General features: G+C 43.1%; 1 protein-coding gene across 1 annotated transcript; it reads right to left on the bottom strand.

Moving 5' to 3' along the window:
• Window positions 1–23,669: 23,669 nt before the first annotated feature.
• LOC137631724 (gastrula zinc finger protein XlCGF57.1-like) lies at window positions 23,670–60,023 on the bottom strand. Its single transcript, XM_068363614.1, has 2 exons — window positions 59,888–60,023; window positions 23,670–26,484 (listed from the first exon to the last, which is right to left on the bottom strand). Exon 2 carries the CDS (start codon window positions 25,981–25,983, stop codon window positions 24,820–24,822), a length of 1,164 nt encoding a protein of 387 aa, XP_068219715.1. The 5' UTR covers window positions 25,984–26,484; window positions 59,888–60,023; the 3' UTR covers window positions 23,670–24,819.
• Window positions 60,024–63,998: the final 3,975 nt, after the last annotated feature.

Here is a 63,998-nt window from a genome sequence, read left to right on the forward strand (position 1 = left end):
TGTCCTCTTAAACCATATTATGTAAGAATTTTAGCATTGAATCCCTCCAATTAGTATTATATGTCTTCTGAATGTAAGAAAGAATACTGTATGGTTACAGAGATTTACTTTGGTTCAAAACCTCTACATAGTCTATATAGGCTAATTTTCCAAGTGTGAAAGTCTGAAGTGGTTTGTTCTGTTTGTGAGCAAAAATGTGAAGTTGATGAAATGTTACAACGATGTAACACCAATTCAATCTACAATGTACCATTTTTCTTATATCAAAATTTATATTATTTATCCTAGGGTCTGTTAAACAAAAATTTGATCAGGCAAATTCCAGATCCTCTTAAAGAAATCACTTATTGTAGCATCAAAATTCAGTGGAGTTACTTCTCTTCTTTTGGTGGATCAAAACAATGCAGCCAAATCATTGATATCATTTTTTTCAATATTGCTCACAATAATATTTGAGATTATGCATCATGAACTAGTGAACCATAATGCAGTATTGCATGTCTTGCAGGTCTGTTATAGGAACCATTTTTTTTCTAGATTTCTACACCACGTGCATTGAAGTATTTTCTGATATGCTAACATATTTTTGCCTCCAAACTATCTTGCCTTTTATTGCCTATTTCGGAATTCTAGATAAAATATTAAAATATGGTTTCAATATATTACTTTCTATGGCTATATCAACAAGTTTTTTTTATTGCATTTCCTACCATTAGGCAACCAGTAATCAAGTTTTAAAGTTTTATTTACGGCTTTTAATTTTCTTCCAATTACACGCTTTTCTTTTATCAGAGACACTGACTCAGTTTTGTCAGTGTCTCTGATCACCAATATAGTGTTTCATTGATCGGGCATTAGTTGTTAAGAGACATGGATCTATCAGCTGTAATGAAGTTTACACAAAAGTCATTTGTTTCTTTACAATCTTGGGAATAATTAAAGGGAGGCACTTGACCAGTATAAAACTTAAATTTATCCCACTCACCTGTATGTACTATACCACTAAATGGGAGGAGTTGGTACAAATCTTTACATGGTTATTAAAAAGCTTAAATAATCACTGCCATAGAGGTCGTCTAGATTCCATTCAAACCTATAGGAGTAATGAGTTAAATCTATTGAGGAATATGTTCCATGAGTTTTTGAATAGTAAATTCTATTGTCTTCTTCATTTAGTACACAGAGGTTATGATAATTCACCATTTGTTCAACCTTGAAACCATTTGTATCAACATTGTGTCCCTGAGGGGATTGTGGGCATTGAAATCTCCAAATGACAGGAACATTCCTTGCCTTACTTCGAAATTTTTTGAGTAAATTTGGCCAAATACAGTTTCAAGAGGGTTGACTGTACAGTACTGTATATATCATATTTATCAGAGTAGTAATTCAACTCCTGATAATTAAAATTCATTAGTGTTAATATATAAGTTACCTTGTTATGAATATGGATTGCAGTTCCTAAATGTATCAACAGATGGAACTGAGCCAGATGCTGGAGGGTTATTTTCTATTGAAGGAACAGTATTTTGCAGGCATATTGCAATGGTGTTATAATTTTTCAATAGTTTTTTCATTTCCACTGGATGCAAACCGGTTTTAAGACCATTAATACTTCATTGAATTATGTATGAATTGAACATTAAGGCAATGGAGATGGACATCCACTGGGCAGAACATTATTTATGCTCATTTTGCTAGAATTGGGTACCTGTTTAAATGTACAAGCTTTACTTATTCATTATATTCCATGTTGAAGCCAGGTAACCCTGTCAAGCCATTATCGTGTATAACAAAATAAAACATACATTAATCAAATAACACGAACCTTACACGAGAAACTAGATTTCAACTTAATACAAAATCATAATTATCTTACCCACCTTCTACCATAACAAAATCATTTATAGCATGATCAAGTAACTATCCAGAAAAAGTCCTACTTTCCAAGGCCTTTACAGGACCTTAAAAATGAGTAGTCTCATCAGAATATGTATGAGAATTATTCAATTAATTTGAGTTAGCTGATAAATATAAAATATACCTTCTTTCTAATTTTAATTAAAAATAGTACTGAACCCATTACTGCTTTCACATCAACTTTCTTCATGAAAGAGGTTTCAGGCAACTATGACTTAAGGGTCTTGTAATACCCTATCGGTGCCTGCATTCACATTAACATTAGATAAAACTCGCATATATTAAGGGGGAGGAATAAGTTTACAATTTGACAGATGAGGGTGGTACAGTATACAATATGCAACCTTATAAAATGACTGCATATTTTCTTCTATTAACGCGGTTTTTTCCCATTTTTGTATGGGGTAAGCATGGTTGCCTTCTTTTTGAAGGAGACTGCTTTTGCTTTGGGGTAGACCGCAGTCCTGATTGGCTGCCCTGCCTGACATTTCTTAGATCCCAGTGACTGCATATAAATTCTGATTTTCTATATAGAAGAATCTGGACCTTTATTTTAGTAAGGTATACATTGGATTCATAAAAACCTTGCCATACAATTAGGGAACTCTTCTTTAATCCATTATTCACTCGCCTAAATCCTAAGGTAGCTAAGCAGTCTGAGAAAGGCAAATGTGGAGGGCTTCCCTCTTTTACCACAAGGCACAACTACCTTATTAACAATTCAACTGTCATTCCTGTTCCTGTTTTGTTACCAATACTGTATCCACTTGGCTCCAACATTAACTCTTGTGGTATCAGCTCAAACTATTCTGCTATATGTTTTAGAACAATTTGGTACATAGTATCTGTAACTTAAAACCAGATAAAAGTTAAATTTTAATTCCTTCAAATTCTACTACCATATCACCCATACTTTCAAAATATGAAACTAAGGTGAAACTGAAGAGGTCAGTCACACAGTGTTAGTGAAGTAGATATAAAATTCTTGGAACTGAAAGGCCTGTGGTGATGTTCACCCAGGGGTTGACACCTACTGGGTCTACTTGGCATCACAGGGGAGGGGGAAAAGGGAGAGTTGAGTAAAATAGTTTTTTGTTAGTCAGGAAGCCGGTAGCTTTGATGGTCTTAGCATGACAACTACAAGGTAAAGATCATGATAACCAATTTTGTACAGTACTGTATTACAAATTACTCAAGAATACATTATATTAGTGAATGAATTATGTGAAAACAATGTACTTACTGTATTTAGGGTGTTAGTCGACCACACTAAACCAGCGGAACGTTGATGATGATAATGAGGAGTCCTCTTACCATAGGGAAAAAAATTTCCATGGATTTTTGAGTTTGTCTCTGTTACCTAAATCTGTAAATTTTCAATTATAACTGTATGCAAGAGAGATTATAACTTATTGACTTAACCACTTAAACACTCCCATAAAGATTTTTTTTTTTTTGAAGGGGAAGCCCTGTCACAAATTTTTAGCCTGGACCTTTCAAAAGATGGATATATGAGTATTGGACTATTTAGCCAAGTCCTGGAACCTGTGAGGATACTCGGTCCTAGAGTGAAATTGTGGGAAAACCCACCAGTTGTACTATGAAGCAAACGTTAAAGCAGGTTGAAGCAATAAGAATGGTAGTCAGTTGGAATAGGCAACTTCTCCCAAGTTCGATTCTTCAATTTGACTAGGGAATAGAGATTCTTGAGATTTTATCATACATTAACCCTGGCCTTCATATATAGCATACATAATCCACAAATAAATCCCCTTCAGATATTGCCAAAGCTCACAAGCATGTGAAACTGATTATGGTCATCATACTGTCCTTAAATATAACTATTGGAGGTGTCCTTACAAGTAAGCAAAATATGGAATATCTCTAGCAAAGATGACATAGCTGTTGAAATCATTACCAAACCACAGTAGTTAACGACAAGTGGAAAGTATGGGCGAGTCACTCCACTCATTCTGCCATCAAAGACTTTTTATTTTCGTCTTTGGCTGTAGCAAAACCAGACATACTGTACTGTACTGTTGTTTCCCATCCAAGACTGTTTAAATATTTTTCTCACATATTTCATACTAATGATGAAATGCAGTAATTCGAGTGCAGATGAAAGGCTAAACCAGCAATAGATCCACACTCACCAAGCTTTTATAACGCTATAATTGTTCTCAATAATTCCCATATGCAGTGTAAAGTAGATCGTTTCCATCAGTTACAGGACAGCCATATTCTTTGAAGAGGAAGAAAAGCTAAGTCTTCTCCAACATCATTCTTTGTAACAGCAAAGACAATGACGAAGAGCTACAGGATAGCAATTTGCTTTCATAATCAAGCTTCCCGATTGCTAAAGCTTGAGGGCATAATATGTCTACGCCTTGTTTATGGGGAGTATGCTTCGGAAGCTAGGAAAACTTTGATCTGTAGCTTGAGGAAAAGTGAAGAATTGCTTTGCCAAACTTCCTACTCCACCACACTGCCTCCTTTAAGGGCTCTGGCTCTTTGAGGGTGTCTGTGGAGAAACCTTCAGGGGTGGCCATGACTGCAGAGTTGGTGAAAAAGAATACCACAACCTACTCTAGACTTTAATCAGAACCATCTGCAACTTCTTCCACTTGTACGGACCTTGTGGATACACAGTCCTTTCGAGCCCCCCAGGCTGACCAATTTAGGAAGGGAGGCAGAGTAATGGTAGAGGGGGATGCTTATGTTGGAGTTTCACTCTTCTGCTACTGTAAGTAGAAGTACACCTGGCATGCCTTTGGGCAACATGCTAGACACACGGGGAAGGGCCTTAGGTATTGAGTGTCCTCTGGGTACTAACTACCATTCCTGAACTGCCAGCCTTTCCCTATCTTGCAGACTAATAGTGTGTAACTATCCTCCAACTTCACAGAAAACCATAGCCAGCATTATTGCAGAGGTGAGCGGGATGTTGGAGAATATTGCCCCCAAAGATGTTTTGGGTAGGATCTAAGAGTTTTTAAAGATGATTCTTCTTATTGGAAAGTCAAGTGGAGCCAGTTTGGTTATTCTCATAGCTCCCTGATCAAACTAAAGTTTGTGGAGCACTCAGGTTCAGGATGGAAATGGTACACACTGTATTGAATTCCATCACAAAAGGAGACCACATGCATTTAGTGGATCTGAAGGATGCATTGCCTACTTTTAAGTACCCATTCATCAATCACCTCCAAAGTACCTCTACTTCTTCCTCAATAGAGAGGTGTTACAGTAATAGTTAAAGATCCTACATTTTGAATTGTGAACCACTTCCCAGGTGTTCAAGGTAATGGCAGCTTGGGCTCCACTCGTAGGTGATATGCATTTTGATATATCTCGACACTTGGTTGATTCTGGCCTCCCCAGGGAGGCAGTTGCTATCCAGTAGGTTCAAAATCACCTTCTTGCCTTTTGTAGTGATCTGGAGATCATAGTAAATTGGGAAAAGTTGAATCTCACACCCAGGCAGAAGTTAAAGTATCTGGGCATGCTGTTAGACATGGCAGCAAGACAATTGCATCAGCAAACTAAAGCCAAGGATTGAGCAACTTGAGAAGTTTCATTTCCATTATGGATGAAGAAGTTCATTCTATTTAGCTATTCAAATATCTTTTACTTAATATTATGAATACTCCCTTTCCAGCTCTGACTAAGAATAATGATAACACTTTTGAGAAAGGCTTCATTTCTTTTTTATATCGTAAACCCAAGTTCGTGACTCAGATTTTGCTTTGTTCATCATATTTCCTCAACATTTACATTTGCATTTCTAAATCATTAAACACATATTTACATGCATATACTTGACAAAAAAAACTTCACCCATAAATGACATGAATAGAAGCAATAATGTTTTATGTATTACCTAAGCAAATTCTTACTGGAATATACTGGTATATACTTACCAGGAAGTTACTGAAAACAAAAGCTTATTTCATCCTGCTATTAATTCAGTTTTCATATATCATAAAAACAAATGGGTTACAATGGATCAAATAAAATGAGTATGTTGACCTTTGAACAGTCACATCTCGAGCTTAATTTAGCTGATGAATTTGAGATAAGATTCAACTCTCAATTATGATTATGCACCTACATTTCTCATATATTGTTACAATAAATTTATTGTACTTTTAAAGCAAATAATATAAAGACAAGTCTTTTTAAGTATAATAATTACCAACCAGTATTCAACAATTTATAAAAGTGAAATAAAGAAGAATAGACCCATTCTTCCCTAGACATTGATTCCTAACTACTCAATAAGAAAAGACCAATGCACTAGAAGTATTAATTCACTGGCAATACTGTACAGCAAACAGATACAAAAATGTCCTCACAATGAAATCTATTGCCCTTTTGCTGTATTCTTTTCCTTCAAAAAAGGATTTCTTTAAAACTGTTTATGCTCACATACTTTGAGCCTGTCTACCTATTCATAGGTTTCAAAAGGTTTAGAGATCGGTCATGAGAGACAGAGGCAAGAGATAGATCAATGTGTTTTGTACAGTGTCCTAGAGACCAGAAATATCCCAAGTTGAAGCTGCCAATGAGGAACTTCCATCAGGATGACATGGCTCAAGCCCAAAAATATGTAAACATGATCAGCACCCCAGCCTCTTCCTCCCAAGCTAGGATCTGGAAGGACCCAGCAATAACTACTGATCACTCAGTGGGGGTCCTCATATCCCATCCTTAGGTAATAATGGAAATAATGTTGTGGACATAAGAAAAAAATATAGCACAGTGAACATGGTATGACCTTGGTGGCCCACAGATAGTGTCTCCGAACTCTCTGTAGTTCACTTCAATAACATACTACAGTATTCTATCAACTCTACACAAAATACAGATAATCTGACACAATTAAGGTAGTACAAACATCTGGGTCAATTCGATTTTTCAATCATCAAATTAATTACTATTAAGACAAAATCATTTTCAGGACTTGTTTATTGGTGCTTCTAGCACATACAATAATCAACAGGCCACTCTTCCTGTATATTACGAATCAGTAAAATTACTGAATATGTATCACTGAGTAATACCAAAAATATAAATATATTCAACAGATATAGCTCTTTCGTGTACTATAAAGGTCAGGCTTGCATTAGAGATCTGCACCAATACTGTCTCTTTTGGTGTTACAACAGTTGACAATTAAAGTAATAGCACAAAATATTTATCATATAAAACAAATTCTCCTTCTATATTTACACAATGACAAGCAAGCTGCCAATTATAAGACAACTTTTATTATAACAGTTTTCTTTTGTATACATACACAGTGATGTCGAAATTCTCCCATACTATAAATAAACTATTTGTTGCCCCTTCGAAGTTACATTAATTACCTTTTGCAGTGTTTTTTTTTTCTTGCAGATTTGAATCATAAATACTACTGTACTTTAATTGTGCAATTGAATAAAGATAAATGTTATTGCATGCTCTTTACATTCATATATCAATCTGCAAATACTGTACCATACACAAAATCTATTCCTTAATTTATCTACAAATATATTTCTAATACTCTTTTACTGTATACAGTATTTAAAAAACATATATTAAAACATTCAAAAGAATTTTTCAAAAACAATATCAGTTTTACAATAAAAACCCACTACGTTTACATAGTCTATTTGTCATTTGAACATTTAACCAAATCCCACATTCCAATCTATATAATAATAAAAAAAAAAGTCTCACTCCATACGTAATAAATGAAATAGTTTGTTATTACATGTTTAAAACACATGATGTAATATGTCATTTTGGATGAAGATGCTAGCGTGAGATTTGCTGTAGTCAGGATGCACTATGCAGCCTCGGCAATGTAACATTTTTCTGAAACGTCAACACCAATGCATCAGTGTGTGAAAGATTGTGTCGTCAGCGGATGCAGGTGTCTTCCGAGAAAGAATGTAACAGTTTCCATATTGTGTTTAAATGCTACGACAACTAAGCATACGATATCTGTGATATCGATAATTTAAGCAGTTCATATCTATACTTCACCTGAATTGGTCATCAGACCAAACCAGCTCCACTCCTATGATGGAGATGTTTAACTCTGTTGTTTTTAGAGAATAAATACTTTTTAAAGCTAATAAGATGAACTTCGTTATCCAGACTTGACATCTTAAACAACACATACTCAATGTGTGCTTATAAAAGTAGCACACTAATACATATATTGGTGAACATAACAGTACGACTCACAAGATCCCTATGTAGCTAACTTGCTAACTTCCTTACTTCTTGCATAGTCTGAGAAAATGATTTACAAGACAGGCAAAGCTGTTGTAGGCAGAGGTGAATAGCACTGTAGCTAATCACTTGGAACAGGCAATGGGAATGTAAGTACAGGTTTACCAGGCCTGAGGCCTCATAAGCTCCCCCAGCTTCATCACTTCTCGTCTCATGGGAGGGGGGGGGAAGGAGGAAACCTTCTTAGCAGTTTCTTGGTGGCTTAGGGCATGCAGCAGAGATCACCCATGGGGTCACAGGTACTGGAGTCACTAACACTGCAGAACTTGAATCACCACTGGAACTAGGGCTAAGGCAACCAGTTCTCTCAAGGATACGACCATCTAATGGAAGGCCATGAGCTACACTTGGTATAAGAGGATAACTGCAAAATATCATGCCTCTAATCCCAAAGTGTGTGTACCTATCTCTGGTTTAGTCATAACTGACTCAGCTTCCACTTATACTCGTATTCCTGCTTTGTTCCATTATTAACAATAAGCCGATATTATCCCCTAAAAGTATGAGAAAGAGATTAAATAGCCTAGGATAGGATGCAATAGTAGTGAACGTCAGTGGTTGTTGCGGTCAAAGACATAAGTGAAAGTCTTTGACAGGCAGGTGGGCAAGGCTAATCGCTAGCAATCATCATCAGTCATTAACAACCTTGTTAATGATTTTAATGGCTATTCTGGTTCTGATGAAGACATTCTCTATTTCAAAGGATGAAAGGTTTGCATATGGATGGAAACAACAGAACTTTTTTATTTTCTTCTGAAAGTCATAACCAAGGTGCCTTAATAAAATATATCACAAAAACTAAGGAAATAATATATGCATAAATTAATCCAAATTAGACTTTTCAATAAGTTAGCATAAATATCATCCTCTATTCCTGTACACAAAAGCCTAACTGGAGAAGTTGAGAACACAAAGACTAGTACAGTACAACAAAATTGCACTGTTAATCCCACACAGAAATAGGGAAAGTTGGTTAGTAAATTTTAAACAGATTACCACAAGTACATTCAATTTCCATTCCTAACATTTTTAGGGAATCACGTTACTTACAATTTTCATAAATTTTGGACTAAAATGGGACTAATACAGCTTTCTGTCTTATTCTAAAGAAAGAAAGGGTATATCTAGAATTCCTTATGTCAAACACCACAGATTTCACAGCGTATCTCACAACAGAAGCCAGCATCAAGTCTTAAAATCTTTCAAGCAGTTATACAACTGTTCTACCATAAAGAGACAATTCCAAATAAAAGATTAATGAGCATGCTTAAATGTCACAATACAATTAAGCATATAGTTTAAGCTTGACCTGGAAGCTGGGAGATATCATCATTACAGCCACTATTCAGTAAAGGGGGTACGTGTGTACTGTATTTGGAAAGTAACTCTCTCTTTCTAGATGTAATCTGGTTTATTTTGGAGCTGTAGACTGGAGGTTCTGATATGCAATAACTGGAAATAATAACTTTAGTTTATCTCTACTCTAGGCTATAATTTTTTTCATATAGTGTGCTGGTGCATATCATCGTACTTTTTCCTTATATTTTTTCAATATTTTCATCCATCAGATTTCCACCACACAGTAACACTTTAGTCACATTAATAATGAAAATTTAGGTTATTATCATTAATTTTTCACTTGAATACCACTTATGAATTAATGTATAGCGATCAAACAACTTTCCCTTACTGAAAGATGAAAGCACAGGAAATTAAAAAGGGATAATTGTACTTGCGATACAAGAGCTACCACCTAGTAAAGGGTTAAAACTTCTGAACTGGGAGAAAACACCACCCTAAAAAAAAAAAATCTCTTTTACCAATCCACCTATGAAAACAAAAAATTCACCAAGAAATTAAAGTTATATAAAATTTGGAATGTAAAAATAAGGCAATCTTGGTTAAAAAGTCTAGAGAAGAAAGAACAACTAAATAGCCAATACAAAGACATGAAATGAGACAGCCACTGGAGGACCTAGGGAATAATCAAATCGTTACTGTATGTACATCGACCTACTAGGAGTGAGAATTCCCTTTATATACCCAGATTGGAGTGTCTCAAATACAGACAAATAAGCCATGTAAAAGCAATGGGTTGATGATGAAACCAATAAAATTTAGCATAAAATATTGCAAGTGTATCAGGAAAACCCACCATGTAGGGCATCCAATAATACTACATACAACAATATTTATCGAACACCCCTCTTTCAACTCTGACTACTGAAACTATTATACTACATAAATTTAATATTTCACCTACCATGAACAAATAATTATCAGATTACTACCAAGATCAATGTTCACTTGCCAAATACTCTTTATATAATTCCAAATTTGATATATAGCTTATTCAAATGCACCTCTAAGTGTAAACCTGTTCAAATAAAAGATGTAACACTAAAAATAAACTCAATTATAACAGCTTCATAATCCACCCGGCATGAAGTCTCCACTGATCAAACTTTACCTGAATCACAGCCATCCTAAGGTAAAAAAAATGATATTTTAATTATAAAATAAATTTTTGAATATACTTACCCGGTGAATATATAATAGCTGCAACTCTGTTGCTCGACAGACACATACATAAAAAACTCGCGAGCGATCGCTATGCAGGTTGCGGGTGTGCCCACCAGCGCCAACTGTCAGCCAGATACCACTCTCTGATGTAAACAAAACCTTCAATTTCTTCTCATCCCACTGCGTCTCTATTGGGGAGGAAGGGAGGGTCATTTAATTTATATATTCACCGGGTAAGTATATTCAAAAATTTATTTTATAATTAAAATATCATTTTTAAATATTTAACTTAGCCGGTGAATATATAATAGCTGATTCACACCCAAGGAGGTGGGTAGAGACCAGAGTTAATTATGTTTACATCGTATAAGCTAAGAGTTTTTTCATTTTGGCAGTTATCAATATAACAAAACCAAAATAAATAGGTACCTGGTGAGGAAGTTGACTTAGACGATTACTCTGTCTTGTAAGTCTGTCTTCCTCACGGAGCCCAGCGATCCTCTTAGGATGCTGACAGGCTCCCAGGAGCTGAAGTATCAAGGGCTGCAACCCATACAACAGGACCTCATCAAACCCCTAATCTGGGCGCTCTCAAGAAATGACTTTGACCACCCGCCAAATCAATCAGGATGCGAAAGGCTTCTTAGCCTTCCGAACAACCCATAAAACAATATTAAAAACATTTCAAGAGACAGATTAAAAGGATATTGGAATTAGGGAAGTGTAGTGGTAGAACCCTCACCCACTACTGCACTCGCTGCAACGAATGGACCCAGTGTGTAGCAGTCCTCGTAAAGAGTCTGGACATCTTTTAAGTAAAATGACGCGAACACTGACTTGTTTCTCCAAGAAGTCGCGTCCATAATACTTTGCAGAGATTTATTTTGCTTGAAGGCCACGGAGGTTGCTATATCTCTAACTTCGTGCGTCTTAACCTTAAGCAAACATCGGTCTTTCTCATTCAAGTGAGAATGAGCTTCTCGTATTAAAAAAATCTGATAAAATATGACAAAGAATTCTTTGACATAGGCAATAAAGGTTTCTTAACTGAGCACCATAATGCCTCAGATTTCCCTCGTAATGACTTAGTACGAGCTAAATCGAACTTAAGAGCTCTAACAGGACATAATACTCTTTCCAGTTCGTTGCCTACGATCTCTGATAAGCAAGGAATATCAAAAGATTTAGGCCAAGGACGAGAAGGCAGTTAATTTTTGGCCAGGAAACCAAGTTGAAGTGAACAAGTGGCTTTTTTCTGCAGAAAATCCGATGTTCTTACTGAAGGCATGAAGTTCACTGACCCTTTTAGCCGAAGCCAAGCACACTAGGAAAAGTGTCTTGAGGGTGAGATCCTTCAGGGAGGCTGAATGTAATGGCTCAAACCTGTCTGACATGAGGAACCTTAGGACCACGTCTAAGTTCCATCCAGGAGTTGCCAAACGACGTTCCTTAGAGGTCTCGAAAGACTTAAGGAGATCTTGGAGATCTTTATTGTTGGAAAGATCTAAGCCTTTATGTCGAAAGACCGAAGCCAACATGCTCCTGTAGCCCTTAATCGTGGGAGCTGAAAGGGAGCGAACCTTTCTCAGATGTAAAAGAAAATCTGCGATTTGGGCTACAGAGGTACTGGACGAGGACACAGATGCTGACTTGCACCAGTCTCGAAAGACTTCCCACTTCGACTGGTATACTCTAATGGTAGAAGCTCTCCTAGCTCTTGCAATCGCACTGACTGCCTCCTTTGAAAAACCTCTAGCTCTTGAGAGTCTTTCGATAGTGTGAAGGAAGTCAGACGAAGAGCGGGGAGGCTTTGATGGACATTCTTTACGTGGGGCTGACGTAACAGATCTACCCTTAGAGGAAGACTTCTTGGAAAGTCTACCAGCCATTGAAGTACCTCGGTGAACCACTCTCTCGCGGGCCAGAGGGTAGCAACCAACGTCAACCTTGTCCCTCCGTGAGAGGCGAACTTCTGCAGTACCTTGTTGACTATCTTGAATGGTGGGAATGCATATAAGTCCATAAAAGACCAATCCATTAGAAACGCGTCTATGTAGATTGCTTCTGTATCTAGGACTGGAGAGCAAAAGATTGGAAACCTTTTGGTCAACGAGGAGGCAAAGAGGTCTATGGTTGGTTGACCCCAAGAAGCCCAAAGACTCTTGCCCACGTCCTTGTGGAGGGTCCATTCCGTGGGTATCACCTGACCCCTCCGACTGAGACAGTCTGCCAAGACGTTCAAGTCCCCCTGGATGAATCCAGTGAGAGGCTAGATGGAACCGGAGAGGCAGAAGGGGTAGTCTCCCTAGTGAGACAAACTGCTCCAGGGATGAGAGAGTCCCTACGAGACTGTTCCAACTCCTGACTGAATAAACGTTTTCTTTTCAGCATTAGTTGGACTTCGAGCAGGGCTTGACTGCGAATCTCCATCCCCAAAAATAAAATAATCTGGGATGGGATCAGTTGGGACTTTTAGGTTGACCACTAGTCCCAACTCCCTGGCCAGACTCAACGTCCAATGTAGATCCTGCAGACAGTGAAGGCTGGACGATGCTCTGAGAAGCCAGTCGTCCAAGTACAGGGAGGCTCGGATCCCCGATAGCTCGAAACTGGTACCCCACATTCCTGTAAACAAACCTCAGAAACGGTTGGGAATCCGGGTGTATAGGAATGTGAAAGTATGCCTCCTGAAGGTCGAGAGAGACCATCCAGTCGCCTTCCATAAATGCTGTCAAGACAGCCTGGAAGACTTCATCGTGAAGTATGTCTTGACAATGAACACATTGAGCGCACTTGCCTCTTACGTACTCCTGCAGTGAACATGGCTGCCAAATCATGGAGCCATCCCTGAGGGACTTGTTCCTGCAGAGAACGTGGCTGTCAGATCATTGGAGCCATCCCTGAAAGCCTTGTTTATGCATGACATAATTGTACAGCAAAACTTCAAAGGCTCGAAAACAGCTGTGAAGTTGACCTGTAAAATCTTGGAGCGTCTCATGGCCAGGCGCCAGGGAGAGTCTATGAGGTTTGAGAAGTCTATCTGGCCAGAGGCAGGAACTCCCAAGCCGAGAACTTCTCTCGTGTCATATCAGACTCTCGCTCTATAAGCCAGTTTAAAAGAAGGGAAAGCAAAGGCTGTATCCCCCAAACTCCACCTGGTGATAAACCAGTCGCCTAGCAAACGTAAAGCTCTCTAGGAGAGCGAGAGAGCACTAGCTTATAAAACAACGGCTTCGAAGTAGCTAGGCCTAGTGTAAGCTCTGACGTTTAGGCGAAAGAGGAGCAGCAGTTACAAAAAGATCCGGACAAAGATCCTTAAAAATCAGCATGATTTATTTAAAGTCCATAGAGGGCTAAGCAGCTTTAGGCTCCTCTCCGTCTGACAGAGTCCTCAAGGGAATATCAGTAGGAGGGGGAACAGCAACTTCCTCATCTGAAGGAACCTTGTCCGATAATAGCTGAGTCTCAAGCAAGGGAGAGACCTACTGTGGTGGCAATGCTTTACAAGCAGAGTCCACACGCACTGGTGCATTAGTAGCGGACCAGGACGCAACGTCATGTAACTGCTCGACAGTCTGTGAACTGTCAACAACAACAGGTGCGAGAGACCAGGACGCAACGTCATATAACTGCTTGACAGTCTGTGAACTGTCAACAACAACAGGTGCGTGAGGACGCACAGCGTCCACTCGAGACTGCTTTGACCGCCTAGACTGAGCAGTCAAAACAACTCTAGAATGCGGAGGTTGACGCTCAGCGTCAAAACAAGTCAACTCCGATTGTTAGCGAACGTCCTGAACGTCAACAGGAGCATCAGCAAGTGGCCTAACGTCCAAATGTGGCTGAAAATCCACACGAGACCGCATCGAGTGTGATTCTAAACAACCTGACTGACGTGACTTAGCTACGCCAACGTCAACAGGACGCACAAAGGAACATTAGGGTGGCTGAAAGCCAGGATCTCGATGAGATAAACGGCTAGGCTCAACGTACTTATCGGCAGAATAGTCTTCCATAAGGGAGGCAAGCTTATTCTGCATGTCTTGCCGTACAACCCATTTAGGATCAACGGAAATGGTAGCGGTAAGAGACGAGGGTAACGTCTGTAACCGCAAAACCTTGCCAACAAAAAGACACTCGGAGTCTGTGTTACGCTTTTGTTAGGCGGCGAGCAGTCTTCCGATGACTGCATAGGGTCAGAGCTGTCCTAATGGCTACAACCAGGACGCTGGACCTGTTCTGAAAGGACTGACTTTCGCTTAAGGGCCTCGAAACCTTGTTTCAGGTTTCTTATGCGAAAAGCCTTCGGATGACGAGGAGAAAATCGTCTCTCTCGCCTTATGGTAGGGGTGATCTTGGTAAGATACACCCGATACCATAGAGGGAACGTCTGTTCGCTGATCAAGGCCTCTCGAACCCATAAGTCGTACGACATTACTTCTCCCCTGGGCTTGGGAGCTTGCAAGAGGTCCCGGACTAGGCGAACGACAGGCACGAACAGACGAACCCTCGGTCGCAACACTGATAACACTTTGCGCAATATCACTTTATCACTACGATTTTCTGTTTTGCACTTATTTCACTGAAATCGAAACTTTTACTGATTTCTACCTGAAGCACGCAATTCTACCCTCATCAAAAGGTAGTAATTGCGAAATCAGTCGTATAATGCAAGCACATTAATAACAGCAAAAAACAGTAAACATATTTTAAGATAAAAAATTCAGTGGCTGGGGAAGAGACTAAACACTAGTTCATTCAAAACTACATTTTCAATCTCTCACCGTACATTGCCTGGGGACGAGAATAAAAAACTAAAAACGTTTTATCCTTTCTCCCCGTACAGAGACTAGGGACGAGAGTAACTCGAGAACAACGTTACCCGCTTGAACGGAACGTTTTCTCTCCTCTCTCTCCCTCCGTCTCTATCTTTCTCTCTCTCTCTCTCTTGATTTCGCACCTAAGAGAAGAGCCCACTTACGTTTCGTCAAAAAAAACATGTTATTTGACCAAAGGAAAAAACTGAAAGGTTTTTCAATTAAAAAGTTCCTTTAAAATAGAATTTAAAACATTTAAGCTTTGAAAGAAGAATGAACAAAACGTCAGAATCGATTTACTCTTTCTGCAAAGTGAAACCGTGATACTCTCTCTCTCTATCGTAACGATAGAGCGCAAACTGCGTAGCATAAATAAACTAAACATTAGTTCATCTTTGAAACAGTACGAAGACTATTCAAAGAAAATCTTTCATAAAATATCTATTAAAAAATATTCATTAAAAAAGTTTTAAATCATTAGCTCTCTAAAAGCTATTTACGATTGAAAGGGCTCAACGTTGTTTAACTTCGGTTTCCAAGTTAGGACCGCCTACTCTCAGGAAAGGTCACATATAAACAAATCATTAAAATTTATTTTTTATGTTTATTATAAATGGAAAGTTAATCGAAGAGGCCTAATAAAGGCGGTGAGATATAAAATATATAGAGGAAAATCTATAATTAATCTATAACGTGATAAGATAATTGCTAAAAGCCTAAACACACTTCCGTCTAAGGGAAGGGTCGGCCATTTAAAAGTCAAAGAAGGTCCATACTCTCTTTGTCATCAAAAATTAAATCTATCCAAAAACGAGTTCAAGGATTTATTTGAAGAAAAACACCTGTACTGTGAAAGCTCAAACCAAATTAAAGTACTTCACCAAATATGATGGGAAAAACTCCAGGTTCAACAGCGAGTAAAAGTACGTCTTGTCGACACGTCGACAGAGAAGAAATTGAAGGTTTTGTTTACATCAGAGAGTGGTATCTGGCCGACAGTTGGCGCTGGTGGGCACACCCGCAACCTGCATAGCGATCGCTCGCGAGTTTTTTATGTATGTGTCTGTCGAGCAACAGAGTTGCAGCTATTATATATTCACCGGCTAAGTTAAATATTTAAAAATACTGTATAAATAAAATTACAAATCAATTCATACATTTCACAAGATTTGTGATATTACTGAACAAAACATTCAGAAATGAGCAAAATGTTATTTTTATTAATAAAATAAATTTTTGAATATACTTACCCGATAATCATGTAGCTGTCAACTCCGTTGCCCGACAGAATTCTATGGAGGGATACGCCAGCTATCACAATACTAGAAGGGGGTGTATTTACCAGCGCCACCTGTGGCCAGGTACTCAAGTACTTCTTGTTGACACCTCCTCAATTATTCCTCGGTCCACTGGTTCTCTATGGGGAGGAAGGGAGGGTCGATTAAATCATGATTATCGGGTAAGTATATTCAAAAATTTATTTTATTAATAAAAATAACATTTTTCAATATTAAACTTACCCGATAATCATGTAGCTGATTCACACCCAGGGGGGTGGGTGAAAACCAGTGTACAAGATTAAAGGATAGCTAAGTATCCCATATTTCATATAATCAGTTATCCACAATAACAATGAAATAATAAGTACCTGGTAAGGAAGTCGACTTGAACCGTTACTCTGCCTTTAATAAGATCGTCTTCCTTACTGAGCGCAGCGTTCCTCTTGGGAGGCTGAATCAACTCAAAGGTGCTAAAGTATACAGGGCTGCAACCCATACTAAAGGACCTCATCACAACCTTTAACCTTGGCGCTTCTCAAGAAAGAATTGACCACCCGCCAAATCAACAAGGATGTGGAAGGCTTCTTAGCCGACCGTACAACCCATAAAAAGTATTCAAGAGAAAGGTTAAAAAGTTATGGGATTATGGGAATGTAGTGGCTGAGCCCTCGCCTACTACTGCATTCGTTGCTACGAATAGACCCAGGGTGTAGCAGTACTCGTAAAGAGACTGGACATCTTTGAGATAGAATGATGCGAACACTGACTTGTTTCTCCAATAGGTTGCATCCATAACACTCTGCAGAGAACGGTTCTGTTTGAAGGCCACTGAAGTAGCCACAGCTCTCACTTCATGTGTCCTTACCTTCAGCAAAGCAAGGTCTTCTTCCTTCAGATGAGAATTTGCTTCTCTAATCAGAAGCCTGATGTAGTAAGAAACTGAGTTCTTAGACATTGGTAGAGAAGGCTTCTTGATAGCACACCATAAGGCTTCTGATTGTCCTCGTAATGGTTTTGACCTTTAGATAGTACTTAAGAGCTCTAACTGGGCAAAGTACTCTCTCCAGTTCGTTCCCCACCATGTTGGACAGGCTTGGGATCTCGAACGACTTAGGCCAAGGACGGGAAGGAAGCTCGTTTTTAGCCAAAAAACCGAGCTGTAAGGAACATGTAGCCGTTTCAGATGTGAAACCTATGTTCCTGCTGAAGGCGTGGATCTCACTTACTCTTTTACCTGTTGCTAAGCACACGAGGAAAAGAGTTTTTTAATGTGAGGTCCTTAAAAGAGGCTGATTGGAGCGGTTCAAATCCTGATGACATTAGGAACCTTAGGACCACGTCTAGATTCCAGCCTGGAGTGGACAACCGACGTTCCTTTGAGGTCTCAAAAGACCTAAGGAGGTCCTGTAGATCTTTGTTGGAGGAAAGATCCAAGCCTCTGTGGCGGAAAACCGCTGCCAACAAACTTCTGTAACCCTTGATCGTAGGAGCTGATAGGGAGCTTACGTTCCTTAGATGTAACAGGAAGTCAGCAATCTGGGTTACATTGGTACTGGTTGAGGAAAACTGCATTGGCCTTGCCCCAGCTTCGGAAGACTTCCCATAAAGACTGATAGACTCTGAGAGTGGATGTCGTCCTTGCTCTGGCAATCGCTCTGGCTGCCTCCTTCGAAAAGCCTCTAGCTCTTGAGAGTCTTTCGATAGTCTGAAGGCAGTCAGACGAAGAGCGTGGAGGTTGGGTGTACCTTCTTTACGTGAGGTTGACGCAGAAGGTCCACTCTAGGAGGAAGAGTCCTGGGAACGTCGACCAGCCATTGCAGTACCTCAGTGAACCATTCTCTCGCGGGCCAGAGGGGAGCAACCAACGTCAGCCGTGTCCCTTTGTGAGAGGCGAACTTCTGAAGTACCCTGTTGACAATCTTGAACGGCGGGAATGCATACAGGTTGAGATGGGACCAATCCAGCAGAAAGGCATCCACGCGAACTGCTGCTGGGTCTGGAATCGGAGAACAATACAAGAGGAGCCTCTTGGTCATCGAGGTAGCGAATAGATCTATGGTTGGCTGACCCCACAGGGCCCAAAGTCTGCTGCAAACATTCTTGTGAAGGGTACACTCTGTGGGGAAGACCTGACCCTTCCGGCTGAGGCGATCTGCCATGACATTCATATCGCCCTGAATGAGCCTCGTTACCAGCGTGAGCTTTCGATCTTTTGACCAAATGAGGAGGTCCCTTGCGATCTCGAACAACTTCCTCGAATGAGTCCCTCCCTGCTTGGAGATGTAAGCCAAGGCTGTGGTGTAGTCGGAGTTCACCTCCACCACCTTGTTAAGCTGGAGGGACTTGAAGTTTATCAAGGCCAAATGAACTGCCAACAACTCCTTGCAATAGATGTGAAGTGTCCTTTGCTCCTGATTCCATGTTCCCGAGCATTCCTGTCCGTCCAGTGTCGCACCCCAGCCCGTGTCCGATGCGTCCGAGAAGAGACGGTGGTCGGAGGACTGAACAGCCAATGGTAGACCTTCCTTGAGAAGAATGCTGTTCTTCCACCACGTTAGAGTAGACCTCATCTCTTCGGAAACAGGAACTGAGCCCGTCTCTAGCGTCATGTCCTTTATCCAGTGAGCAGCTAGATGATACTGAAGGGGGCGGAGGTGGAGTCTCCCTAACTCGATGAACAGGGCCAGCGATGAAAGTGTCCCTGTTAGACTCATCCACTGCCTGACTAAGCATCGGTTCCTTCTCAGCATGCTCTGGATGCATTCTAGGGCTTGGAAGATCCTTGGGGCCGACGGACAAGTCCGAAAAGCTCGACTCTGAAGATCCATACCCAAGGAGACAATGGTCTGGGATGGAACGAGCTGAGACTCCTCAAAATTGACCAGGAGGCCCAGTTCCTTGGTCAGATCCATAGTCCATTTGAAAATCTCCAGACAGCGACGACTTGAGGGAGCTCTTAAAAGCCAGTCGTCTGACGGAGCCGGACACAAGATCATGATACTGCTGCACAGTCTGTAAACTGTCAATCATGGGCAAGCGAGGAAGTACAGTGACAACCCGAATCTGTCTAGACTGTCTGGGTCGTACAGACAACTCCTTAACGGGTTGCTGAGGTTGCCCACTGCGTCACAACAAGTCCCTTCTGTTGGTTGTTGAACGTCTTCCCCGTGACACATTGACTCCGTAAACAAAAAATCCTCTAACAAGGACTAAGCTTGGACTGCATGTCATGCAACACAGCTCAAGGTCTATGGGAGCAGGTGTGGTAACAGACGGGATTAGCGGCTGAAGTGTAACCATTACCTTCCCTGTAAGCATGTTATGCTTAAATAAAAGTCCATAAGAGGTTATGCAGCTAAAGGCTCCCTCCAAATGACAGAGTCCTCAAGGGAATATCAGAAGGAGGGAGAAAAGAACTTTCTCATCTACAGGGACCTTATCCTAGAAAAGCTAAGTTCTCTGAGTGAGGGTTCACTGGTGCAAAGCAGCAGACTAGAAGGCAACGTTATGAAACTGCTTGACAGTCTAGTGAGTTGGCAACAACCCAAGATGTGTTGAGAAGCATGCGGTAAGGTATGCAGAGCATGATGTATGCAGAGTATGCTGTATGCAGAGCATGCTGTATGTAGAGCATGTTGTATGCAGAGCATGCTGAATGCAGAGCATGCTGTATGCAGAGCATGTTGTATGCAGAGCATGCTGAATGCAGAGCATGCTGAATGCTGAGCATGTAGTAAGTAGAGCCTGCTGTAAGCAGAGCCTGCTGAAAGGAAAGCAGAGCGTGTGCATGGCGTTTAACATTTCTCAGAAATTCCATGACCAGTGCTAGAGTGCTTTATGCATGCTTGCATGGGGTTTAAACCATGGTATGCTGAACAGCAGAGTCAGAACGAGCTGGAACAACAACAGAGGTTTCCTCAACTTGAGGGAAAACCTGAGGTTCAGACTGCATAGGCTGAACAACAGACGGAGCAGAAGGCAGGTGCAAGGGTGAAGGAGGTTGACTCCTAGCAAGAGTTGCACCCAAGGATTGCACCAGCTGAGCGGAGGACGGAGGCGGAGTAGTCCGTTCCTGTTCCTGAGAGATGAGTGGAGCATGAGAAGGTTGAGGCTGCGCAGAACAAGGTAAAGTTCTAGCAAGCTGAGGCTCCTGAGGCGCAAGTGCATGGTGTAGATGAGCTTGCCTAGATGAGGGTTGAACTCGGTGCAGCGCTGGTTGAGCAGACAGACTCACGGAGAGGAGAGGTTGTTGTACCCCAACCGAGAGTTGCACCACTGGTGGAGCAGCAAGGGGAGGAGGAGGAAGAGTGTAACTCTCCTGATCCCAAAGCAAGGGTTGCCTTAAAGAAGGCTGAGGCTGAACAACACAGTGAACAGCAAACTCCGAAAGTGGTTCAACATCGTACGCCTGGCAGATGGTGCTGCGACCAGGCGGAGCAGGTGCAGGCTGGGCGAGCACAGGCGGAGCAGGTGCAGGCTGGGCGAGCACAGGTGCAGCGAGAACAGGTGGAGGGAGTGCAGGAGGTGCAACACTCTCAGCCCGACACTCACGCATCAAGTCCGAAAGCTGTGCTTGCATGGACTGTAGTAGAGTCCACAACATCATACGCCTGGCAGATGGGGCTGTGATCAGGCGGAGCGAGTGTAGGAGGAGGGAGTGTAGGCGGAGGCGGAGGAGCAACACTCTCAGCCCGACACTCACTCATCAAGTCCGAAAGCTGTGCTTGCATGGACTGTAGTAGAGTCCACAACATCGTACGCCTGGCAGATGGTACTGTGATCAGGCGGAGCGAGTGTAGGAGGAGGGAGTGTAGGCGGAGGCGGAGGAGCAACACTCTCAGCCCGACACTCACTCATCAAGTCCGAAAGTTGTGCTTGCATGGACTGTAGTAGAGTTCACAACATCGTACGCCTGGCAGATGGTGCTGCGACCAGGCGGAGCAGGTGCAGGCTGGGCGAGCACAGGCGGAGCAGGTGCAGGCTGGGCGAGCACAGGTGCAGCGAGAACAGGTGGAGGGAGTGCAGGCGGTGCAACACTCTCAGCCCGACACTCACGCATCAAGACCGAAAGTTGTGACTGTATGGACTGCAGTAGAGTTAACTTGGGGTCGGCAGACACTAAGTTCTGCTGAGGTAAAGCCTTAACAGCAGAGATCTGTTGTGGCAGAACGTTACTCCTCTTAGTCGGAGTGTAATCAACTGATGACTGAGGAGAGTCAGAGCTAACCCAATGACTGCATTCGGGTTGTGAACTTTAACTTCGTACGTCTGGCATAGGTCTGGACTTAACGTTTAAGAAGTCTTGAGACCTGAGACCAGCGTTACTCTGCCTTTATTTTCTCCCCTAATCTCTTCTGCAGACGAGCAAAATAAGGGCTCAATCGTCTGCGGGTGGGAGTGACGGTCTCGGTAAGACACGCCCACAACCACCGAGAATACTTCTGTGCGCCGATCAAGGCCTGCTGAACCCTTATGCCCTTCGACATTGCTTCTCCCCTGGGCTTGGGAGCTTGCAAGAGGTCCCGGACTGGGAGGACAACTGGCGCGCACAAAAGTACCCTCACGCACTAATCACTTATCACTTTGATTTCTGTTTGCACTTATTTCACTGAACTCGAAACTTTAAGTGGTTTGTACCTGAAATACGCAATTCTATCCTTTCTCAAAGTTAGTAATTGCGAAAACAGAATTACAATGTAACAGAAAAATCTAATGAAAGATAAATCAGTGGTTGGAAAAAGACTAAACACTAGATCACTCTAGAAACGTTAAGTTTCTTCCCCTAAAGAGACTAGGGAGAAGAGCAAAAAAAAAACGATAACGACGTTACTCGTACGCCTGGCAGGCTTGAATGAAACGTTTATCCTCTTTCTCCCTCCGTCTCTATCTCTCTCTCTCTCTCTCTCTCTTAGAACCTGAGAGAAGAGCCCAATCATATATATCGTTAAAACATATTATTGTTAAAGGAAAAAAACTGAAAAGTTCCTTTATTAGGATCAAAACCATTAAGTTAAGAAAGAATGAACAAAACGCTAGACACGGTTACTCTTACTGCAACGTGAAACCGTGAACATTCTTTCTCTATCGTAACGATAGAGTGCAAGTTGAACGTTCTGAACGTCAACAACTGCAGAGACAAAACAAAACGTTAGTTCAGCTTTGAAAACAGTACGAGACTGTCAAAGAAAATCTTTCAAACTCTGTGGCGGAAATAGCATAATATGTTAACAGGTAAAACCGAAATGACGGGCTCAAAGTTAATTAACTTCGGTAAAAGACCGCCTACTATTAGGAAGGTCGAATATAAACAAATATAAAAATTAATTTTAATGAGTTTATAATAAAAGGAAGTTAATCGAAGAGGCCTATAAGAGGCGGAGAGATATAAAATAAATCTATAACTTTTGTTAAGCAAAATTAAGAAAGAGAGTCTATACTCTCTTAGACACCAACACTTCCGTCTAAGGGAAGGGTCGGCCATTGAAAGGTGAACGAGAGCTCATACTCTCTCGTCACCAAAATTAATCAAATTAATTCCAAAAGCTAACTAAGCTAATATAGAAGTTTTCCAGTAAAGCGACAGCCGAAATCAAAGAGAAATACTTCACCAAAGTCGTGAAAATACTCCAAGAACATAAGCGTATCCCAGAACGTCTTGCCGGAAGCACGACAGAGGAATAATTGAGGAGGTGTCAACAAGAAGTACTTGAGTACCTGGCCACAGGTGGCGCTGGTAAATACACCCCCTTCTAGTATTGTGATAGCTGGCGTATCCCTCCATAGAATTCTGTCGGGCAACGGAGTTGACAGCTACATGATTATCGGGTAAGTTTAATATTGAAAAATGAAGACTGATTCTTGTAGAAAAAACAAATTGATTTTCAAAATAAAATTATTACACACAAAAACCATAAATTCATCTTTTTTTAAACATCATTCAAAACTACACTCTGTAAAAGCAAAACCATCAGATATCAGAATGTATAAGTTCCTGGGGGGCATGTATTTATACTGTATTTCTTCAAAATTGTGCATAAAGGGCAAATATATACACAAGGTTAAGTACTGTACATGAAGTATACACAAGTGATAGGTACATCAACTATAAAATCAGGAATCTGACTACCTTCAGTGATGCAATTGTTTTGACAAGTAACCCCCAATTTACTTAAGATAAAATATCTGTTTAACAAATATATTGTACTGAACAAAGTAGGAGAGATTAATCTCCAAATTAGTGTGCATAAGTGATACCTTGTTGTAATACCTGGTTACGATACCTATATTTTGCTTCAACTATTTTGAATAATTTCTTTTCACTCCAGCACACCTATTTTGCAGCGTGTCATTAATTTTTCTTGAGAATTATCCAAAAAGGTAAATAAACCTTCAAGAAGTCCTAATTTGCCAGTAAAATTCCTTTAAAATTGCCTACAATTAGTTTCATTTGCCACAGCAAACACATATAATGCATCATTCAGTAGTTTGTGGGTGTATTTCAGAGGCCTTTTTTATGATTAACATAGTTTCAGACATCATGAGAATAAAGATGGTAGAGGATACCTGTTTTCTAACACAGCCTCACTTGATAAAATAAAACTTTAAAACCTTATAGATTTTGTGGTGGTACATGACAGAGCTCATACTTGCTCACAAAAATATACTGTACTGTATATGCATTTTTTGCTTTAGAAATTTTGCAAATAGGTGCAAGACTGAAAGAGATAAGATTTACCAGATACCAAGTCAATTCCTTCAATGACATTCCTCCTCTAACTGAAATTTAGATAACAACTTACTACAATATACATTGGTCCACTCAAAGCACTTCCACTAAATGTTCATATAGAGCTTATCTGCACATGATAAAAACACTAAAAAAGCCTTTTCAAAACAAATACAGAGATGTGTACATGCCTGCACTCAGATGAAATGCTTTGAATGCTTTTAATAAAGTATGTCAATAGATGTGAAATTTATTAAATTGACAATTTGCTTCAATCATCTGTTAAACTTATACACTCATCCATATGCTCTTCTTTCACAGGACCCATTTCCAACTTCAACAACTGTGTCACATCCATATAATCAAAACCTTCACTTTCCTGCTCTAACACAGTTTTCCCTCTTGTATGTATTTGCATGTGTCGCTTAAGGCAACCCTTCCGGGCAAATCTTTCTTCGCACACACTGCAAACAAAATTTCTTTCTCCACCATGAACTATCATGTGTCTATTCAACGTGTTCCTTCGAGTAAATTTTCTACCGCATGTCTCACACTTAAAATTTCTCTCTTCTGTATGAGAAAGCATATGGGTGTAAAGGCTGCCACTCTGAGTGAATCTTTTATTACATATTTGGCATTCATGTCTTTTCTCTCCAGTGTGAACAAGCATGTGCGTATCAAGGCGACCTTTCAAAGCAAAGCGTTTACCACATATCTGGCATTCAAACTTACGATCTTCACTATGGCAGAGCATATGTGTATTTAGGTGGCTAACCTGTAGAAATTTTTTCTGACAAATGTCACATTCGTACTTTTTCTCACCTGAATGTGTGAGCATATGCGTATTCAGGTAGCTTCTCCTCCCAAACTTTTTATGGCAGACAGAGCACGTGTAATTCCTTTCCGTAGTATGAACAACTAAATGGGAGTTCAAGTTAGTCTTAGTGGTGAATTTCTTGTCACATACATTGCACTGAAACCTTTTCTCTCCCGAATGAACCAGCATATGAGTTGTAAGGTCACCATTTCTCAGAAATCGCTTATTACATATCTGACATTCAAAGTTTTTCTCTCCGGTATGGATTAGAGAATGATTATATAAACTTACTTTGTGGGTGAATTTTTTCTTGCAAATATCGCACTGAAACAGTTTTTCATCACTATGTACAAACATGTGAGCTTTAAGTTCACCATGTCTCATAAACATTTTATGACAAACATTACATTCAAATGTCTTAACACCGTTGTGCACAAGCATATGAACATTAAGATTACTTTTCTGATTGAATCTTCTTTGGCAAATATGACAAGAAAACTTTTTGTCTTCCTTATTTCCTGCCCTGTCTGATCCATGCTCTCCCATATATGAACCAATTGGCTCATCAATAGAGTTACTTAATAATGTATCAGATGTGTCTGCCACTGGAAATGCCATTCTGAAATTCACACTTCACTTATCATCAGTGACAGTTATCTGAATATGCAATCATGATATAGTTTACATACATGTTTTAAACAATATAAAAAATATACTCTACCTCACAATGCTTGCAAGGGCATGATTAAAATGACCTTGGTTATAGTACTGTATCTCAAGTGAGCCAAAATGAACTTTTTACAACTATAATTCATACATACTTACAGCATTGCCAATTCATGTAAAGTCCATCTTTAAGAAGAGAAGAGAATATTTCATATGCAGTATCTTCAACATTGCCAAGATAACCAATTTAACCTTTGTAAATTATAAAGTACTTTATAAGGGAATTAAGATTTATATGAAATATTTCTTTATAAATGACTATTACACCGTACTGTAAATTACATATGAATTAATGTACATGATCATACGAATTTACTTAATAAGCTGCTGCTGGTAACTTTTCATGTCTGCTAACCGGTGGAACTTGCTAAGTAGCAGGTAGGTGCATATCTCCTGAAAGTAAAAGTATCTCAATTACCTAATCTTGTTTTCAAAATCTACAAAACCAAATATTTAATTCCATTGAGCAGTACTACATTTAAGTGGTGAAATTAATATAAAGGAATAAATAGATCAACATAGAATCACAGTACATAACAACCTTAGGAAGAGCAAATTTTCATAAAATTTATCATTTTAATACTTAACCAAAATTCATATGCTAAATACATCAGGAGAAAATTTAAGGATAATAAAAGGTGGATAGGCAAGTTTTCCTTAATTCTAACTAGTCCACCCAGGTCTTTTATACCATGGATGAGATGTTATCATTTGTTGATAACTACATTCAAATTGCTTTTGAACCTACTAGATTGTGGGGGGGGTTCATTTATAAATCATGTTGTGGGTTAATACTTATATAATATGTTATTTTCATTAGTAAAATAAATTTTTGAATATACTTACCCGATGATCATGTAGCTGTCAACTCCGTTGCCCGACAGAAATCTACGGTCGGGATACGCCAGCGATCGCTATCCAGGTGGGGGTGTACACAACAGCGCCATCTGTGAGTAGGTACTCAAGTACTTCTTGTCAACAAGAACTCAATTTTCTCCTCGGTCCACTGGTTCTCTATGGGGAGGAAGGGCGGGTTCTTAAATTCATGATCATCGGGTAAGTATATTCAAAAATTTATTTTACTAATGAAAATAACATTTTTCAATATTAATCTTACCCGATGATCATGTACAGTGATACCTCGGTAGTCGAACGACTCTATACTCGAACAATTCGGAGTTCGACCAAAATTTTCGAGAAATTTTTGCTGCGGTGCTCGACCAAAAATTCGGTACTCGACCAGCCGAACACGTGACGACCGCATGGGCTTTGTGATGATCGCGCCATCTCGGCCACTCTCGCTTGTTCGGGAAGCATCAGTTCTCTCGAGAGCGTCACTCAGACAACGCGCGATCAGCATTCGTTGTGATTTAGTGATTTTCAGTGCTTTTAATTGCTTTTTTAGCTTTCATAATGAGTCCCAAGAAAGTAATGAGTGTTAAGGGGAAGGAGAAGAGGAAAACAGTGCGAACAACGATCGAGTTGAAGAAGGAAATTATAGCGAAATATGAGAATGGTGTACGAGTGTCCGATTTAGCGGTAGAATACGGAATGGCGAAGTCGACCATTTCTACGTTTTTAAAGCATAAAGAAATGATTAAGAAGGCGAATGTTGCAACGGGAGTTACGGCGGTAACTAAGCAAAGGCCACAAGTGATTGAGGAGATGGAAAAGTTGCTTTTAATATTTATTAAAGAAAAACAGTTGGCCGGGGAAAGTGTTAGTGAAGCGTTCATTTGTGAAAAAGCGTTGCATATCTATGAAGAATTAGTGAAGAAAAGTCCGAGTACCAGTGAAAGTGATTCATTTACATTTAAAGCGAGCAGGGGTTGGTTTGAAAAGTTTCGTAATAGAACAGGTATTCATCGTGTTACTAGGCATGGGGAGGCAGCTAGTTCGGATCAAATTGCAGCCGATAAATACGTGGGGGAATTCGATCGGTACATAAATGAACAAAATTTGATCGCACAACAAGTCTTTAATTGTGATGAGACTGGGTTATTTTGGAAGAAAATGCCAGCCAATACGTACATTACCAAGGACGAGACGAAGATGCCAGGTCACAAGCCAATGAAAGATAGGCTAACATTGTTGCTGTGTGCAAATGCAAGTGGCGATTGCAAGATCAAACCCTTGTTAGTGTACCACTCGGACAACCCCCGGGTGTTCAAACGAAATAATATTTGTAAAAGTGCACTACCAGTTATGTGGCGCTCGAACACTAAATCTTGGGTCACAAGACAATTCTTTACTGAGTGGATAAACGAAGTGTTTGCCCCCCAGGTTAAGGCTTACCTCATTGAAAAGAGCTTGCCAATGAAATGTCTTCTGGTTATGGACAATGCTCCTGCACATCCTCCAGGTCTCGAGGATGACTTGAAAGAAGAATACAGCTTTATCAAAATCAAATTCTTGCCCCCCAATACTACTCCCATACTCCAGCCCATGGACCAACAGGTCATTTCAAACTTCAAAAAACTCTATACCAAGGCCCTTTTCAGAAAGTGTTTTGAAGTGACCAGTGACACGAAGTTGACCCTAAAGGAATTCTGGAAGGAACACTTCAGCATCCTCAACTCTGTTAACATGATTGACCAAGCTTGGCGAGGTGTGACCTATAGGACATTGAACTCTGCCTGGCGTAAGCTGTGGCCATCATGTGTCACAGAGAGGGAGTTTGAAGGTTTCCAACCAGAGGCGGGTCCAAGCACTGCTACCCCTGTAATTTCTGATGACACTGATGTCGTTGAGGAAATTGTTGTCATGGGCAGGAGTTTGGGGCTTGAGGTCGACAAGGATGATATTGATGAGCTTGTAGAAAGCCATTCTACCGAGTTGACTGTGGAGGAATTGTTGCACCTGCAACAACAACAGCAGCAGGATCTGATTGTGGAGCAGGAATCTTCAGAAGAGGATGAGGTAAGGGAGGATGTTCCAAGTTCTCTCATCAATGAAATTTGTTCCAAGTGGGCAGATGTGCAGGCTTTTGCTGAAAAATACCACCCAGAAATTGCAGTAGCAAACCGGGCAGTGCATATGTTTAATGATAGTGTCATGTATCATTTTCGAAGAATACTGCAGAGGAGGAAGAAACAATTAACAATAGACCAGTTTTTCACAAAAGAAAAGAAAGCTGCTACATCAAAGCCTGTTTCTCCTCCAAAGAAGAGACAAAGAAGAGAAGAAACCCCTGAAATAGATCTGCCCACCCTTTCATTGGAGAGAGAAACAACTCCTGAAGGAGAACTACCCCGCCACATCATGGAAGGGGACTCTCCTTCCAAGCAGTAACCTCCCCCTTCCATCCTCTCCACATCCATCCCTGTATGCCATCGAACCGCTGCTCAAAGGTATGTTCACTACAGTACAGAAAATGGTTTAAAATTGTTTTATTTTAGTACAGTAAATGGTTTAAAATTGTTTTATAGGATTTTCTGACCAATTTCATACACATTTAGATAATTATTGTTGTTTAGGTACACGTTTTATTAATATTTTGGGCCTGTTCGAGTGCTTGGGAACGGAATAGAATATATACCATTATTTCTTATGGGGAAAAAAAATTCGGTACTCGAACAAATCGGAGGTCGAACACGGATCTCGAACGGATTATGGTCGAGTACCGAGGTATCACTGTAGCTGATTCACACCCAGGGTGGTGGGTGGAGACCAGCATACATGTTAACAAAGAAGCTAAGTATCCCGTATTTCATTTTATCAGTTATTCAAAATAACAAACATAAAATAAATAAGTACCTGGTAAGGAAGTCGACTTGAACTATTACTCTGCCTTTTTTAAGTACGTCTTCCTTACTGAGCCTAGCGGTCCTCTTAGGATGCTGAACGACTCCTAGGTGCTGAAGTATAAAGGGCTGCAACCCATACTAAAGGACCTCATCACAACCTCTAACCTAGGCGCTTCTCAAGAAAGAATTTGACCACCCGCCAAATCAACCAGGATGCGGAAGGCTTCTTAGCCTTCCGTACAACCCAAAAAACAATAAAAAGTATTCAAGAGAAAGATTAAAAAGGTTATGGGATTATGGGAATGTAGTGGCTGAGCCCTCACCTACTACTGCACTCGCTGCTACGAATGGTCCCAGGGTGTAGCAGTTCTCGTAAAGAGACTGGACATCTTTGAGATAGAATGATGCGAACACTGACTTGCTTCTCCAATAGGTTGCATCCATAACACTCTGCAGAGAACGGTTCTGTTTGAAGGCCACTGAAGTAGCAACAGCTCTCACTTCATGTGTCCTTACCTTCAGCAAAGCAAGGTCTTCTTCCTTCAGATGAGAATGTGCTTCTCTAATCAGAAGCCTGATGTAGTAAGAAACTGCGTTCTTAGACATCGGTAGAGTAGGCTTCTTGATAGCACACCATAAAGCTTCTGATTGTCCTCGTAATGGCTTTGACCTTCTTAAATAGTACCTAAGAGCTCTTACTGGGCAAAGTACTCTCTCTAGTTCGTTTCTCACCAAGTTGGACAGGCTTGGGATCTCGAACGACTTAGGCCAAGGACGGGAAGGAAGCTCGTTTTTAGCCAAAAAACCGAGCTGCAAGGAACATGTAGCCGTTTCAGAAGTAAAACCTATGTTCCTGCTGAAGGCGTGGATCTCACTTACTCTTTTAGCTGTTGCTAAGCACACGAGGAAAAGAGTTTTTAAAGTGAGGTCCTTAAAAGAGGCTGATTGGAGCGGTTCAAATCTTGATGACATTAGGAACCTTAAAACCACGTCTAGATTCCAGCCTGGAGTGGACAACCGACGTTCCTTTGAGGTCTCAAAAGACCTAAGGAGGTCCTGTAGATCTTTGTTGGTGGAAAGATCCAAGCCTCTGTGGCGGAATACCGCTGCCAACATACTTCTGTAACCCTTGATCGTAGGAGCTGATAGGGATCTTACGTTCCTTAGATGTAACAGGAAGTCAGCAATCTGGGTTACAGTGGTACTGGTTGAGGAAACTGCATTCGCCTTGCACCAGCTTCGGAAGACTTCCCATTTAGACTGATAGACTCTGAGAGTGGATGTCCTCCTTGCTCTGGCAATCGCTCTGGCTGCCTCCTTCGAAAAGCCTCTAGCTCTTGAGAGTCTTTCGATAGTCTGAAGGCAGTCAGACGAAGAGCGTGGAGGTTTGGGTGTACCTTCTTTACGTGAGGTTGACGCAGAAGGTCCACTCTTAGAGGAAGAGTCCTGGGAACGTCGACTAGCCATTGCAGTACCTCGGTGAACCATTCTCTCGCGGGCCAGAGGGGAGCAACCAACGTCAGCCGTGTCCCTTTGTGAGAGGCGAACTTCTGAAGTACCCTGTTGACAATCTTGAACGGCGGGAACGCATACAGGTCGAGATGGGACCAATCCAGCAGAAAGGCATCCACGTGAACTGCTGCTGGGTCTGGAATCGGAGAACAATACATCGGGAGCCTCTTGGTCATCGAGGTAGCGAATAGATCTATGGTTGGCTGACCCCACAGGGCCCATAGTCTGCTGCAAACATTCTTGTGAAGGGTCCACTCTGTGGGGATGACCTCACCCTTCCGGCTGAGGCGATCTGCCATGACATTCATATCGCCCTGAATGAACCTCGTTACCAGCGAAAGCTTTCGATCGTTTGACCAAATGAGGAGGTCCCTTGCGATCTCGAACAACGTCCTCGAATGAGTCCCTCCCTGCTTGGAGATGTAAGCCAAGGCTGTGGTGTTGTCGGAGTTCACCTCCACCACCTTGTTTAGCTGGAGGGACTTGAAGTTTATCAAGGCCAGATGAACCGCCAACAACTCCTTGCAATTGATGTGAAGTGTCCTTTGCTCCTGATTCCATGTGCCCGAGCATTCCTGTCCGTCCAGTGTCGCACCCCAGCCCGTGTCCGATGCGTCCGAGAAGAGACGGTGGTCGGGGGTCTGAACAGCCAAAGGTAGACCTTCCTTGAGAAGAATGCTGTTCTTCCACCACGTTAGAGTAGACCTCATCTCTTCGGAAACAGGCACTGAGACCGCCTCTAGCGTAGTGTCCTTTATCCAGTGAGCAGCTAGATGATACTGAAGGGGGCGGAGGTGGAGTCTCCCTAACTCGATGAACTGGGCCAGCGATGAAAGTGTCCCTGTTAGACTCATCCACTGCCTGACTGAACATCGGTTCCTTCTCAGCATGCTCTGGATGCATTCTAGGGCTTGATTGATCCTTGGGGCCGACGGAAAAGCCCGAAAAGCTCGACTCTGAATCTCCATACCTAGATAGACAATGGTCTGGGATGGGACGAGCTGGGACTTCTCTATATTGACCAGGAGGCCCAGTTCCTTGGTCAGATCCATAGTCCATCTGAGATTCTCCAGACAGCGACGACTTGTTGGAGCTCTTAAAAGCCAGTCGTCCAAATAGAGGGAGGCTCTGATGTCTGCCAAGTGAAGGAATTTCGCAATATTCCTCATCAGTCTGGTAAACACAAGAGGTGCCGTGCTTAGGCCAAAGCACAGGGCTTGGAACTGGTACACAACCTTTCCAAAGACGAACCTTAGGAAAGGTTGGGAGTCTGGATGGATGGGGACGTGAAAGTACGCGTCTTTCAGGTCTAACGAGACCATCCAGTCCTCCTGCCTGACCGCTGCTAGGACCGACTTCGTCGTCTCCATCGTGAACGTCTGCTTGGTGACAAAAGCATTGAGAGCACTGACGTCCAGCACCGGTCTCCAACCTCCTGTCTTCTTCGCTACCAGGAAGAGACGGTTGTAGAAGCCCGGGGATTGATGGTCCCGGACTATGACTACCGCTTCCTTTTGTAGCAAGAGCGACACCTCTTGTTGCAACGCTAGCCTCTTGTCCTTCTCCTTGTAGTTGGGAGAGAGGTTGATGGGAGATGTAGCTAGAGGGGGACTGCGGCAGAACGGAATTCTGTATCCCTCCCTTAGCCACTTCACAGACTGAGCGTCTGCACCTCTGCTCTCCCAAGCTTGCCAGAAGGTCTTGAGTCTGGCACCCACTGCTGTCTGGAGAGGAAGGAAGTCAGAACTTGCCTTTTGCGGACTTGGAACCCTTCTTGGATTTGCCACGGTGACTGTCGGCACGGGTACCTCCTCTGCTGGAGGTTCTGCCACGAAAGGGCGGGATGAACCGAGTTGCAGGAGTGTCTACTGCTGCAGGGCGGAAGGGTCTAGGCACGGAAGGTAAGGTTTTAGCCTTACGTGCAGAAGATGCCATCAGATCATGGGTATCCTTCTGGATAAGAGAGGCAGCCATCCCCTTAATCAGCTCCTCCGGAAACAGACACTTGGAGAGAGGAGCAAACAACAACTCTGACTTCTGGCAAGGAGTGATACCAGCCGATAAGAAGGAGCAAAGATGTTCTCTCTTCTTGAGCACTCCTGACACGTACGAAGCCGCAAGTTCACCAGACCCATCCCGAATGGCTTTGTCCATGCTAGACATGATCAGCATGGCAGAGTCCCTATCTGAAGGGGAAGTCTTCCTGCTTAAGGCTCCCAAACACCAATCGAGGAAGTTGAAGATCTCGAAGGCACGAAAGACTCCCTTCAACAGATGATCCATATCAGAAAAGGACCAGCAGATCTTCGATGGTCTCATAGCCAACCTGCGGGGAGAGTCAACCAGACTTGAGAAGTCGCCCTGGGCAGAGGCAGGAACTCCCAAGCCGGGTTCCTCTCCCGTGGCATACCAGACGCTCGACTTGGAAGCAAGCTTGGTAGGCGGAAAGATGAATGCAGTCTTTCCCAGTTGCTTCTTGGAATGCAACCACTCTCCCATAACCCTCAAAGCTCTCTTAGATGATCGTGCGAGAACAAGCTTGGTGAAGGCAGGCGCAGCAGACTGCATGCCCAGAGCAAACTCGGAGGGAGGAGAGCGAGGGGTTGCAGACACAAACTGCTCAGGATACAAGTCCCTGAACAAGGCAAGGACCTTACGAAAGTCTAAGGAGGGAGGCGTAGACTTGGGCCCTTCAAAGTCAGAGTGCGGCTCATCCAAGTGTGCAGCTTCGTCATCCGATACTCCATCATCCGAAAGCTGAGTAGGAAGTGGCAAAGGCAGAGCAGAAAGCTGAACGGCTGAATCCGGCAGTACGGGTGCATGCGTAGCTGCGGATCCAACATCATGCCGCTGCTGGTCAGTCTGCGAGCTGGCAACAACAAAAGCAGAGTGCTGGTGCGTGGGTGGGGCTGCGGTGGGTTGCGGAGCATGCTGTATGGTATGCGGAGCATGCTGTATGGTATGCGGCGCATGCCGCATGGGTTGCGGAGAAAGCCGCATAGTGCTGGAACCCGGCAGCTCTACAGCACCTTCCCACTGCTGATGCGGTAGCTCACGCATGTCAACGGATGGAGCAGCAAGAACATGCGTCTGGCAGGGTGGACTGCGCATCGGTGGTGGAGCTCTCACAGGTGGAGTGTGGGAGCAGGCAGCCGCAGTATCTGCTGAGCGCACAACCTCGGCGGGTTGTAGGTTAACAGGTGCAGTGTTAACCTTCTCAGCATGATACTCCTGCATGAATGCCGCAAGCTGAGACTGCATAGTCTGCAGCATGGACCACTTAGGGTCTACCGTGGTTGGAGCAACAACAGACGGACCAGAAGCCTGTTGTGGAACCACTCTACCTCTCTTGGGAGGTGTGCAGTCATCAGATGACTACAGCGAGTCCGAACTGACCCAGTGGCTACACCTGGGCCGTTGGACTCGCTCGGAAGGGACCTTACGTTTGAGCGGTCGTGAGACCTTGGTCCATCGTTTCCTCCTGGAAACTTCTTCCACAGACGAGGAATGTAAGGGCTCATTCGTCTGTTTGTGGATGGGACGATCTTGAACAGATACGTCCGCAACCACTGAGGATACATCCGTGCGCCGATCAAGGCCTGCCGAACCCTTTGGTCCTTCGACATTGCTTCTCCCCTGGGCTTGGGAGCTTGCAAGAGGTCCCGGACTGGGAGGACGACTGGCACGCACGGATGTACCCTCATGCGCAACACTGACACTGACACTTTTCACATCACTAGCACTGATAACACTTCCCACTGCACTTTTCACTTTCAGCTCTCTGACATCTGCCAAGAGCTGATTACGGTCATTAGCCAATGACTCCACTCTGTCACCGAGAGCCTGAATGGCACGCAACATATCCGCCATGGTTGGCTGAGCACTAGTAGCAGGTTCGGGAGTCACCACCACAGGGGAAGGAAAAGGTTGAGGGGCATGGGGAGAGGAAAAATCCACAGAGCGAGAAGAACTCCTCCTGATTCTCTCCTTCTCTAACCTACGTGCATTTTTAAGGAATTCGTTAAAATCGAATTCCGAAAGCCCAGCGCATTCCCCACATCGATCTTCCAATTGACAGGATTTACCCCTACAATTGGAACAAACGGGGTGAGGATCTATAGAGGCCTTCGGAAGACGCCTAGCACAAGTCCTAACACTACACTGCCTGTATTTAGGGACTTGAGACTGGTCAGACATCTTGAATTTAGAAGTAGTCAAGGGGGAATTCCAAAATCTAGCAAAGTTCGTTAACAATTAATCCAAATTAATTCCAAAAGCTTGCTAAGCTAATGATAAAGCTTCCTGAATAGCGAAGGCTAAACTCTAGAGTAAATACATCACCAAATCGTGAACAACAACTCCAGAATCAACAGCGTATCCAAGTAGGTCTTGCCGGCGGCACGACAGAGGAAAAATTGAGTTCTTGTTGACAAGAAGTACTTGAGTACCTACTCACAGATGGCGCTGTTGTGTACACCCCCACCTGGATAGCGATCGCTGGCGTATCCCGACCGTAGATTTCTGTCGGGCAACGGAGTTGACAGCTACATGATCATCGGGTAAGATTAATATTGAAAAAAATAAGATGCACATTTGATTTTCTTTCAACTAATTTTTCCAATATCCATATGCTCAATACCACATTCAGCAAGATGGAAATATAGATGTAATCCCACCAGGAGAGTTAAAATACACCTCAATGGCAAGAAGGCCTTTATTCTTAAAAGAAACTTCTTGAATGATTCTTTCCTATAGTAAAGAATCCTCTGATGTCCTTATGTGTCACCTACCCTCTTGTAGTGACACAAGTTATGACAAAGTAGGTCTTCACTAATAATTCTCTAAATCCCCTGGAATAATGGGTTCATAATGATGATCACAAAAATAAATTCCAAGAGATGTGCCTAGATGTAGAAGGAACCTCAATTATGAGAGATCTGATAGTGTCTAATGTCTGGGTTGTTAGACAGGTCAAGTTCAAGGTGCCCAAGCAAAGATGCCAACATAGCCCTATATGCTTTAATGATCGGTACTGAGGAGTTTTGGCATATCTCAGGAAACAAAATAAAACTTGGGGAGAGATTTTATATCTCTGACCTCTCCTAAAGAAACTAGTATGGAATGGGTTGACTTTCCTTTGATGGAAAAGCCAGAAAAAGAGAAGTCTAGCCTCATCCCCAAAATAAGTTTGAATTTCTGCAAATCCTTTAAACTCTAGATCTCTTTTGGGAATTTACAAGGACTAACCCATTGTCTAGATATGGAAAAACTGGCATACCTTGGAAATGTGGCCACTTTGCATATGGAGCCAATGCACTTAAGAAGTCCTTAGGAGCTATGCTCATAATGAAGCGCAGGCTGCAGAACTGGAAGATCTTCCCCGTGAAGACAATTCTCAGGAACTTCCTCAAATTTAGTGACTTGGGACATGACCATAACTGTATGAAAGGTTGAGGGACTGCATTCAATGCTTCTTTTGGATTGACAGAAGAATTGACGAGTTCCTCTCCATTGAGAACCTTGTTGAAGATGAATGTGTAGGACAGGGTTCCAGCTTCCTAACACCTTGGGCACTACAGTAGGAGTATCTATGAGAATTCCATAATGGTAAAAAAAATTCAAAATGAATTCCTTTGCACTCAACATATGGAGTGCCTCATCAGGCTGCTTCTATTTCCAGAACATTGATGTGTAGATGCATTTCTTTTCTTGACCTCACTCCTGAGATGATCATGTGGTTTAGGTGTGTGACCAACCCCTCCTTTGACGTATCTGAGAACAGATGCATATCTGGAAGCAGAGAGTCAAGTAGAACTTCCCCGATGAGGTTTTTCTCGCTCAGCCACCAGGTAAGATAGACCCAAACCTCCTGCCCCACAGGGACAGGAAGACAAGGGGGCTCCCAGTCAGCTCCAAAATAAACTTTCAAATACCACTGAAAAGATCTCTGGTAGAGGTGCCTCTGATGAACAAGTTTCTCCAGCAAGGAAATGTAACTAAGAAGACTGCCAGCACCGAGCTGGGATTTCTGCTTTTAACAGAAATGATCGCACCACCTCCTTGAGCTTGCTAAAGCGATCATATGACAAAGACTCTCGATGCTACCATGAGCATCAGCATGCCCAAGTTCTTCAATCTCTGTTTGGGTATTTGACATCTCTCAGTTTACCACAATCCCCAGATCATGATGAAATGCGAGAATCTGATCTCAATCCTGTAGCAACTGGCTCAGAGAGGAGGTCACAATCAGCCAATAGTCGAGATACATCAACAGACATATCACTGGTGAGTGGGCAAAAAGGTGAACACTTGTGAAGCCATACACCATCCGAAGTACAGTCTTGAATTGTTACAAGATATGATAAAGGGTGAAGTGTAGATACTTTCAGGAGAACTAATGTACTGGTACTTGTTAGTAAGCATCCTTGAGATCCACCAAAAGCATGAAATCTCCATACTGAACTTTGTTTGACAAACAAACCTGATCAATGGAGAGAGCTCAATAACCCAGTTGACTTCTCCACCAGGAGGAGTCTACTGTAGATGCCTGAAAAATCATTTTGAACAACTTCGGGTGCATTTTTCTCCAGCATCCCTTCTACCTCTGTCCATAAGGCCAGGCCTTTCGGTGATGTTGGAGTGATAGAAAGTGCAATAGGGAGTCTGACCGTCCCCAATGGACAGCAGCTAACCATCACAAAAGGCAATCACTAACTATGGTTCGGCCCCGTGTTACTTACAGGTTGCCAAATGGCATGACAGGTATCTCCCAACTCTCGTCAGCAGGAGGAGATTACTGGCATCATTTCTCTCTCCCTCCCTTTTCCTACTGCTGCCCTTCTTAAAAGTACCAACTAGGGTGGCTCAAAAGGGCAGTACATGCACAACTCCTTCCTGGAAGAGGTTGATGGTAGTCCCAGTAATGGTCTAGGAATGGACCCGGGGACCTTCCTTGCACCCAATCGGGCAGGCGTGGCCTCAGTTGTTATTATTACTATCATCATTATTATTGTTATTATTACAAGCTAATCTATAACCCTAGTTAGAAAAGCAGAATCCTATAAGCCCAAGGGCTCCAACAAGGAAAACAGCCCAGTGAGGAAAGAAAATAAGGAAATAAACAAACTACAAGGGAAGTAATGAAAAAATAAAATATTTCAAGAACAGTAACAACATTAAAAGAAAATCTTTTATTTATAAACTATAAAAACATCAAAAAAAAAAAAAAAAACAAGAGGAGGAGAAATAAGATAGACTAATGTGCCAGAGTGTAGGAAGATCGTCAGTGCTTGCACGCGAAAGAAGATCGTCGGCCAAGAAGATCGTCAGCGCTTGAAGATCGTCGGCGCTTGCGCGAATAAGAAGATCGTCGGCGCTTGCGCGTAAGAAGATCGTCGGCGCTGGCATGCGAAAGAAGATCGTCGGCGCTTGTGCGCGAAAGAAGATCGTCAGCGCTTGCGCGCGAAAGAAGATCACACCGCTTTAAGATCGTCGGCGCTTGCGCGAATAAGAAGATCGTCGGCGCTTGCGCGTAAGAAGATCGTCGGCGCTTGCGCGTGAAAGAAGATCGTCAGCGCTTGCGCGCGAGAGAAGATCGTCGGCGCTTGCGCGCGTACAAAGATCGTTGGCGTAAGAAGATCATCGGCGAGCATGCGCGCGCGCTAATGCGCTAGGATGCAGGGTCAGCTGACAGAACGATCAGGAACTGGGATGTGTCCTAAAAAAGGGCGGGCATCCCCCGATGAGGACCGTAGGCAGGACTGCTTCAGAGTCCAGAGCCGAAGTCCTTTGTTGCAGTGCAAGGTTGAGCTGGTAGATCGGTAGGTCAGCTGGCAGGACGATCAACACTGGAAGTTCTGCTTGATACTCTGAGGAAGGGTCTCTATGAGAAACCTTTCCTGCAAACAGGAGAGGTGCCCTTCGTAGAAGAGACTAGGAGACACTCGCAGGCTGAATCACTGGTCAGCGCCTGTGCGCTATCTCAGGAAACTCCAACGATGTGCGCTGATGCGAAGGTGAACGTTGGCGCGCAGTCCCTGGAACAGGATGTCTCTGGATGCCAGTCTCAAGAACAGCAGGAACGGAGACGGCAGGTCAGCAGGTCTAGGAGATGGTTGGGCTAATCATAAACAATCCTCCGAAGAGGGGTCTCTATGAGTGGCCTCTCTCGCGAACGAGAGAGGTGAACACTTCGTAGAAGAAACTTGAAGACACTGGTGATGGCGCCCCTTAAGGCCGTTGGATCAGCAAGCTGACCTCCGAAGAGGAGTCCTTAAGAATGGCCTCCCTCGCGAACGAGAGAGGACACAAGACTGATCCTGCAGCTGCTCAGCCCCTTGAGCATAGCTGCAGGTGCGACCACTCAGCCCCAAGAGCATAGCCACCTGAAGTTTTCATGCGCCCGGCCTTGCAACCACTCAGCTCCTAGAGCATGGTTACAAGTGCGGTCGCTCAGCACCAAGAACATAACCGCCTGAAGACCAGGAAAACCCATCCAGGAATTATTAAGGTATGAGAAGTTCCCCCTCTGTAGGGGGAAGCACTCACACTTGGGAAGGGAACTCCCTCGGAAGGGAAGTTGTCACGGGAGGACTTCTAAGAGAAGGGATAACACCCATGACGATGTCCTAGAGAGACGGCAGCGACAGCAGACTCCCCAGGCACAAACAGGACAGCTCTGCTTCGTTGGCACAATTTAGTCAAACGAAGAAAAACTGCATAGTTAACTGGGAAAATACAGTTAAATAATTATTTAACAGAAATTCCCCCGGGAGGAACTCCAAAGAGTAACCCCGAGGGAATAGCAAAACATGACAAATTTGGAGATAATTTGTATTTTTCCTAACCATGCAAACCTTAGCTATTTACATGGGGGGGGGTTCACTTTCGGCGTAGCTGAAATGACGAGCCATTAGAATTTAACGAGGGTGTATTACCCCCGCGCTAGTTAGCAAGGGGGTAGGGGAGTGGTAGCTAGCGACCCCTCCCCCCCTCACACACCGGTGAACTGCTTCACATCACTTAGAGGTAGGACTTGCCTTGGGGGACAGGGCTGGTGGGCAAATATTTGTAAATAGCTAAGGTTTGTATGGTTAGGAAAAATACAAATTATCTCCGAATTTGTCATTTGTTCCGTAACCGAAATACAAACCACGCTATTTACATAGGGTGACTTACCCTTAGGAAGGGTGGAAAGTCCCCAGCCTTACTGGCTTTGGCTTACCCGGGGACTCAGAATCCGAGTGTGCAGCACTCGAGAAAAAGAGTCCCTGCACCTCGCAAGTTTCTTGCTACGCAAGAAACGTGCGGCCTACATAAGCTTGTGTGTGGAGGGAAGAAGTGTGACTTGTCCTAGGAAGTCGACCTGAAGTCCTTTAGCTAGAATTCTAGGCTAGGACATTCCCAATACCACCTCGGCAGGGTATGGGGGACGCGACAGTATTAACTTAATACTAGGAACACAAGGAAGCATGGTTTACCTGCAGAGGTTTGAAGTCAGCTATGCAGAGAACCCAGGATGCTGCTTTCCCCAAGAGAGGGGAGGATGAAGAAAGAAGTAAGGGCCAGACATACTTCTTTCATTCATGCAGTCTAAAACCGGATAACAATGCCCTCAACCTTCTGCTACCTGTCCATTAAGGAGCCTGAGGTTAGACCAGCTGTTGTGTAGCCACCACAGGGCCGATAGAAAACGTATCGAGGCTCCTGTGGGTCACGTCCTGCAGGTAGTGGGCTGTGAAGGTCGTTAGACGCTTCCAGACTGCACCTTGTAGCACCTGCATCACAGAGTAGTTTCTCTTGAAGGCCAGGGACGCTGCGATGCCTCTGACATCGTCTGCTCTAAGGCGACGTGACGGAGGAGGATCTGGATTCAGGGCATGATGGATGGCCCTTTGAGTCCAGGCTGAAAAGTCATTCTTGATGACCCTCCTCTCCGTCCTCCCTGTGCTCCCAAACAGGGCATGCACGTGAGGACGAACTGCAGCTGTTCTTTAAGGTAACCCCTCCGACTCCTTACTGGGCATAGTAGAAGGTCTGGGTCATCTGTTACAGAACGGAGACTCGAAATCCTGAAGGAGTCGACCGAATGTCCGGGATTCCCAGATTTTGAGTCTAGTAACCAACTCAGGGACGAACCTGAACGTTACCTCCACCTATCCTCTTGAATGGGCGACGTCATACGAGAGACCATGAAGTTCGCTAACACGCTTGGCCGAGGCCAGAGCGAGCAGGGGCACCGTCTTCCAAGACCGGTGTCGATCAGAAGCATGGCGTAATGGTTCGCAAGGAGATCTCTTAAGAGCCCTAAGAGCCCGAACCATGTTCCATGGAGGAGGTCTCACTTCCGACTGGGGGCGGGTAAATTCGTAGTTTCGTATGAGCGAAGAAAGATCCATCGAGGAGGAAATGTCTATCCCTTTCAGCCTGAAGGCCAGGCTTAAGGCTGAGCGATAGGCTTCCACCGCCGAGAGAGAAAGGTGCCTTTCCTCCCGCCGATATACAATAACTCCTCTATGCTGGAATAGTGGCATCTAGGGGAGAGGTACCGCTCCCACGAAACCAACCACAGAAGACTCTTCACTTCACCTGGTAGACCCCTGCGGATGACTTTCGCAGGTGTCGAGACATCCGCTCTGCAACTTGCTGCGGAACGCCTCTCTCTGTGAGGAAATGCTGGATGGTCTCCAGGCGTGAAGCCGAAGCGATGCTACGGCTTGTGGTAGATGTTGCAGTGTGGTTGTTTGAGTAGCTCGTGTCGTGGGGGAAGCTCTCTCAGGAGTTCCGTCAGGAGATGCAGAAGATCCGGGAACCACTCTGCATGACGCCGCAGCGGAGCTATCAGAGTCATCGACAGGTTGACCGATAGTCTGGTCTTGTTGAGCCCCCTTCTCAACAGACAGAACGGTGGGAAGACGTAGATGTCGATGTTGTCCCACCGTTGTTGGAAGGCATCTTGCCAGAGTGCCTTGGGGTCTGGGACTGGGAGTAGTACAGCGGCAGCTTGAAAATTCAAGGCTGTCGCAAACAGGTCCACAAGGTCAGAACTTGTTGGCTACCAGGGGGGGCCGAAGACCACACGGTACTCTCTATCTGTGAGGCCCTGCTCAGACTGATGGAAGCACATTCTTTTGTCCGGAATGAAGCGAGTCGATAGGGTATTGAGTGGACTTCGGTTCATCTCAGTATCTCTACTGCAAGATGAGAAAGTTGTCGTTCACGGAGTGACTCGCCAGGGTCTGTTGGAAGTGTTGAAGGGCCAGAATACAGCCTTCATTCCTAGCAGATTGATGTGGAGGTACCCTTCTGGTTCCGACCATAGGCCTGATTCAGAACATGCAGCCCCCCCCCACCCCCCCTTGTTTTGACGAGTCCGAGAACAGCATCAAATGCAGGGGTAGGACGAGAAGATCCATTCCCTTGCAAAGGTTCCCATAGGTCAACTACCACTGCAGGTCCATTCGTTCCGCAGGTCCCAAAAGGGACCAGAATCCCCGGGGAATCGTTGTCTTGATTCCACCGGGACTTAGGCCGCCGAAGCAGGGATCTCATCCTGAGGCGGCCGTTGGAACTAGCCTGGCCAAGAAGGAAAGGTGACCTAGGAGGCATAACCAAGGTTGGGCTGGAAGCTCTCCTCGTCTGAGGAAAGGTTCTGCGACTCTACTCAGCCTTGCTATCTGTCATCTGATGGGAAGGCTTGGGGATTGGAGTCTAATATCATGCCTAGATATACCAGTTGTTGAGATGGGAGCAGAGAAGACTTCTCGAGAATTACCATGATCCCTAGATCTTGGCAAAGTCCCAGAAGCTCGTCTCGGTGTCGAAGAAGGGTCGATTCCGAGACTGCCTGGGTTAGTCAGTCATCCAGAAAGCGAAGGAGACGGATGCCGCTCCTGTGTGGCCATGAAGATAACAGGGGGAACATTCTGGTGGACACCTGCGGTGCTGTGGAGAGATCGAAACACAGCACCTTGAACTGGTATAACTTGTTGTCTAGGCTGAATTTCAAGTACTTCCTGGAAGACGGACCAGTGTGCACATGAAGTATTGTGGTCTCACTACAAGCCTGATTGACTCTGCTGTTCCACGCTGAACGAGGTTTGTTCGACAAACTTGATCAGGGCTGAGAGGTCGAGACAGGTTTCCAGCCTTCCAACGCTTTCTTACAAGAAAGAGTCGAATGAAGAAGTCGGGGGGGAGCCGTTGATGACCTTTTGGAGAGCATACTTCTAGAGCATGGTCTCGATTCCTGCTCGAAGGGCTAGCCCCTTTGCCGAACCCATGGGATAGGATCCCAACGACGCTGGATTCGCTGTCAATGGAGGTAGAGATGTAAAGAACGGGACGCGATATCCTTGGCTGATCATGGAGATCGTGCAGGAATCGGCCCCGAGTTGTTGCCACCTGAGCGCGCAACCTTAGGCATCCCCCTACTGGGGACCATGCAGGGGGGTTGCCAATCCCAGCGTTTGCTGCATCGGCTGCTCCCTCAGGATTATTGCCTCCCCAGGTGGACTTCCTGCCCTTCTTGTCTCTGACAGGAGGGGGCTGCTGTTTAGACACCTTGTCTTAGCTCCCGGGGCCGGTTCCGATGTCCTAGGCTGACGAGGCTGTTGGTGTTGAGGCGCTGGAGGCTTGTCGGGTCTGGATGTAAGCGCCTTGGAGGAGCGAATCGTGATTCGACTTTCTCCACCTCTCAGCTGTCCGTTCCCCGTCCTTGGACTCAAACCAAGGTCTGTCCAAGGGTGGAAGAGTGACTGAGCTTGCCGACATCCATGGTTGGGACTTCCGAGAGGAACCTCTCAGTCACTGCATCTCAATGCTTCAACACCGAGTTTGCCCACAAGTTCGAGACTTGGTGAGCCGGGAAGCGATGGTGTTCGTGCCCGAGAGGAGGAAAGTTTCCATGGCCTTCCTGGAGCTCTCCCTGGACAAATTCTCGGATTGCAACAGGATGCCCAGAGATTCAAGCCGGACGACCAGCCACGAAGTGGTCTGCATGGCACACTTTGCGGCTTTCTCCTGGCTTAAGATCTCCGAAAACGAGAAAGTCACCTGCCAGGCGGAGAATTTCTCGAGAAAAAACTCCCTGGTAAGTCCCTTCCACGGAAAGGTGGAGAGGAAGGGCTAAACCAGGTTCTGAAAAGGAGAAGAATGTTGCCCAGACCTCTCTGAAGATTCTTCCTGCTCTTGCACTTGCCATGCTCTGCGTTTACGGGGTGAAGATCGTGATCTGGAAGTATGCGCTCCAGAAGACTCGCCAGGTTGCCCGTGTTGCGAAAGCCCGACGGGAATCGCGTTCGAAATCGCCCTGGCACTCGCGCGATGGTAAAACGTTGGTTCGCGCGTGGGTGAATGTGGGTGCGCCCGCGCACGGGCGCACAGTCGAAAATGCGCGAGGGCACGCAGGTGGGGGCGAGGGCACGCAGGTGGGGGCGAGGGCACGCAGGTGGGGGCGAGGGCACGCAGGTGGGGGCGAGGGCACGCAGGTGGGGGCGAGGGCACGCAGGTGGGGGCGAGCGCGGTTGTAAGGGCGAGCGCTGGCGGTCGGGAGACCGATGGTGCGTAGGCGAGCGATGGTGCGTGGGCAAGCGATGGCGCGTTGGCGAGCGATGGCTCACTGGAGAAAATTGCGCTGGCGCTCACGCAATGGAAAACCGTTGGTTCGCGCGCGCGAAGATGGGTGCGCATGTGTGTGGGCGCGCGATCGTAAGGGCGAGCGTAGGCGGCCGGGAGACCGATGGCGCATAAGCGAGCGATGGTGCGCTGGCGAGCGATGGTGCGCTGATGAGCGATGGCGCATTGGCAAGCAATGGCGCGTTGGCGAGCGGTGGCGCGTTGGCGCGTAGCGACCGATCGCTTACAGGAGAGTTAATGCATGGCCGCGTAGGAAACCTACGACGATTGAAGCGTTGGCGCATTGAAAACGCTTGCGCACAGGCGAAGAATCGCGCGGGCGCGTAGGAGATCGCTGGCGCGTAAGGATGGACCAGGGGTGCATGTGAGGTGTCTTCTGGGCGGCGCGGTGTGAAGTGGAAGCGGGCTGGCACGTTGGCACGCTGGAACTGGAACCGCACGTGGGCGCATTTGGCGCGAAACTTCAGAAGGGCGCTGCGAGTCCAAAAGACCCTGTGAGCGCCTGTGCGCTGGCACAGGAACTTCTTGAACTGCGCGTGACGAGGCAGGAACCAGGAGATCGTAGGAGTGTAGTTGCGTGGCCAGAAGATATGCGCGGCCAGAAGATATCGGCGAGGGTGCAGAACCAGAGAGATCGTCGGTGAGGAGGCGAAGGAATAAATCCCTTGCCTGCGCCCAGATCCGAAGATCGTGGGCGCGAGGGGGAACGTTGGCGCGAATTGCACACATCAAAGAAGGGGGGCGCAGATGCGCGCTGACGGGCAGGTGAACGTGGAGTTCAGTGAAGAAATAATCTCCCTGCTTGCGCCCAGATCCGGAGATCGTGGGCGCGAGGGCGAACGTTGGCGCGCATTGCGCACATCAGAAGAGGGCGATCAGATGTGACCCGGCGAGCAGGCGATCGTGGGCGTTCAGGAGAAGACTCAGCTACAGGAGGTCGCTGGGGTGTTGATTCAGCAGAAGTCTGGTTCACGGCAGGAGAGCATTTGCGAACTACTGCGCGCGAGCGTGCAGGAGAACAAGGTTGCACAAGTAAAACCTGGCACAAAAGGGACTTACTCACACCGTGAGATAAGCCCTTTGCCCCGAAGGGACCGGTGCCCGTTTGGAAAACGGGGAGGAGTGGCCCCCACAGCGCTTCTGCGTCCAAACACGGAGAAGGAAGACAAGAAGATCTGGCAGGTGTCGGAGAACGCGAACGAACTGCCGACAGGAGTAGCAAAGCAGCTGCAACGGTCTGTTTTCGTCGAGGAGGATCCTCTGCGGCTGAAGATGAAGACGACCACGGACAGTAGCACCATCATCAATCCTCCGAAGAGGAGTCTCTGTTAGTGAACTCCCCCGAGGGGGAGAGACACTCGCAGGAGAGACCGTTGGACTCAGCTGCCCCCTCGAAGGATGTTCGGAGGGGGAAACTGAGACTTCAGCAACAACAGCAGGAGAGGCGCCCCAAGGGCCATTGGATAAGCAAGCTGACCATAAAGAGGAAAAAACTCATACCTGGGAAGGGAACCTCCCTCGGAAGGAAAGTTACCACCCATGGAGGCAAACCTCCTGAGCGTTCTAAATGAACTAAGGAGCTGACAGTTGTCACGGGAGAACTTCTAGGAGAAGGGAACACGCCCATGACGAAGTCGTAGAGGAGGCGGCAACAGCAGACTCCCCAGGCCCCAACAGGACAGCTCTGCTTTGTTGGCACAATAGGCAAACAAAACACTAGATAGATAACTGTGAAAATAAAACAATTAGTTAACATTAATTCCCCCGGGGGAACTCCGAAGAGGGACCCCTGAGGGAAAAGAACATAAGAATTACGCAACAGAAATGCGCCCTCCTCCCCCACTGACACTCACGGGAAGGGGGGGAAGGCGGAGAACTGTAACAAAACAGAATTATAACAATTATAATTATATAATTCATCTAAGAATGTTCACTAATAGTAAGAACGAATGAACCCCGAAGGAAAGCGTTCTACACAGAAGCTGAAAAGTTAACAAATACAATTAGATTTGACTAAAAATAATTGAGACAAAATAAACGGAGTAGCAACTCATCACGCAACGGAAGGAAGCTACCGTAATACGTAGTAGAAATAAAAGGGTGAACGACCTCAAGGAGAGAGAGAGACCGTAGTCAACTAAACTCCCATGTTCCCTCTGCTGAGAGACCAAGTTCCCCGTAGGGAAGGAGGAACAGCGGGAAACAGATAATATGTTATTTTTATTAGTAAAATAAATTTTTGAATATACTTACCCGATAATCATGTAGCTGTCAACTCCGTTGCCCGACAGAATTCTATGGAGGGATACGCCAGCTATCACAATACTAGAAGGGGGTGTACTCACCAGCGCCACCTGTGGCCAGGTACTATAGTACTTCTTGTTGACACCTCCTCAATTTTTCCTCGGTCCACTGGTTCTCTATGGGGAGGAAGGGAGGGTCGATTAAATCATGATTATCGGGTAAGTATATTCAAAAATTTATTTTACTAATAAAAATAACATTTTTCAATATTAAACTTACCCGATAATCATGTAGCTGATTCACACCCAGGGGGGTGGGTGAAAAACCAGTGTACAAGACTAAAGGATAGCTAAGTATCCCGTATTTCATATAATCAGTTATCCACAATAACAATGAAATAATAAGTACCTGGTAAGGAAGTCGACTTGAACCGTTACTCTGCCTTTAATAAGATCGTCTTCCTTACTGAGCGCAGCGTTCCTCTTGGGAGGCTGAATCAACTCAAAGGTGCTAAAGTATACAGGGCTGCAACCCATACTAAAGGACCTCATCACAACCTTTAACCTCGGCGCTTCTCAAGAAAGAATTGACCACCCGCCAAATCAATAAGGATGTGGAAGGCTTCTTAGCCGACCGTACAACCCATAAAAAGTATTCAAGAGAAAGGTTAAAAGGTTATGGGATTATGGGAATGTAGTGGCTGAGCCCTCGCCTACTACTGCATTCGTTGTTACGAATGGTCCCAGGGTGTAGCAGTACTCGTAAAGAGACTGGACATCTTTGAGATAGAATGATGCGAACACTGACTTGCTTCTCCAATAGGTTGCATCCATAACACTCTGCAGAGAATGGCTCTGTTTGAAGGCCACTGAAGTAGCCACAGCTCCCACTTCATGTGTCCTTACCTTCAGCAAAGCAAGGTCTTCTTCCTTCAGATGAGAATGTGTTTCTCTAATCAGAAGCCTGAATAGTAAGAAACTGAGTTCTTAGAACTTGGAAAAGAAGGTTTCTTGATAGCACACTATAAGGCTTCTGATTGTCCTTGTAAAGGTTAAGACCTTTTTAGATAGTACCTAAGAGCTCTAACTGGGCAAAGTACTCTCTTCAGATCATTCCCCACCAAGTTGGACAGGCTTGGGATCTCGAACGACTTAGGCCAAGGACGTGAAGGAAGCTCGTTTAGCAAAAACCGAGCTGCAAGGAACATGTAGCCGTTTCAGATGTGAAAACAATGATCCTGCTAAAGGAGTGGATCTCACTTACTCTTTTAGCTGTTGTCAAGCACACGAGGAAAAGAGTTTTTAATGTGAGGTCCTAAAAAGAGGCTGATTGGAGAGGTTCAAATCTTGATGACATAAGGAACCTTAGGACCACGTCTAGATTCCAGCCTGGAGTGGACAACCGACGTTCCTTTGAGGTCTCAAAAGACCTAGGGAGGTCCTGTAGATCTTTGTTGGTGGAAAGATCCAAGCCTCTGTGGCGGAAAACCGCTGCCAACATACTTCTGTAACCCTTGATCGTAGGAGCTGAAAGGGATCTTACTTTCCTTAGATATAACAGGAAGTCAGCAATCTTGGGTTACAGTGGTACTGGTTGAGGAAACTGCATTGGTCTTGTACCAGCTACGGAAGACTTCCCCTTGAGACTGATAGATTCTGAGAGTGGATGTTCTCCTTGCTTTGGCAATCGCTCTGGCTGCCTCCTTCGAAAAGCCCCTAGCTCTTGAGAGTCTTTCGAAAGTCTGAAGGCAGTCAGACGAAGAGCGTGGAGGATTGGGTGTACCTTCTTTACGTGAGGTAGACTTAGAAGGTTCACTCCTAGAGGAAGAGTCCTGGGAATGTCGACCAGCCATTGCAGTACCTCTAAGAACCATTCTCTCGCGGGCCAGAGCGGAGCCAACAAACGTCAGCCGTGTCCCTTTGTGAGAGGAGAACTTCTGAAGTACCCTGTTGACAATCTTGAACGGCGGGAATGCATACAGGTCGAGATGGAACCAATCCAGCAGAAAAGCATCCACGTGAACTGCTGCTGGGTCTGGAATCGGAGAACAATACAACAGGAGTCTCTAGGTTATCGAGGTAGTGAACAGATCTATGGTTGGCTGACCCCACAGGGCCCAAAGTCTGCTGCAAATATTCTTGAGAAGGGTCCACTCTGTGGGGATGACCTGACCCTTCCGTCTGAGGTGATCTGCCATGACATTCATACCGCCCTGAATGAACCTCGTTACCAGTTAGCTTTCGATCTTTAGACCAGATGAGTAGGTCCCTTGCGATCTAGAACAACTTCCACGAAAGAGTCCCTCCCTGCTTGAAGATGTAAGCCAGGGCTGTGGTGTTGTCAGAGTCCACCTCCACCACTTTGTTAAGCTGGAGGGACTTGAAGTTTATCAAGGCCAGAATAACCGCCAACAACTCCTTGCAATTGATGTGAAGTGTCCTTTGCTCCTGATTCCATGTTCCCGAGCATTCTTGTCCGTCCAAAGTCGCACCCCAGCCCGTGTCTGATGCGTCCGAGAGGAGACGGCGGTCGTGTTTCTGAACAGCCAAATAGACTTCCTTGAGAAGAAAGCTGTTCTACACCACGCGAGAGAAGACCTCCTCTCTTCGGAAACAGGAACTGAGACCGTCTCTAGCGTCATGTCCTTTATCCAGTGAGCAACTAGATGATACTGAAGGGGGGGGAGGTGGAGTCTCCCTAACACGATGAACAGGGCCAGCGATGAAAGTGTCCCTGTTAGACTCATCCACTACCTGACTGAGCATCGGTTCCTTCTCAGCATGCTCTGGATGCATTCTAGGGCTTGGAAGATCCTTGGGGCCGACGGAAAAGTCCGAAAAGCTCGACTCTGAAGATCCATACCCAAGGAGACAATGGTCTGGGATGGGACGAGCTGAGACTCCTCAAAATTGACCAGGAGGCCCAGTTCCTTGGTCAGATCCATAGTCCATTTGAAAATCTCCAGACAGCGACGACTTGTGGGAGCTCTTAAAAGCCAGTCGTCTGACGGAGCCGGACACAAGATCATGGTACTGCTGCACAGTCTGTGAACTGTCAATCATGGGCAAGCGAGGAAGTACAGTGACAACCCGAATCTGTCTAGACTGTCTGGTTCATACAGACAACTCCTTATCGGGTTGCTGAGGTTGCCGCACTGCGTCACAACAAGTCACTTCTGTTGGTTGTTGAACGTCTTCCCCGTGACACATTGACTCCGTAAACAAAAAATCCTCTAACAAGGACTAAGCTTGGACTGCATGTCTTGCAACACAGCTCAAGGACTATGGGAGCAGGTGTGGTAACAGACGGGATTAGCGACTGAAGTGGAATCATTACCTTCCCTGGAAGCATGTTATGCTTAAATAAAAGTCCATAAGAGGCTATGCAGCTAAAGGCTCCCTCCAAATGACAGAGTCCTCAAGGGAATATCAGAAGGAGGGAGAAAAGAACTTTCTCATCTACGGGGACCATATCCTAGAAAAGCTAAGTTCTCTCAGTGAGGGTTCACTGGTGCAAAAGCAGCAGACTAGAAGGCAACGTTATGAAACTGCTTGACAGTCTAGAGAGTTGGCAACAACCAAAGATGTGTGACTGAGAAGCATGCGGTAAGGTATGCAGAGCATGTTGTATGCAGAGTATGCTGTATGCAGAGCATGCTGTATGTAGAGCATGTTGTATGCAGAGCATGCTGAATGCAGAGCATGCTGTATGCAGAGCATGTTGTATGCAGAGCATGCTGTATGCAGAGCATGTTGTATGCAGAGCATGCTGTATGCAGAGCATGCTGTATGTAGAGCATGTTGTATGCAGAGCATGCTGAATGCAGAGCATGCTGTATGCAGAGCATGTAGTATGCCGAGCATGCTGTAAGCAGAGCATGCTGTATGTAGAGCATGCTGTAAGGTAAGCAGAGCGTGTGCATGGCGTTTAACATTTCTCAGAAATTCCATGACCAGTGCTAGAGTGCTTTATGCATGCTTGCATGGGGTTTAAATATCAACATAATATTTACCTTACATTCATAACTCATGATTCATATTTTTTGCCATATTCTGCGATATTGTTAAAAATATATTGCAAGGAATACAAATATATTTTTATAAGTAATACAAATAACCTCCATTATCATAAGGTTTGAAAATGGAGGTAAGGTATGCTGAACAGCAGAGTCAGAACGAGCTGGAACAACAATAGTTGTGGTTTCCTCTTCAAGACTCTGTTGAGGGAACACCTGAGGCTCAGTCTGCAAAGGCTGATCAAAGGAAGTAGCAGAAGGTAGGCGCATGGGTGGAGGAGGCTGACTCCTGGCATGAGTGGCTGAACCCAAGGGTTGCGCTTGCTGAGCGGTTGGCGGAAGCGGAGTAGCAAGTTCCTGTTCCTGTGGTGTGAGCGGAGCGCGATGAGGTAGAGGCTGCGCAGAACAAGGTAAATGTCTCGCAAGCTGAGGCTCCTGAGGCGCAAGGCTAAGGTGTAGTGGTGCTTGCCTTGTGGAGGGTTGAGCTCGCTGCAGCGAGAGCTGAGGAGACTGACTCAAGGACGGGAGAGGTTGTTGTACCTCAACCGAGTGTTGCATCACTGGTGGAGCAGCAAGTGGAGGCGGAGGAAGAGAGGTATAATCCTCCTGATCCCATTGTAAAGGTTGCCTTAAAGAAGGCGGAGGCTGAACACCACTGGGAACAGCAAACTCAGAACGTGGCTCAACATCGTACGCCTGGCAGGTGGTACTGCGATCAGGCGGAGCGAGCTCAGGCGGAGGGAGTGTAGGCGGAGGCGGAGGCGCAACACTCTCAGCCCGACACTCACGCATCAAGACCGAAAGTTGTGACTGCATGGACTGCAGTAGAGTCAACTTGGGGTCGGCAGACACTAAGGTCTGCTGAGGTAAAGCCTTAACAGCAGAGATCTGTTGCGGCAGAACCTTACTCCTCTTAGGCGGAGTGCATTCAACTGATGACTGAGGAGAGTCAGAGCTAACCCAATGACTGCATCCGGGTTGTTGAACTCTAACTTCGTACGTCTGGCATAGGTCTGGACTTTACGTTTAAGAGGTCTTGAGACCTGAGACCAGCGTTTTCTCCCCTAAATGTCTTCTGCAGACGAGCAAAATAAGGGCTCAATCGTCTGCGGGTGGGAGTGACGGTCTCGGTAAGACACGCCCACAACCACCGAGGATACTTCTGTGCGCCGATCAAGGCCTGCTGAACCCTTATGCCCTTCGACATTGCTTCTCCCCTGGGCTTGGGAGCTTGCAAGAGGTCCCGGACTGGGAGGACGACTGGCGCGCACAGAAGTACCCTCACGCATAACACTGACACACTTTGCGCTAATCACTTATCACTTTGATTTTCTGTTTGCACTTATTTCACTGAACTCGAAACTTTAAGTGGTTTGTACCTGAAACACGCAATTCTATCCTTTCTCAAAAGTTAGTAATTGCGAAAACAGAATTACAATGTAACAGAAAAATCTAATGAAAGATAAATAATTCAGTGGCTGGAAAGAGACTAAACACTAGATCACTCTAGAAACGTTTACCTTCTTCCCCTAAAGAGACTAGGGAGAAGAGCAAAAAACGATAACAACGTTACTCGCTTGAATGAAACGTTTATCCTCCTCTTTCTCCCTCCGTCTCTATCTCTCTCTCTCTCTCTCTCTCTCTCTCTTGACTTAGAACCTGAGAGAAGAGCCCAATCATATATATCGTTAAAACATATTATTGTTAAAGGAAAAAACTGAAATATTTCCCAAAATGAAAAGTTCCTTTATTAGGATTAAAACCATTAAGTTAAGAAAGAATGAACAAAACGCTAGACACGGTTACTCTTACTGCAACGTGAAACCGTGAAAATTCTTACTCTATCGTAACGATAGAGCGCAAGTTGAACGTTCTGAACGTCAACAACTGCAGAGACAAAACAAAACGTTAGTTCAACTTTGAAAACAGTACGAGACTATCAAAGAAATTCTTTCAAACTCTGTGGCGGAAATAGCATAATATGTTAACAGGTAAAACCGAAATGACGGGCTCAATGTTAATTAACTTCGGTACCAAGAAAAGACCGCCTACTATTAGGAAGGTCGAATATAAACAAATATAAAAATTAATTTTAATAAGTTTATAATAAAAGGAAGTTAATCGAAGAGGCCTATAAGAGGCGGAGAGATATAAAATAAATCTATAACTTTTGTTAAGCAAAATTAAGAAAGAGAGTCTATACTCTCTTAGACACCAACACTTCCGTCTAAGGGAAGGGTCGGCCATTTAAAGGTGAAAGAGAGTTCATACTCTCTTCGTCACCATAATTTCAAATTAATTCCAAAAGCTAACTAAGCTAATATAGAAGGTTCCAGTAAAGCGACAGCCGAAATCAAAGAGAAATACTTCACCAAAATCGTGAAAATACTCCAAGAACATAAGCGTATCCCAGAACGTCTTGCCGGAAGCACGACAGAGGAAAAATTGAGGAGGTGTCAACAAGAAGTACTATAGTACCTGGCCACAGGTGGCGCTGGTGAGTACACCCCCTTCTAGTATTGTGATAGCTGGCGTATCCCTCCATAGAATTCTGTCGGGCAACGGAGTTGACAGCTACATGATTATCGGGTAAGTTTAATATTGAAAAAAATATAGTCCAGCAATGACGATTCCCCACGGCGCCCGCCGAAGGGAGACCGAAAGACCAAGGGAGAGATCGCAACCCATGAAATGTCACCGTGGGGGCCTAGGACCACACGGAGAAGTTGTCGTACAATGAGTGGACTTCCTACACAAACACTGAAAAGGAAATTTACTGTATTTCTATACTCAAATATATACATAAACATAAGAATGTTTACATATATATTAAGTATAAGAAAAGTAAGTAATTAAATAAGACAAAACATTAATGGCTGCCATGCGAGGACGGGACAGAGACGTCTGTTCATTGTCCGAGCCAAAAGTGAAGTGAAGCAGTTCACCAGTGTGTGAGGGGGGGGGGGGGGGGAGGGGTAGCTAGCTACCACTCCCCTACCCCTTTGCCAACTAGCGCGGGGGTAATACACCCTCGTTAAATTCTAATGGCTTGTCATTTCAGCTACGCCAAAAGTAAACCCCCCCCCCATGTAAATAGCGTGGTTTGTATTTCAGTTACGGAACAAATAAGAATTAAAAGTTAAGTATGCGCCCTCCTCCCCACTGACATTCACGGGAGAAGGGGGAGGGCGGAGAACTGTAACAAAAAACAGATTTATAACAGAATTATAATTATGTAATTCATCTAAGAATGATCACAAATAGTAAGAACCACTGACCCCTGAAGGGAAGTGTTCTCCACAGAGAAGCTGAAAAGTTAAAAATACAATTAGATTTCATTAAAAATAATTGAGACAAATAAACGGAATAGCAACCAACCCGCAACGGGAAAGGAGTTTCCGTAATAGTATGTAGTAGTAGTAAGGGGTGAACGACCTCGAGTAGAGAGAGAGAGACCGTAGCCAAATTAAACTCCCACATTCCCTTCGCTGAGAATCCAAGTTCCCTGTAGGAAAAGAGGAACAGCGAAGATAATAGATGAATGAAGAAAGTCCAGCGATGACGATTCCCCACGGCGGCCGAGTTAATGGAAAAGCCGAAGTAAAAACCGATGGACCAAGAGGGAGAGGCCGTACCCCATGACATGGAACCACGGTGGCCTTGCACTACACAGGTGTCGTTGTCGTACATTACACACACAGCACAAACACTGAAAAGAAAACTTACTACATTTCTATACACAAATATATACATAAACATAAAGAATGTTTATATATATATATTACAAGTATAAGAAAAATTAAGTAAAAAGAAAAAAAGCATTAATGGCTGTCAAAGAGGGGAGGGTGAAAGCGGACACGTCCGATCACCACCCGAGCCAAAGTAAAAGCAAAGTGAGCTCACCACACAGGTGTGTGAGGGGGGGGGGGGGAGCAAGCTAGCCCTGCCTAACCCCCGCTAACTAGCGATGGGGGTAATAAACCCTCGTTAAATTTCTAATGGCTCGTCAGTTCAGCTACGCCGAAAGTAATACCCATATTAAATAGCGTGGTTTGTATTTCAGTTACGGAACAAATTCTATTTTAATAATTTATTACTTCTTGTGTAGTTTATTTCCCTGTTTTCTTTCCTCCCCTCACTGGGCTATTTTTCCTTGTTGGAGACCTTGAGCTTATACCATCTGGCTTTTCCAATCAGGGTTATAGCTTATCTTGTAATAATAATAATGAAAATATGTCTGAAATTACAAATAGCTGTCAGGGTCAATACTAGGGGTTAAATGGGAAATAAAAAATAATTTGCCACCAAAGTTACATAAAAGAAAGAGATTCGGCAAGAAGAGCATCAAGGGGATATGAATATATGTATCATTGTATATGCAGGCAGTGTTAATATTTATTTCATTTTATATCTTAACAAAATTTGCAAAATTCTTTTAATCAACATATTCAATAGATCTATACTATTACATTAGTTTGAATCCCATAACCATGATTCAACGGGTAATTATAAGCAACAAAATCACATTTTCTTTTTTTTACAACTTATTCTTTTTAGTTTCAAGTGCTAGGTAAACCCATTATAACACCTACCATTATCTAATAGCAATTAGTGACCACAGTGAGAAACCTCTAGTAGGCTATAGACATGGTCCTACCATTATCTAATAGCAATTGGTGACCACAGTGAGAAACCTCTGGTAGGCTATAGACATGGTCCTACCATTATCTAATAGCAATTGGTGACCACAGTGAGAAACCTCTGGTAGGCAATAGACATGGTCCTACCATTATCTAATAGCAATTGGTGACCACAGTGAGAAACCTCTGGTAGGCTATAGACATGGTCCTACCATCATCTATTAGCAATTGGTGACCACAGTGAGAAACCTCTGGTAGGCTTTAGACATGGTCCTACCATCATCTAATAGCAATTGGTGACCACAGTGAGAAACCTCTGGTAGGCTATAGACATGGTCCTACCATCATCTAATAGCAATTGGTGACCACAGTGAGAAACCTCTGGTAGGCTATAGACATGGTCCTACCATCATCTAATAGCAATTGGTGACCACAGTGAGAAACCTCTAGTAGGCTATAGAGAGGGACCTACCATTATCTAATAGGAATTGGTGACCACAGTGAGAAACCTCTGGTAGGATATAGACATGGTCCTACCATTATCTAATAGCAATTGGTGATCACAGTGAGAAACCTTTAGTAGGCTATAGAGATGGATTTACCATTATCTAATAGGAATTGGTGACCACAGTGAGAAACCTCTGGTAGGATATAGACATGGTCCTACCATTATCTAATAGCAATTGGTGACCACAGTGAGAAACCTCTGGTAGGATATAGACATGGTCCTACCATCATCTAATAGCAATTGGTGACCACAGTGAGAAACCTCTGGTAGGCTATAGACATGGTCCTACCATCATCTAATAGCAATTGGTGACCACAGTGAGAAACCTCTAGTAGGCTATAGAGAGGGACCTACCATTATCTAATAGGAATTGGTGACCACAGTGAGAAACCTCTGGTAGGATATAGACATGGTCCTACCATTATCTAATAGCAATTGGTGACCACAGTGAGAAACCTCTAGTAGGCTATAGAGAGGGACCTACCATTATCTAATAGGAATTGGTGACCACAGTGAGAAACCTCTGGTAGGATATAGACATGGTCCTACCATTATCTAATAGCAATTGGTGATCACAGTGAGAAACCTTTAGTAGGCTATAGAGATGGATTTACCATTATCTAATAGGAATTGGTGACCACAGTGAGAAACCTCTGGTAGGATATAGACATGGTCCTACCATTATCTAATAGCAATTGGTGACCACAGTGAGAAACCTCTGGTAGGATATAGACATGGTCCTACCATTATCTAATAGCAATTGGTGATCACAGTGAGAAACCTTTAGTAGGCTATAGAGATGGTCCTACCATCGTCTAATAGCAATTGGTGACCACAGTGAGAAACCTTTAGTAGGCAATAGAGATGGACCTACCATTATCTAATAGGAATTGGTGACCACAGTGAGAAACCTCTGGTAGGATATAGACATGGTCCTACCATTATCTAATAGCAATTGGTGATCACAGTGAGAAACCTTTAGTAGGCTATAGAGATGGTCCTACCATCATCTAATAGCAATTGGTGACCACAGTGAGAAACCTTTAGTAGGCAATAGAGATGGACCTACCATTATCTAATAGGAATTGGTGACCACAGTGAGAAACCTCTGGTAGGATATAGACATGGTCCTACTATTATCTAATTGCAATTGGTGATCACAATGAGAAACCTTTAGTAGGCTATAGAGATGGTCCTACCATCATCTAATAGCAATTGGTGATCACAGTGAGAAACCTATTAGTAGGCTATAGACATGGTCCTACCATTATCTAATAGCAATTGGTGACCACAGTGAGAAACCTCTTAGTAGGCTATAGACATGGTCCTACCATTATCTAATAGCAATTGGTGACCACAGTGAGAAACCTCTTAGTAGGCTATAGACATGGTCCTACCATTATCTAATAGCAATTGGTGACCACAGTGAGAAACCTCTTAGTAGGCTATAGACATGGTCCTACCATTATCTAATAGCAATTGGTGACCACAGTGAGAAACCTCTTAGTAGGCTATAGACATGGTCCTACCATTATCTAATAGCAATTGGTGACCACAGTGAGAAACCTCTTAGTAGGCTATAGACATGGTCCTACCATTATCTAATAGCAATTGGTGACCACAGTGAGAAACCTCTTAGTAGGCTATAGACATGGTCCTACCATTATCTAATAGCAATTGGTGATCACAGTGAGAAACCTCTGGTAGGCTATAGACATGGTCCTACCATCATCTAATAGCAATTGGTGACCACAGTGAGAAACCTCTGGTAGGATATAGACATGGTCCTACCATTATCTAATAGCAATTGGTGACCACAGTGAGAAATCTCTAGTAGGCTATAGACATGGTCCTACCATTATCTAATAGCAATTGGTGACCACAGTGAGAAACCTCTTAGTAGGCTATAGACATGGTCCTACCATTATCTAATAGCAATTGGTGACCACAGTGAGAAACCTCTTAGTAGGCTATAGACATGGTCCTACCATTATCTAATAGCAATTGGTGACCACAGTGAGAAACCTCTTAGTAGGCTATAGACATGGTCCTACCATTATCTAATAGCAATTGGTGATCACAGTGAGAAACCTCTTAGTAGGCTATAGACATGGTCCTACCATTATCTAAAAGCAATTGGTGATCACAGTGAGAAACCTCTTAGTAGGCTATAGACATGGTCCTACCATTATCTAATAGCAATTGGTGATCACAGCGAGAAACCTTTAGTAGGCTATAGACATGGTCCTACCATTATCTAATAGGAATTGGTGACCACAGTGAGAAACCTCTTAGTAGGCTATAGACATGGTCCTACCATTATCTAATAGCAATTGGTGATCACAGTGAGAAACCTCTTAGTAGGCTATAGACATGGTCCTACCATTATCTAAAAGCAATTGGTGATCACAGTGAGAAACCTCTTAGTAGGCTATAGACATGGTCCTACCATTATCTAAAAGCAATTGGTGATCACAGCGAGAAACCTTTAGTAGGCTATAGACATGGTCCTACCATCATCTAATAGCAATTGGTGACCACAGCGAGAAACCTTTAGTAGGCTATAGACATGGTCCTACCATCATCTAATAGCAATTGGTGACCACAGCGAGAAACCTTTAGTAGGCTATAGACATGGTCCTACCATTATCTAAAAGCAATTGGTGATCACAGTGAGAAACCTTTAGTAGGCTATAAACATGGTCCTACCATCATCTAATAGCAATTGGTGACCACAGTGAGAAACCTCTGGTAGGCTATAGACATGGTCCTACCATTATCTAATAGGAATTGGTGATCACAGTGAAAAACCTCTAGTAGGCTATAGACATGGGACTACTATTACCGATAATGGTAGGTGCTATAATGGGTTCACCTAGCACTTGCATCTAAAAAGAATAAGTACAACTTGACCAAATGATTTTATTATAAAGGAAAGCCTGGGGTGTATGTATGATAGCGGCCACCTGTATGTTTGATTACGGCTAACTTAGATTACGGCAGTGTAAGGGGGTCGCAGAGGGGCGTTAGACCACCCCAGCCCCCCGTAAGGTAAGTATGTAAGGACACAGTTTGTAGGTTAGGTTAGGGTAGAAAGTTTAGGTTAGTTGATGTTCATTATTAATCTACACGGGAGGAACTAGCCGCTGATATGCAAAGGCTCTGAATGCCTTTACCTTAAAGTTTAAAGTGTAATGCTGCTTTTTGTACTGAATACATAAAAGTGAGATACGAATCAAACAAGAATTTTGTCAGGTTCCTGAAATGATAAGCAATGTCTGTATTGGCTACAATCACTGACTGCATTCTACTGAGTTTGGCTATCCAAATATGATAGCATAGGTTTGGCTGTCCAAATATTATATCATAAGATTAGCTACCATACAATGATAGGGTCTGTTTGGCTATTCAATTATGATAGCATAGGTTTGGCCCAGGTAATTGAATTACCTTTACATTTTTGTCTTGACACTTGGTTTTACAAAGGCTAACCTACCATCCTTAAGAATAGAGATCCATTTTAAGAGGCTAATCACTTATCAAACTGTTGCGATTATTAAAAGTATTCAGTTGTCTTATTCTTCAGTACCACGACGAAGTTGAATCCAAGTCCAATCCATCAATATGGCCGAATGTCAATATCAACAAGATTGGGTTGGAATGCAAACTGAGCTGTCAATAATACCTAAACTGAGAATTTTAATTAAAATTTCAAATTGTATTATTTTTGTCTTATCTACTCATTTTTCATGTTACTGTTGTCCATTGTAGATATGTGATTTGATATTTATAGTGAATACAAGCAGAGGTCTGTTAATATATCCTAATATAACGCTATTTTGTACTTTGTTAACTTGAGTTTCTTCTGATAAGACATTTGAATGTGTGGACCAAGTTTAATTTGAATGTTCACAAACAGTGCTATTACTTGACAAAAGAATAATAACATGCATTTCTTAATTAAATAACCAGTAACATTGAATATCAGTCATTACCTCTTTTAAGTAGCAACTTTTTTTTTTTTTTTTTTTTTATTTTGCAAAATGTGCAATAAAGATGTTGATTTTTTTCTGTTATCACGAAAACCTCACTATGTTATTATAACAAAATTACAGTGTTACTGTTACAGGTATGTGTACAAAAACTTTGGAAAAAAGGTGAGCTTAATACCAGAGTATTTTTGTTTCTTTTTACAAAATTATAAACCATTAATAAATAAATATATTATGCAAAGAAAGTGGTAGATTGTTATGAAATAGAAGATAATAAAAAAATGGGAGACTCAGTAGAGATAGGATCAATACTTTTTTGCAGATAATGCCTTGGTGATATCGATATATATATATATATATATATATATATATATATATATATATATATATATATATATATATATATATATATATATATATATATATATATATATATATATATGAAAACGCAACACTTGGTTTTTAGTACAAATTGGGGAAAATGTGGCTTAAAAAAGAGAAATATTATGATATATAACATAAAAGATAATCCAGATCATATAAGAGTGAATCAAGGTACTGTAGTGGGAAATCTAACACAATTAGGAATTAATCTAGACAGTAATAGGAATATATTTAAAACTCAGAAGAGGGAAATGATAGAAAGGCCCAAAAATTAGCTAACCTAAAGTATACAACCAAAGAAAAAGATGTAAAAAGTACTATTAGGAAAATATTCTGTATGCATTAAATATTAAGAAAAAATGCAAGAAACTGAAATTGATAAACTACAAAGGAAAGAAAATGGGGTAAGCTATATAGGAAAATATTAGGTACCACAAAAAGTAAAGCTAATACTACATTAAGGGAAAAAATAGGGACATCTTTTATGAAAACAATGGTGATAGATGAGAAGCTGCAGTAATTAAACAGTAAACCTGAATGAAAAAAAAGGAAATACTGAAAACAATAAATCTGGACGTATAAGGAAAAGAAGGAATATGATGGAAACAACCAGAAAAGTAATTGCAAGACTTATACCTAGATATAAGGTAAATAAGAAGAATAATCAAGAGAGAAATAAAATACAAAACTAGAAAGTGTGATACTGAAAAAAATTTACATAATTAAAAAGTGAAGTGAGCTTAGAAATATATGTGAAGTGGATAAAAGGTAAGGAAGAACCAATATATAATAATACATTTATATCAGTATTATACATTAGAGAAAGAAGAGTTACGTTAAAACTGAACATTATAATATAGAAAAGAAAGAAATGAATTAATTGAGCTACTAGAACCTTATAGAAAAATATTAAATAAAATGGTAGGATCGTGTTTATTTAGTGAAATAAATATAGAAAAGGAGACCAATATTTCATGTGAAAGAAAAGACAAAAATTATATCAAAGAGAGATAAGCTCAAATCTTAACTGACATGGCAAGATTACTAGAGGCGCCGTTGCAAAGGCTATGATTCGACCCTGACCCTGAACCGAGTTTATCATCCGCCAAATGCATGTATTTGAAGTTAAGCAAATTCCAAACAAACTACTAAGCCGAATTGGGGTTAGGAATTAGTTGTCTGGTATCTTTAGATATTCCAAATAAATAATATTTAAACAGAGAATGCCTACAATCTGATACTAACATTTTACTTTTATTTAAATAAGATGCGCATCAAAGTACTGTAGCATTCTAAATCGAAATATCAGCAATGATACATATCTAACTCAGTCCATAAACTCAACAAATAGAAAATGAATAAAAATACCTGGTATTATACAAAGGAAAGTTACATTCCATTGGATATCGTGGCTCCAAAGACCGCTCTCGAGCTCATGTAACCTCCAAGATCAATTCAGTTTGAAGGGTTGGCGACAACCTAACTGGTGTCATTATTATCCCTAGCTTAACAGTAATTAGTTGGAGGAGGCAACAGGTCTTGCAAAAATATTATATTTTTCAGAATGTGTTAAAGAAATACATGAAGATAATTAAGGTGAGATTGATTAATTACAATGAAAATCTTGATGCGCCATTAAGAACTTGGATCAGGTCGATGTGTAATAGGTGTCAAATATGAACTATAAAAATTACTTGAAGTATTGATATTTTTTTGAAGGAAATTGGTAAATTGTACATATCTCTCTATATAAAAGCGAATTCTATAAGATAATGCATAAATGATGTTTGTGACTTTTGCAAAAATTTATTTTTTTACGCAAAATTAGAAAAATCTAAGGGACAGGATATAAGAATGGATAATTCGAAGACTCCTAGACGAGAGCTGGAGAATACACAAAATAGGCCATGAAATTGAAGAACGAGATTTCAAGGTAAAAACTAGATAACACAACTACATATGCTTTAATGTAGAACGTGGCATGGTTATAAGCTATTGCATTAAAAAGTTCAAATAATAAAAGCTAAGAAGTTTTATCTGTTAACTGATATAGCACTTGATGAAAGGCTTTATTGCTGAACAAGATACTAGAGTTGGCCGAGTTCAGACATTTCGGGTAACTAAGCAAACTTGCTTCAGGTCTTCGACTTTTAATTCTTTAATCTTATGAAATAGCTTGAGTCATTGAAAACTGACTCGAGAATTAATGATCCCACAAAAAAATGAAGCACCAAAAAGGTACCTGCTCCAGTAACATTAGAATAGATCTTTCACATATAAAATATAAAGAGATTTCCAAATGTCAGCCTGTTCAACATAAAAGCATAAGCTGTAAGTTTCCTCTATCCTACCCATAATAGTTACGTGGTCTACCGTAATTTTTACAGTTCCCTCTTTCCTTCACTGATATAATTCCAAAATTCGACATCAAAATCTAATATTGTCGAGACATTAAAACGTCTTAAGTACTTTCATGTAAACCAGTCTACGATGTACTTGTACACAATAAATTTCTATTAAGTATATCTTTTCCACTGATCTTATGCTCTTTCTTTACACGTCTTTCCTGACTGCGAAATTGTTTAATCTATTTCTAATGGTGAATTTCTTTAGCTGCAGCTATCATGGTGGTTGCCTATTTCCTTTCTGGTTTTTTTTCTGCATGGGGAACATAATATCACCAATTCTTTTACAGTTAAACAAAAGCGATGTTCTGTCATCTACTTCTCTGCATAATTTACAAAACTCTATCACTCTCATTCCTGTTCATATAATTATCGTCAAAATCTGTCATATTCAACCTTGTCTTCATTACCATGACAGCTTCCTAAGTGTTAGGTTCACATATGTTCTCTTTTTGCTATTACAATTTACTAAACTCAACTTTGTCATCCTGCTTTCTTTTTTTTTTAATTTTACTTTTAATTTCTATTGCCTTTTTATCTGTTATCTATGTCCTAAGTTCTAGCTTTCTATACTTTTTTTACCTTTTCATTTTCAATATCATACTTTTTGCATATTTCGGAAAAAAATCCCAGCATTCCCCTACATTGTTCCCTTATTTGGTAATATTATATTTCTTTAATCAACCCTTTAATGAGGTGATGATTTTAAGAAAAAACATCATCTTTTGAGACTTAATTCTATTCTCAACTGGCCATGTGCCTGTTTCCGCTATTAATCCCCAATAAGGTGTAATTATAACTTGTGTGTGTGTGTGTGTGTGTGTGT

Source organism: Palaemon carinicauda, chromosome 40 (genome assembly GCF_036898095.1).
Source record: "Palaemon carinicauda isolate YSFRI2023 chromosome 40, ASM3689809v2, whole genome shotgun sequence".
NCBI lineage: Eukaryota > Metazoa > Arthropoda > Malacostraca > Decapoda > Palaemonidae > Palaemon > Palaemon carinicauda.

Excerpts from the sequence above, each read along its gene's own strand:
- LOC137631724 (XM_068363614.1), bottom strand. The coding sequence starts at position 25,983 with ATGGCATTTCCAGTGGCAGACACATCTGATACATTATTAAGTAACTCT.